Source organism: Gymnogyps californianus, chromosome 2 (assembly GCF_018139145.2).
Source record: "Gymnogyps californianus isolate 813 chromosome 2, ASM1813914v2, whole genome shotgun sequence".
Classification (NCBI taxonomy): Eukaryota; Metazoa; Chordata; class Aves; order Accipitriformes; family Cathartidae; genus Gymnogyps; species Gymnogyps californianus.
Genome location: NC_059472.1, coordinates 151006905 through 151078650, shown reverse-complemented (window position 1 = coordinate 151078650; position 71746 = coordinate 151006905). Strand labels below are relative to the sequence as shown.

The following is a 71746-nucleotide window of genomic DNA, read 5'->3' as shown; positions in this document are numbered from 1 at the left end:
GCTTTGTGTCTGATGGAGCAGATATAGATAGCAAATTCAGCCCATCTCCTTTTGATTGCGAGAGTCAAGATTAGGATTCATTTGGAAAACATCCCACTAGCCAGAATTTTCCAAGCCATGGATGGAGGAGGCAGATAACACTGTAATACATAGGCTTGTAAAGTGACACATACACTGGACTTCTCTCCTCTTTCCCCCTTGGCTGCTCAAGTAGCTGTATCCATTTCCAATACCCAGCACACTCCACATGTACCTCCTGCGTGGCTGCTTCTTGCGGCCATGAAACCGCACCTCGAGCAAGTGTGTTAGTAACACAGGGTACAGCTACGCAAACAGATTACTCTGAATGAAGTGGAGGTGTGGATTTACAGTGTCAGTGTAGCTGCTAGTGGCAACTCCTCAGAGGCAGCCTCTTGCCTTGGAGCAAATTTCCCTTTATGGTTAGGTAACTTTTCACTTACCACAGGCTGTGAATGGGACCTTGCTGTGGAAAACATGATGTGATGTAAATGCACATCCCCACAGTCACTTGTTTGTATAGCTGTACCTTTAGAAATAAGAATTGCAACCAGAGTCGAGCTTGAAAAGAGCCCTGCTGCTGGCCAAACAATGCTTTCAAAGGACTTTCAAACACTGCTTCATGTGGGATTTGTAAATTGTTTTGCTGTACGAATCACTGCAGCACCCAAGTCCGTTTCAGCCTGAGTCTGAAGCATGGTTTATAGTTAAAAACACCATGCAGCTGTAATACAATAACAAAGCAGTTCCTCTGACTACAACTGGCTGCAGTCCTAGGGGCTTTTCTCTTGCTTTCTCAGTCACACCCTTCCCTTAAATCCCCTCCTGGGTCATGCAGCTGACCTCAAGTCTGGGGCCTTTAATGGTTAGTCTAAACCAGCAAAATGATTTTCCAGACCCGAACATTTAGGGTTTGATATATAGATAAAGAGTGAGCTTTAGTACTGTCTCATTTTTGACTCATGAGCAATGCCTGACCTCACTGATGTGCCCCCAGCTGGTTTTCAGAAACAGAGCTATCAGGGGAAATATTCATCCTCAAATTCCCAAGCACCATAGGTGTCGCGTGGATGTCACCAGAAGGCCATGCCGAATGCGCACCCGCACGCCCCTCCTCTGCCGTACCCCAAACTGCTGGGGCCCTTCAGGAGCTTAACCATCTGCAGCCCTTCTACCGCTCTTGGGTACATACACGGGTGACAGCTGCTGGCTTTCTTCCAGCAGTGTGAGCACCCGGAGAAGGCAGCCAGCAAGGACCTGCGTGCACGGCCAGGCACGGCCACCCCTCCCCAGCCAAGCAAAGCTGTGCAAGACTGTGCTTTAATTCGGGATTGGAGTAGGGCTAAGCAGAAGGGACATCTTCTGCAGAATGTACCTGTTTTCATCAGAATTTTTTGGAAGATTGAATTAAAGTAAGGGAATGCATAGAAATACATCTTTGCAGTAATCCAATTTGAAATTTTGAATTTTTGAATGTGATCCTTAAAAAAAAAAAGAATACTTTTTTTTTTAAGAAAACCTCAAAATCTGCAGAGACATATTCCCCAAATTTCTCCAAATTTTCCCAAACTGAAACTCCTGTCCAAGCCAAGCACTTTCACAGAAACAAAAGCAGTAACAAAACTGGATCATTAACATTGTGTAGAAGCCCAGTTTCAGCTGATTGTGTTGGAAATGTTCATACTTTCAATATCTTTTTCTTCTTTACCAGTTCTAATAAACGACATAACTTAGGGGAAGGAGATACTACCACACACAAAAACCTTAGTAGTTCTCCTCAGTGCTCAGCGATCTCTCTTTAGCAAGCTAGGTGTCTGGTTTTGTCATCAGTCCAGGCATCACCCCACCTTGCAGTCCACCTTGCAGTCCACAGGACTGCCTATGTGCTGCACTAGCTCTACTTAGACCAGCATCCACTTTAAGTGATGAAAGTCCACAGGACCAGGTGTCTCTAGGCCAAGCATTTGAGTAAGTGAAATTTATTGGTTTAATATTCCTTTCTCCCATTTCTCCATCAAGGGATCTTCCATCACTAAATCAACATGACTCAGCCTGCTGCAGGAAGACAGAAAACAGGACAACTGCAGGCCATCTAAAAACAAAATGGAGCCAAAGAGGTCCTCTGCAATACTGAGTTTTACTACAGCACCAAGATGACTCAAAAGAAGTACTCTGTGAGGCCAACAGAAGAAGCAGGTAGCAAGAAAAGCTTGTAATTGGTGTCGATATGAGAAGAATGGATGAAAATCATCCTGGTTTCCACATTAAAGATGGAAATCTGAGGTCCTGCACAGAGCAGGAGCAGGCAATTGGGTCCCTCCAGCCCAGTGCCTCTATCATCACACTGGTCACAGAAGAGGGCAGGAAGGTTTGAGGGTGAGCATTTGCTTTGTGCTTTGCCCCTTTCTCTGTGCCCAAGGCCAGAAGGATAAGAGCATCTCCTATTTCAGTGTCCACTGGCAATTTCTCACTACCAGAGAAGGGAAAATTGGGCTCTGCAACACCCTGTCTTATGAATGGCCCAAATGTACCGCCCAAGGGAGAGGACAGAAACAGCATCTTCAGCCTTCCCACATCAGCTGTCCATGTGGGAGCCACTAGGTCTGCCCCTCCCCGTAAGTGGCCCATCCAGCTCCTACAGGATACCTGGAAATGCTCTGTTTCTAATAATGCTGAAGGAGAGTAGTCTCTGATGGTATGTAGTGCACAAAAACTGGGTAAAAATATAATCCAGAGGGTTTACAATCTAATTAAAGAGTTTAATTCTTTATACACACTGTAAAACTGAAAATCCAGGGTAGGTCCATTTGAAAACAAAGCAAACCAGATAAATGTGAGCTGTTTCACACTGGGCTATGGGTATATTTAAGTGGAAGACTGAACAAATAAATTAGTGGTTTCTTTTCTGATAATGTAAATACTCCCAAGAACACTGGATATCCCAGCGAAGTCATCTGGATGGGGATATAATGCAGTGCAGATGTGAAAGTGCTTGAAGGGAAAGAGGGAGCGTCCAAGACTTTCCCGAGAACCTCCTGACACCATTATGACAGTGATCTGCCTCAGTGTTGCTGTTGGCATGGCTCGCTCAGCAGCCGTCACAGCCCAGCTTCATAACTGAAGCTACAGGCCCAATTCATTAAAAGAAGATTTACTGGTGTTAAGAGGGTTTTGTTATAGATCTTGTTTTCATAAATGGGGCTCTATAGTGCATTATGTGTGTGATTTACAGAGGAAAGAAAAAACTCTGAATTATGGGGAGAACTGCATGTGAGCAAGGTTCTTGGAGTGGGAATAGTTTAGTATGGAAACAAAATGCATATCTCGGGGAGAAGGAATTCAATCTCCTATCTCCTGGTGTCCCAGGAGATGTCACAGCAAGACGCGACTGCACTGGGGTTGTTGCGGTGCTCTGGACACCACTCTGCTCCTGCTCCTGCTCCTGTCCTGTGTGCTCCGGCAGCTCCAGGGGAGGTGGCAAGGAGCAGGGGGGCCCCAGCTCCCACTGCTCACTGCCTCCTAAGCGTAGCCTCTCCTGTCTCTGAGAACTGCTCAGCTAAGTGCTGAGACCCTGTAGATGTCTTCTACACTTGGAGTGACTTTCCGGCCAGACTTGCAAGTACAGCCCAGCATGGTTTGCAGGGGGAGCTGCAGCTATAGTGCAAGTGACTATGGGAGCTATAGTGCAAGCGCCATGCTAGACACCTGGGTACGGCATAATAAATAAAGTTGAGCAAATAGAGACCTAGTCAATACCAGTAGTGGAGTCTTGGGCATGTCATGTCTCATCCTAAAATGGATGCCTAAAAAAACATGCTCCCAAATTGCCCCCCTCTTTCCACTGACTACAAAGGGAGCCAGGGTGACTGGCCCCAGTCAAGATGAAGTCTCTCCACAGGTCCACATCTAAGCCTAATTGCAACGTTCACATCCTGGTTGCCCATGTGGCAGAATACAAACAGCATGGCTATGTACAGTGCTGTCTACAAGGCAGGAGCAACACGATGGCTGGATCCAGATGGGGAAATGCTGAGGTACAGACCAAAACTCTTCTAGTCCCCTTCCCCCTGCCCTTAAAACAGTTTATGCCTATTAGCCTTTACGTCTAGAGTGCAAAACAATTGAGTAAAATATCCTGTTCCTTTTCTGTTATTAAAAGAGCAGCTAAATTATTTTATCAAAAAACTGTGGAAGCTTCTAATTTTTAGGGGTTTTGTCTCTCAAAATCCATAAAAGGCTATCGTGTAATTAACAAACCTAATGAGTAATGCACAGCTTAGTATCAGCCCCTTCGGGGCCGCTCAAAATCCGTGACAGCTAGGAGTTAACAGACCTATAGTAGTCAACACGGGAAATTGCTGTATGTTTTGATTTATGATGCTATAATTGTTTTGCTCTTGCAATATCTGATACGCTGTAGTGACCTACAAGTGACACACAGCTCTTCCAGAGGGTGTCCTGTACGCAGCCAAGCAATTTCCCTGGCCAGATCTTATGCATGCAAACCATTTTCTGGAAACATTCATTCACATCTTTACAAGTGATTCACTTACTATAGGGATATCATAAAGGCCAAAAAAGTTTGTAGGCATTTTAATAAAAAGGAAGTGTGAGGTGAAGCATTTACTGCCTTTAATTTAAGTTGTTCATGTTTCTCCAGCAATCAGGAGCTAGTTTCCAGAGGCCCTGCAGGTGTTCGAGTGCACGTTGGATTTGACAGGGTCTATTGTTTGTGCCAAGCAGTAGATTTTTAAGCAACATTTGGAAATGCTCGCAGAAAAGGGCAATTTTGGACTTGTACAATGGGAATGATCGTGCACAAAACCTGAAGCTAAGTTTCACTTGCCCAATGGGAGAACAAGGAGCAAAACCATCCTTATGAGTCATGAATTCAGTCAACTCAGTCAGTGTCCAAATACTGCATACTAGATATAGGCTGCTCCCAAATTGCTTTTGACCAGGGAGTTGTCCACTGAGTAATTTTGATTAAGAAAAAATGTTCAATATAGTCATAACCTGCTTGTGGCCAATTCACAACAGGAAAAAAAAGAGAAATGATCCAAATACAATCTTTATTCCAAGAAGTTTATTCTGTTCTAATCACATGGCAACACTCAGGTATATGTATCCAGTCACACCTCACTGGCAAGCCATCAGCAATAGGACACCAGGAAAATCATGCTTCAAACCCATGTTTTTCATTTGCAGACCTCTAAAGAACCATGTAGTGGAGGGGAAGATCCTGCATTCCAAATGCAAGCTGGCTGACAACAAGCAGTTAATGTGGACAATCCCCGCAGGAGTCGTTCCAGGGATCCACAGATGACGACTGAAAACCAGTTTTAGATCAATCACATTTGACAACCCATTTTCAGGGCTGGGCTTTTTCCATGTTGGAACTGTAAAGTTAGAAAGAGATTAAGAAGCCTGCCTAATAATTGGCATTCCAGCCTGTCAGAGTAATATTATCGCACATAAGACTTCTACTAGATGAACAATACAAAGGTTGCCAAGAAGAGTATTCAAAAGCTAGGCAATACCAGAAATAAGGTCATTACGCTCTGTTTTAGCACTCTGAATGACACAGCCATGTTATCCTTCTGTGGCAGTCATCACTGTAGTGTCTGTCCTCCACAGAAAACAATTATTATTTTCAAAACAGTCTGTGAGATTAGCATTTCCATCACTGAAGATCCCATCTATACTCACCCATATAAATCATGACAGCCAGAGCTTGCCAGAAAATTGATTGCTCTGTTTGAAGTGTGTCTCACCTGATTTTTCAGGACTTTTTAAGCATGGCACCTCCTCTGCCCAAAGCACGGCTCCCACTGGCTTTCAGTGGCACCACCTACCTCTTCAAAGACTATTTGAATGATGTGCTCTGCGTCACCTGAGGGCAGAGGGACAGGGACAATCCAGCTTTCTGGGGTGGTACTGTCCTTCCTATCCCTGTGCTTCCTTGCTGCAATGTGTGCTTCCCTTCTGTTTGTGCTCAGAGAGGATGGACTCTGGGAGGTACTAAAATCACAGTCTGTAAATGTACCTTGAAGACTGCTTTGGTGTTTCAAAGGCTGTTCTTTTGCTCTATGCTCTGCACTACAGCCAGTTCTTTTGCCACATTGTGAGCCCCTTCTGGACAGTGAAAGAACTGTCACCCATCCCACCCCACCCAAATAAAGGCACTCAAGAATTTCACGCCACAAGAAAAAAAGCATTTTTCATCCTTAACTTGGATCTTGGAAGTAGCTCAAGCTGGATGTCTGGCATGGAAAATCTCCTGCCCAAACATTTTTAAAAGTTTGGCAAAATCACAAACACGGAAGACTGGGGTCTTACAATAGGGAAAACTATTCAACTCAAATAATAAGTAGAGCTGCTAGATCTCTCCAAAATAGCACTTGATATAAGACCTATAAGAGTTTCTCCACATAGAGCTCAAAGCTAATAAGCTAAGAGCTGGTGTTTTATGAAGACCTAGAAGGACCGCGGAGAATTCTCTACATTTTCCTGTAGACATTCACTGAGATTAGACTGACACCAAGAGTTGTACTGAACTAAATCCACAGCCAAAAAGTGATAGTGTCTCTTGGTTAATGTGAGTAGCCAGTCTCTTCAGATTGAATATCTAGATTTCTGTTCTACACTAACAACCTGTAGGACTAATTCATGGACTATAACTGATCACTTATTAAATCAAGGTGACAACAAATATTCATACAAATCAGCTTCTTTCTTCCTACAGATGGCTTCTTCAAAAATGTTACTGTACATTTGCAGAAAGCCCTGTTCAGAAGAGAAAGGAAAAGCATTAGTTTGACACTGACTCTCTGTGTGAGTATTGCCTCTCTTTACCTGTTTTTCTGACGGCTAAAATGTGGGAACTGAAACAGTGACTCAAAAAAGGTTCTGATTTAGATACCTCATGTTAGACAGATACGCTTGAATATTTAGCATCCCAATTTCTGTTTCAGGTTCTTTGCTTTATGCTCATCTCTATTCTTTTGGATTTAGTTTTCACTGATATATGTTGTCCCTAAAGCCTCTTGCACTGCAGGAAAGAAGAGCTCCCTGAAGCGGGTTTGTGCAGATCTTTAAAATAATACTGGCTTACACATTAAAAGACAGACACAGCTGCAGTGAAGGGCACTAGGCTTTTGATCTTAAAAAAAGAAGAACCTAGGTTTAAAGAACATTCATTTTATGCAAATAAATCTGTGCAGAAAAACAGTGTAAGAGAAATGTATGCCCTTTAGAGACCGGGGAAAGCAGCTGGCCTGGCTGGCGCAGGAAGCAGCCTGCAGGTGCTGGGAACAGGCCAGAGGGCGAGATTCTCAGCTGCCGGACTCAGACCTGGCCTTTGCCGCAGCGGGAGCGGGAGGACGTGCTTGAGGAAGCAGGGTTCTTGTGGTAGCTGTCCCTGGAGAGATGTTCACCCCCTCCTGGCTCCAAGTGCTTGAAGGGAGTTGCTTGGCTCTTTGCATCTATCAAATGCAGATACCTATCAGGCTGGATGTTGTTTGTCTTTTCTTGTGAAATAAGACTTAATTTGAGAAATATTTGTTCAGAGGTGGTGGCTGGCAGGCATTTCCCTGTAGGGCAGCCTGTGCTCTGACTTTGGTCAGCTCAGAAAAAGGTCAGATAACTGCTTCTGCAGAGCTGCAGAGGGGAGTCTGATCCATTACTCATTTGAAACAGGGGGAGTTTGTATTTGCAGGACTTGAAACCTTTTCCGTTTATTTCTCATTTTTTTGTCCTGCTGTCATGATTATGGATTTTCTCCCTCTTCAGTGTCTTTTATATGAATACCCTACCTTATCATAGGCAGTATTAGAAGGTGAAGGGAAAAGGGGAGGCAATTCCCATGTATTTCTTCCCACCCAAGCAGATCTGAAGTGCTTGGTCTTCATCTCCCTCCTATAGTCGGTAACACCAAAGGGATCAGTATAGGTAAAAAATGTTATGTTGTGTTGCGTGACTTGCAAGGGGCTGGCAATTCCAAGGACCATCTAATGAGCTGTGTCTGACAGCACAGGTAATGTGACGGCACTGACTGCCTTTTGTGTCACCACAGAGGAGGAGATGGACCAAGGCACCTGCCCATCTCCCAGCTAAGAGAGGAAAGAGAAGATGTGTACAGAGCTGGAAAAACAAACATTTTAAGAAAAACAGATGAGAAGAAAGAATGGAAAACACACTCATAAAGATGTAGTGCTAGTACAACCTTTTCCTACCTTCGGATCTCAAAATGCTTCATTTTATAAGATGGAAAGCACACAAAGCCCATTGCCAAGTTCACCAAACCTGTTTACATCAGAATCAAGGGTGAAAAATTACCTTCACGCGCTTGAAACGTTCCTCTTTCTTCCTCCCAGCTCATCTTGTGACACATTTCAATATAAGTGTCCCCTTCCCTACAACAGAGGTTCACTGAGTTCAAAGGTTGGAGGAAATCTAAGGTAAACTTGGGATTGAGATGAATTTCAGGAAAAATGGGGATAATTTGGCAACATCTCTTTCAAACTTTGAGAAAAATGTATAAGTGATGGGTGAGGTTACAGAGCAGCCGGACAATTAATTGTTCAGTTCAGTGGGTGTTCCCAGTCATCCTGGGACACAGCTTCCCATGAAAGAAATGCCAAGACACAGCTTTCCTCCTCCAGCATCAAGCTAACATGCCTAATCCCCTCCCAGCTATTCTTTAGCCATCTCGACACAATCAACAATGAAAACCAAAGCAAACCTCCATAGACTTTCATTTTACTCACTGCCTTCAAGCTATTTTCCACAGAAGTGTGAAATGTCAAACTTGCCTACACTGGGTCTGAAACCACTGGACTGGGATCGGACAATTCCGTTGTGCTATCAAAGTCAAATGGGATTATGGGTTACATATTTGGGACTGGGGTATGGGATGGCTGGCATGAAAAGTGGTATGGAGCTCTAGCTGCTAGGGTTTGGCAAGTGGGAAGAAGCTGTGGTTAATCCAATTTTGAAAACAGCCTCTTATTGCTTTGCCTCCATGAGAACCATCACTGGAATAAACCCCAGGTCTTTTGAAATATTCATTAAAAATAAAAGATTCTCCCTTGCCAGAAGAGTCCAGCAACCTGGAGTATGTAAAACCAACCTCATAATCTGGGTATGTACCAGGAAGAGCAGAGACTCTGGCTGCCATGCATTGGCTTTTATTCTTTTTTGAGATTCTGGGTTACGTCTTAGTCTCTCCTTCTAAAAGTATCCTATTTTGTATAAATAATTTGATATTCGGTAAGAGTAGGAGAAATTGTGTCTGTATAGGCCATTAGTCAGAGTAAACTGATTACTAATTACTGGCATCCCAGTTCAGAAAGAGGAAGGAATTAAAACCAGAGGGTTTTGGCCAGAGTGCAAGGTGTAAATGAGAACAAGCCAGGCATGACACCAAGGGCAGGGAGGAAGGATGGCTACAGGAGGAAAGCGGGATGCTCTGAAGGGGTTTACTGAAGAGTCAAATGTTGATGATGTTGTTTTGGCCAAAGTGGAACTAGAGGTGTTGTGTTCAGAACCAAGAGCAGATGTCAGTGAAGTAGAGACAGATGTTTTAAGAAGTCAGTGGTAGCCGGTGAATGTGGTAACACTGCTGAGTACTTTCACGTATGTTTTGTTGATTGCTTCCTAGTCCTGGGAAATGCTCTCATAGTGTAGTTGTGGGTCCCCATGCCTTTGGGGAAGTTGCTAAAGCATAACCCACATGTCTCAGGGATGCTAGAAGGGCAAACTGGTTGATGGTAGTAGATGGACCAGCCACCCAGAAGAGCAACGCTGGGCCAGGTGCTGTAACGGTGTATTGGGTTTGCATGGCAAGGTTTTGCTAGTGAGGGGGGGCTACAGGGGTGGCTTCTGTGAGAAGCTGCTAGAAGCTTCCCCTATGTCCAATAAAGTTAATGCCAGCGGGTTCCAAGACGGACCCGCTGCTGGCCAAGGCCGAGCCCATCAGCAACAGTGGTAGCGCCTCTGGGATAACATATTTAAGAAAGGGAAAAGAAGTTACAGGGGAGTTGCAGTTGCAGCCAGGAGAGAGGAGTGAGAAGATGTGAGAGAAACAACTCTGCAGACACCAAGGTCAGTGAAGAAGGAGGGGGAGGAGGTGCTCCAGGTGCCGGAGCAGAGATTCCCCTGCAGCCCGTGGTGAAGACCATGGTGAGGCAGGCTGTCCCCCTGCAGCCCATGGAGGTCCATGGTGGAGCAGCTATCCACCTGCAGCCCGTGGAGGACCCCACGCCGGAGCAGGTGGATGCCTGAAGGAGGCTGTGACCCCGTGGGAAGCCCACACTGGAGCAGGCTCCTGGCAGGACCTGTGGACCTGTGGAGAGAGGAGCCCACGCTGAAGCAGGTTTGCTGGCAGGGCTTGTGACCCAATGGGGGACCCACGCTGGAGCAGTCTGTTCCTGAAGGACTGCACCCCGTGGAAGGGACCCATGCTGGAGCAGTTTGTGAAGAACTGTAGCCCATGGGAAGGACTCACGTTGGAGAAGTTCGTGAAGGACTGTCTCCCATGGGAGGGACCCCACGCTGGAGCAGGGGAAGAGTGTGAGTCCTCCTCCCCCTGAGGAGGAAGGAGCGGCAGAAACAACATGCGATGAACTGACCGCAACCCCCATTCCCCGTCCCCCTGCGCCGCTCAGGGGGAAGGAGGTAGAGAAATAAGGAGTAAAGTTAAGCCCGGGAAGAAGGGAGGGGTGGGGAGAAGGTGTTTTTAAGATTTGGTTTTATTTCTCGTTACTCTATTCTGATTTGACTAGCAATAAATTAAATTCTTTTTTTTCCCCAAGCCGAGTCTGTTTTGCCCATGATGGTAACTGGTGAGTGATCTCCCTGTCCTTATCTCGACCCACGAGCCTTTCGTAATATTTTCTCTCCCCTGTCCAGCTGAGGAGGGGAGTGATAGAGCGGCTTTGGTGGGCACCTGGCATCCAGCCAGGGTCAGCCCACCACAAACGGGTGCCTCTACAGACCTGAAGGGAGCTGCTGAGCTCAGGTACATGCTCCCAGGTAGGCCTATCCTAAGGAAAGTCACAATGAAAGTGGTTTCAGGACAGACGTATATTGATACATGCCTCACAGGTAAATCCAAGGAAGCGTGAGCTCCAGTGGAAGGTTTTCTGATTTTTTTCTCTTTCCGGGTCTGCCAAATGATGCTTCTAACAGTGTGTGACAGCACCAGCTGGAGCAGCAAGCCACCACACCTAATCTACCTGGCCTCCCCACCCTCATCTGCCACTGGCTCTTTCTGGCCCTTGTCCAGGCTCCAGTTTAACAGGACTTGGAGCCCACCAGCTCCCACCTATCCCATCTGTCTCCCACCCAACCCCAACCTATCTCTGAATGCTCCTGCTAAATCCTATTGCCCTATCATCACAGCCTGTTTGCATTTCAGCTGTCTCACAAGCCCCTTTAATCTTTGGTACAAGGCGCCCGGCCAGCACACAACCCCCTCCCCGCTGCACTCTGCCCCGTCCCCCACACTGCTCAGTGTGAAGTGGCCAGGATGAAGATCAGCGGGGTCAGCGTGGCAAATGGCCTCCCTGCCAGCTTGGCTTTTTGGGGCTGAGCCGCTTGGGCGGGCTGGTCACGACGGGCCTGGCAGCAGCTTTTCAAGGACCACCCTGCTCCGCCGCAGGGCCAAGGTCTCTCCTCTGCCTGGTCAGCTCCCCAGGGACCCTCAGGCCTACCAGTCTTCCTGCATCCTCTGCCTCAAGCTCACCGGTGCGCCTGGCTGGGAGGGGGGGAGGTTGATCCCCAGCACCCCGACCACGGCGTCCCCGAGTGCCCCAAGACCCTCGCTTCGCGCCTGCAGGCACCCGGCGGGGCCGGGGCCCTCTCCTTGGCCCTACGCATGAGCCCCAGCCCGCGGCGGCCCCACAGGCGCTGAGCCTCCCCAAGCAGCACCCTCACCGCCGCCACCGCGGCGCGGGCGAGGCCGGCCGCACCCCGCGCCCCCGCTCCCGGCCCGGCCCGGCCCGGCCGCGGCGCGCCCCGCAGGTGGCGCTGTTGCAAAGGCTGCTGCCGGCGGCCGGCCCGGCCGGTCCCCGCGGCGGGGCACGGCTCCGCAGAGCCGGCGGGAGGAGAGCAGCGAGCTCCGCCGGCCCCGCCGCCTGCCTGGGGAAGCGCGGCCGGCGGCAGCGGGGACGGCGGGGTCAGCGGCTCTGCCCGCTGGGACTGCGGCGCGGTTTTTGGCAAGGCTGCGAGGAAGGCCTGAATTTACCTGTATTTCCCCCTCTCTGATAAAGCCTCGTGATCCTGAGGGACGCTGGGGGACCCCTGAGGAGGCTGTGCAGAGCAGGGGTGCCACAGGATGGGCAGTATTCTCAAAGACTTGACAAACTGTGGCCTCTTCTCGTCACGTTTTCCCTTACATAAAGAACACCAATAAAACAAAAAAAAAAGTGGAGTAATTTTTCACTGACAGACTTTATTCTGCGGAAAACAACCAACCAACCAACCAACCAACCGTGGTGGCAAGCCCGAGAGCAGCCTTCCCCCAGATGAGAGACCTGCAGTCCCCTGGACACAGCGTTGGCACAAAATGGCACCCTCCCCAGCAGTGGTGCAGTGGCTCTGGGTGTGGGGAACCCTGGTGTTTCCTCACAGATTTTGGCTTAGGGTTGGGACGCGTCTCAGGAGGGATCGGGGCAGCGGGGCAGCCCTGTGTGGGGCAGCGATGGCTGCCAGCTCTGCGGGGTTGCAGTGGCGTTGGGGCCGTGGCCCAATGGCCGTGCCTCTGAGGGGATTTGTGAGGAAGGGGTCACAGCACCTCCTCGTCTCCGCTTGGCTGCTCTGTGTGAGGAGAAACAGCGAAGCCAGGTCTGAGTCCTGCTGAAGAGGCGCTGCAAGATGGCCCAACAGGAGGGGAAAGGGCTGACTCCCGGACGGGCCACTGAGGCCCATCAACAGTTGTCATGCCCTGCTGTGTAAAAACAGGGTGGACATTGAAAGAGGGGACAAGTGCTTGACAAAGATGACCCGAAATTAAGAGAGACGTACTTCACAGCCGTGATTTTTGTCTCCGCTAATGTCTTCACCCTTGACGGTGAAGAGTCCTTGAGGAGGATGTTGGGGAAGGAGGTCCACCGCTTCTTTCCCAGGGGTTTCCACTGAAGAGCACAGTCAAAACCAACTGTCAGAGCAAGAGTAGTGGTTACGAACTGCCTGTAAAGGGAACACGCAAGCCAACAACCACACTCCAGTGAGGTTCGTGGGCTGACAGGAGAGCAGAGGTCAGCTGCAGCCGTTTTAAACAAGTGACTCTCCTGAAAGGAGCTTGGCTTTTTTACTGCCCTGCCTGCATGTAATTGAGTTTTTTGTTTCCCTTCTCAGCTCGATCTCTTCGCTTCATTGCTCCATGGCTATTATGAACTCCTTCAGCTATTTATATGGTTCAAATGTACCTACACTGCCTAAAAAAATCCTTAAGGCAGAGTTTTAGGAAATTGGTCAGAGGTCTTAGAAACTGAGTCATTGGGGATGGGTTGAACTTTGCTTTTTTCTTCCAGCTGCCTGCTGTGTGTTTGTCAGATAGGGATTGAACTGAGAAAGGGTCTTGGAGTTCAAACACCTTCCCTGCTGCAGCGAGGTGGAGCATGGCACAGGATGCAGCTTATCACAGATAACAGCTGTGTGTATCAAGGGTCTCTGCTTCCCTCTCCCATGCTGCTTGCTCAGCTCCCTGCCTCTCCCGTGCACGCTGTGTGGAGGGAGGCTGGGGTAGGATATGGTTTTCAGACCCATTAATAGCACTTCAGCCAGCTAAAGTCTGTGTTACAGGGCATATCCTGCTGATTCAGCAGTAGAGGGCAGTTCCTATTTCAGGGGGAAGGAGAATAAAAGAGAAATAAATCTCCTTTGCCTTAGGAGGCATGAGTAACACCTTTCAACCCTGTCTGGGTGAAATGTGGACCTATATTACGAAACTCTACTGCTTCACTTACATAGCTAAAGCATTGTAATTTCTAAGCAGTCAACAAAACTGTACAGATATAAGTATAGTCACCAACATTTACCAACCACTGAATTATAACTTCAGCTGGAATAGATACTCTGCTCTGCAGAGCTGTGTGCACACTGGGCTTTGGAGGTTGTGGTATGAAAGGTTGGGGGTGGGGGGAATATGGAGGTGATCAGATCAAAAAAATGAAAAATTACTTTTGGGGTGGGGGAAAGGGGTTTTTCAAAGAGCATTTCAGAAGGTTTGAAATGTATTCACAATTGTTTCGTTATTCCCACTTCCCCCAAATCCTCTTTCTAAATCTGTCATCAAAAACATTATCCAGGGGTTATTAAAACACCAACACCATGGCCAATAATCATTTGATAATAAAAATGCGAAGTACACAGCAATAAAAGGCACAATGTTCTCCATGAACATCCTTTTATTACAAGAGTTGACAACATTCATGAATTTTGTTTTTCACTTCTCCAGGGGAATAAAGGATGATTTTTATATAAGGAATGTTTCTGTTTAAAATCTGGCCCAGGAGCTTGGTGTCCTCTCTTTGACTGTCCTGACTCACCTCCCTGCAGTGACTGTGATTCTTGGGGGCAGGGGAAAGCGGCCTGTATTTTTGGCATGGTGCTGATATCCTTCAGGGAACCTTTGGCTGAAGTGACCGAATTGTACAAGAGCTGCTTAGGGTAAGGAGGGTGTTGCAGGAACACGGAGTTGTGTCTGCACTGAGAGGGAGAAGGAGCTGAAAAGTAATACAGAAGGAAAAAGAAAGTTTTGTAAATACTTTTCAGCCTTGGGCACTCAAGAGGAGGCTGAGAAGGGAAGGAAATAAGAAAAGCAGCATATCATGAAGTGAAGAGAGCGTTGACGTTTTACAGCAGCCGAAGATCTTCTCCACAGTGTTTGTACTCCTTTCATGTGGTGTTATCAGAGTTTTTTGCAAGAGTTTATTATCGTGTTCTCCCAGACAGAAAGCAGACAGCCATCCTGTGACCCACATCCTGAGTTTTACAGCCCTCCTTGTCCTGTGCCATCTGGGGTATTTATAGTGTGACCCACCACTGGGAGAGCAGAGGACTTCCTTTATACTCTAAACATTATGCTACAATAATAATGAGAAACTGGGACAAATGACAGGCCTTCCTGCCCACAAAATGTCGTAACCCTGCCACTTCAAATGACGCGAGCTGGCTAGGTCACTATGCTGTTGCTCAGCGGGTTTCAGGTTACTGGCTGTCGTTGCTACTATAGTGAAACTGAGGCTAAAGGCTGTACCTGGGGCAATACAGGGAAAGAGAGTCTAAACACTCTGCAGGCTAAATGGAGTAGGGAAGGGGTAAGAGGAGAAGCTGAAGCTCCCTGGTGAGGGCAACATTTGTCCACCCAGCCCTTCCCAAGGACTGGCTGTTAAATCAATGGCAAAGCGAGCTACAGCTAGCCTTTGAAGTACGCTGCTACAGAGCAGCAGTATAGCACCTCAAAGAGATTTAAGGGGTTTTTTCCTATTGTTTATTTGCAAACATTTGCCGTGATCTCGATTATCGGTACAAGAAGTGTTCTTATTTTAAGGAGTAAAAGGAGGGAGTTGGCTTCCTTTCTTTCTGCATCAACCCTGTGAGGTATGACACTTCTGCAGGCTGGCGTTAGCACCTCACTGCATAAATGGTGCAAAGGGATTCCCAGGGGGCTGTTTTTCTTTCCCCCAAGAAAGGGAAGATTCAGAGCAGAACAGAGAGAGAGCTAATACAGCCTTAACTGAACCTGGGCATGCATACCATTGTTACCCAGAAAAGGTCAAACATGCTCTAGGGCTGTAAGAGGTCAGTGGGAGAGATAAAGAAGATGAGGTGTGTGTAGAGCAAGATAAGAGCTAAGGGTCTTATGCGATTAGCCAAGGGTCAGGCATGTGTGGGCTAGTGTGGCAAAGGGTGAGTGAGCTGGTGGCTCTCCAGCTAGTGCTGGAGAGGGGGTGAAGGGAAGCTCTGCAGCTGGGAGGGGTTTTGGTTGACTTAGCAAGAAACCTTCTCAGTGAGGGCTGAGCAGCATCCGCGCACCCTTAGCCGCTCCTACATTTTACCACTGACTTGCTTTGCAGGCCAGGGTGGGCCTGAGCACCTACAGGTTTGTCTGGAGGGAGCATACACTATGTTGGCCAGCCCCTGTCCCCGTCTGGTGGCAGACAGCAGAACATCTGCCCGCCTGAAGCATGTCATGGGAGTGCTGGCCAGGTAACATCCAAGAGCAAAAGCGAGAGATGGCTCCCTGCTGGTATGGCCCGGCATCAGCCTTGATAACAGCTGCCCACCTCTTTGCAGAGAGGGTGGGTGCGGGTGGGTGGGAGCAAGGGCCGAAAGGTCTCTGCTCTCATGCCTTCACCTTTCCTACTGGGCTGTGTGTGTAGGTTCCCCAACACATGGCCAGCCCCTCGCTTTGAAGCATCAGGTCTCGGAGTAACAGGACAATTTGGTCCCTAGGCACCCTGGGGACTTCCTCCTTTTGTAGCTGATAGCAAATGGGCCAATTCTGATATGTATATGGCTACTTCTGGAAAAAGTAATGAACAATATGTGTGAAATGATGCAGGGACCAAAACTAAGGCGAAGAGTAGAAACCACAAAACCACCCATCAGCAATTAGAAAGAACTGAATGCCTGCCTTCTCCTACCAGCAGAAAAAAGTAGGAAAATTGGATTCTAGACTCAAATTGGGTGGAAGGTGGGATTATGCTGGACTAGAGATTTTTATACTTCAAGCAGGTGGGGAAGGAGAGGGTATAGTGAGATCAGATTGGCTGGATGATGGAAAGAAAAGGAGAGCAAAACTGCCACAATGATTTCCATCTTCAGCCTTCCCAGATCTGTCGGGTCTTTTGTTCCACAGGTTTGTTGGTGACAGGTGAGGAGTACCAGGATGAATCCATTGCTTCTACACAGCAATATATGTGAGCACGACAGTAAGGTCTCACCTGCTTGTGAGCCAGTGACAAAAGACAGAGCTGCACATTCTAGCCATCAGGAGCCTACGCTTTTGCCTGAAAAAAAAAGATTTTTTTTTTAATTAACTTGATAACTTAGCTCTCTTTAAGTCCTATCGGAACAGATACAGAACATGCCGTTCTTTGCTGCAATGTAGCCAAAGTAAACTATCCCAGTGCTATATCAACTTGTGCAAAGGGAGTGGAAAATACTCATATGGAGTGGAAAATGCTCTGACACCGAAGGTTTACCCAGTGCAGATGGCTGGTTGCCAGGCAGTAAAGGAGGAATTGACTCTCACACAGAGGCAGAACATACCCTAAAGGTAGCAAACAAACAGAACACAACTTGGAAATGAGTAATGTACAGTCTGTGCCCATCTGAGAAAGTGTGGATGTGGAAAGTAATTTTTTTCAAGTAAACACAACTTCTGTACCTGATGGTGTAACAGGCCAGTCACAATGTCAGGTTTTGAAGCAGCAGTCCCCTGGAGAATGCTGCAGCCTTTTAACACTTCACCAATACATTCATCTTTCTCGAAGGCAATGCAAACATCAGAGCACATGCTCAATTTTGCCCCATGATAACAACATCAACAACATCACAGAGGAGCGTATCCATGCAAAATCTTTATTTGGAGAATGTCTCCTCTTGAATAACAGCACCCCTCTAGTTTACATGTAAGCCCAGAAACACAGTATTTGCATTGTGCAGCAAAAAATACAAAGAAAATTCTTAAAACACATTCAACTTCTGGTATCATATAAATAGTATTGTAATTGCTTACCCCTATTTCCTTTCTTTTTATCCCTCTAAATCTGCCCTTGGGCTAGTTAGAGCAGAAAACCATGGCAATGACGTAGTGTGAGTTTTGGAGATAGGCCACAATATCTTGAAAGTCAGTGTGGAGAATTATCTGCATTGTATAAGGATGAAGACACAAGGATACTGATATACTGTCTAGCACATATACCTCCTTGTTTTTCTTCCAGGTTAGGAATGGCTTTTGGAATGGTTCTGATTATTTTCTCTCCTGGTCCAGAGCTCGAAAGAAGGCTGAGATTGCTGCTGTTGAGGGTGGAAAGTTCCTCCTTCATTTTATAATCTGTATGTTGCGGTTTCTCTTGGCTGGGAAATTTCATTTTTATTTCTAATCTCACCCATGTGTCGGTCAATTCTGACTTAAGTTCCCTTCACCCTCTCCCTGCTGTGCAGCTCTGCAAGCCATATTGCAAACATATTTTTCAGCATGGGTGGGAGGTAGCATTGTGGTTTTGGGCTTTGCTATTGATATCAGGATTTCCCTTTTTCTTTGTTTGAAACATTTTTTCCTTTAAAAATAGAGTTGATGGTAAACAGCTTTCATTTAGTCCCCAGGGGGAGGGGCAGTGAACATTTTCATGCAAGTTTGAATAAGAATTAAATCACAATTTCCCAACTTTTCTAATGAATTCAATGATATAGTCATCATCTCATGAAATCTTCAGCTTGATCCTTTATTGGGATTATGCAGAAGAATAGAAGTTTAAACTTTGTGGACTCCACTTGTAATTAAATCTCACTCCAGTAAATTAGGACTGCAGCATTGTGGCTTCTTGCCAGCGGAGGGAAATTAGGGTATCGTTTGATTCTCAACCAAGAAAATACCAATGTCCTCCAAAAGGACAGCTTTACAGAAAACATTCAAAAGACTGACAAGCTGTCATTCCTTTCCATTCCTTTTAACACTGCTGTGTCTCTCTTCTTTGAGCTGATGGCTTCTGTCAAGTAAAGATTCACTTCTCACATATACTTGCCTCTATCAGATCTTGAACCTGGACAAAAGTGCCCACTTTGTAATTGCAAGAACTTCTGCCGTTTAAAATGCAAGAACATTTCACTTCTACTTTTCTCCCATCACTCCACTAGTTTTTCCCTTGAAAAGGGGCAGTGAAGAAAATATCAACATTTTAACCCAAAGAGAAGGTCGAGTACTATAAAACTGACATTCAGCTGGCTGTCCATGTGGCAAAGGCAACAGAATGTTGACCCTAGATATTAATATTGATTTATGATATTAAACAAGCATAAATATTTTACTAAATTCCAATATTTATATGTAAATAAGCTTGATGGGACTGGCTATTTTTGAAGGGTGACAGATTAATTCTGTTACTTGACCACTTTAAGCATCTGCTGTCCTTCATGTTTTTCAAGAGTTATTGGATGTTTCAGTGTATGGACTGCTCCCAACATCAGGAGCTGAGTCAAGGAAACTCGATGGTTTCGATATGTGACACAGTTGTTCACAGTAAAGACTAACCTGCTGTAAAACCTGTGGCATGAAATACAACAGTCCTTCTTATGCCTAGGGAAGGTTTCTTGAGTTAGTAGCTGACAAGTGATGCTTAGTCAGGCATACTGCCGGGCCTTTCAATCACCAGTGATCTTGAGTCATTCAAAGGGAGTTCCTTCCTTTGCCTCCCCCAGCCCACCCTGGTTAGCTGTGATGGCAGTGGGATTTGAAACACATACTTAAAAGCTCTTCTCAGACCACACTTCTGCCTAGTTCCAAATGCCTCTAGCAAGGACACCAGCGTAGGGTCGGAAAATAGCGATTCTTCATGGAAAAAACCTTCCAGTTCGTGCTCAGCGGAACCGCACGAGGGAGCGCTTTCACCTTCAGAACATGGCGTCCCCTCTGGGCAGACCTGAAGGCCGCCTCCCTCCGCACGCCTCCGCTGCAGCGCCGCGGGGACTCGCCTTTCTGTGTCCCCATGGGCGAGTAAAGCTGGACTCGGACGATTCAGTAGCCCCCGCAGCTCACGGGTGACTCGTCTTTCTCACAGAGAAGATAAGAGCCTGAAACTTTGGGTGCGTCGTGTATCTTCCTGGCAGCTTAGCACCGCCACCAACTGCTGTTACTGTCACTAACCCCTCAGGCTGACGATCCATTCTGGATTTCAACAGGGTCAATGGAAGGAGAGGGCAGGACCTGTTTAGCCACCCATCTCCTGAGGATTCTCCCCATCGAACACTTTTGAAATGTATAAACCAGGCATGGGGTTTTTGCATGAATTTCTGGGAATGCTCATGAAACCAGTATCTTCCCAACCAAGCACTTTGATAACCCGTCATCCAACCCCAGCTTCCCCAGCTGCAGCAGTACAGCAACGGCACAAGCTGGATACTCAACAGCTTGTAACAACGTGATTTCTGGGGTTCTAGCTCTGCTCTTCCCCCTGAGAATAAACGCACAGTTCTTCACCGCTGCTCTGCAGTCACGCAACTGCATTGCAGGAGGCACTGGAAACAGACTGCCACATCCTCCTCCTCTGCATCCGCTCAGCCCTGAGCTCCTGCCGTTGCCATTACCAGTGACAGCTGTTGCCATGACAGTTTTACGCACCCATTGAGACAGGCACTGAAAGTCACCATTTACTGTTTTTTAACTACATCTGGTGTAAAAGGAGCTTTCTGTTGACTGCTGTTTGCAACTGGCAAAAGGCTTCTGGAAAGGTGTTCAGCTATGGTACCATCTAGCCCATTTCGATAGCTGACATTTTAATTATGGCAGAGGTACTGTAGAAACACTGAGGTACAATAATTCGTAAAACTGTACTCCATGTATCTCTTAGTTGTCTGTATTATAGTATCAAATGAAACCACCAGTGTTGTTAGAGGAATACAGCATTTTTAAAGCAGTACTAACTCTAGTCTTTTTATCCACTGATCAGTCACATACTACTGCAAAACAAAGCTTACTAACTTTCTAGGTTTTAATTTCGCATTCTTGGCCAATAAAACCTTCCCTGCAATATTGCTGCTTCCTATTTCTTTCTTTTTCTTTTTTCTTTTTTTTTTTTTTTTTTATTAAGATCTTGGCTGTTTATGTGCATTGGAAAAGTAATTACTTGATATGACCGATGAAACAGACATGTTGCAAAATCAGTTAACCCCCTCCCCATCAGAAGAAAATAAAATGCACAGAAAACTCTTGTTCCACAGAGACATGAACTGAAGGTAGCAGGACTGGTTATATGGGACAATTTACAGTTCTCCAGAAATCAAGGATAAATTAAAATTTTCAAGTTATTACTAGGCATCTCAGCTTTACTAGTAAGTGGGATGATGACAGTTGAAGCCGTTCTTTTTAAGAACTGGTTTTTTATGGGCAGAAATGGGGGGGGGGGGGGGAGAAACATGTTTTGTAGCTATTTACTAGCCCCCAGATGTCCTAGATGGTGATGAAGAAAGGTGGATATAGTAAGAGTGGTGGGAACAGTTTGTCAACAACTATTGCTACGCAGCATGCACAAGAGTTAATAAAATAAATTATATACCACATTTTCTTTTCAAACAAGCTTTAAATAGTCCATATGTAACAGAATCATGTGTTACAGACAAGAAATTCTTGCTGCCAAAACACAGGATGAGTCTTTTTCCCCGTCGTTCTTTCCAAATTACAGACTTAGGAAAAAATATTTCAAGAAATTAGAAGATTTTAAAAAATAAAATTATGCTAAAAAACAGAAAAGGCCAGTAGAATAGACCAGTGAAGTACATGAACAAGTCATCAGAAGAATGTTAGTACACAGGTACTTACAAAAAAACACACAGGAGTGACATAAAGGCTTTAAAGACACATATACTATGCAGGCTAAATCAGTATCAAAGAGCAGAATACATAGGCTTTATTATAAACTCTGTAATTCATGCATTTGTGTGTGCAGATAAAATATACTTAACGCCATGTATTTAAATGCCGTCAAGAAGACACCTGAACTCCTCCCTGGCAACATCAGTTGACTTCAGGGAAGAATTAAACCCAGTTTTGTTTATTTTTATACACTGGCCTGATCCAAACCCATAATCTGTAAAAGGGAACAAAGTAAAAGAAAGAAACAGGGTATTTTATCTGAGCCGCTCAGAGACACTGGGACAAAGATCCAAACCCACTTTTTGGTAATCACCGTCACTGGAATGTAATGGCAGCAACACCAGCCCTGACAGTTCTCAGCTGTGTTTCAGAAAGTGGCTCCAAGAAGAACAATCCAAGGGTTGAGTGGGGAAAAATAGAAATTAACCCTGTAGTACATACATACATACATACATACATAGATGGCTCTTTTCAGAACAAAATAAGGTAGCACTACTGAGTATGTGGCAATATGGAGATATTATACAGGTTAAATCTGCTTGGGGCACCTTCACTCAGAGGGATAAGTCTTCTTAAAATATAATAATAATAATACTTCTTTATACTTGCCACTTGTTAGCAATTGTTTACATCGTAGAAAAATAGATAGTATTCTGTAACAAGAAATATAGTTACTTTGTTAAAATGGGCTATTTTAAACCAGCTACTATTCTTTCATATAAAGAATTTCTAAACAGCAAAACAAAAATAGGTAATACTGAGTGCAAAACAGCCAGTGGTATACTTTGCATTGGTTTGAAACACTAGTTGCCAGCTACTATAATTACACGTTCTGTACACTGTCCTACAAAAGTCTTCCATCTTTTAGAAGCTTTGGGGTTTTTGCTTTTCTTCTCTCTAGGTGGCAAGTAAGTATTTAATCCCAGTAAATTCAAACTCTGGAAGTCAGAAATAATTTCACAATCAGTCTTCGCTACCATTCTCTCACATTCCTTCCCCCACATAGTGCAGCAGCACTTTCTACTTATGGCCAAAAATCCCTTAAGTTAAACAAAGTTTAGACTGTAGATACTCAGAAGTTTAGCTTATAAATTCACATTCTTTTAAAAATCATTTCACTAATCTCCCACGTTTACATTTACACCAAAGAGAAAGCTCAAAAGCCTCACTTCATGCATTTCGTCATCCCCGCTGAAGACTGAAATAGAGTTCAGATGAAAACTCTTTGCCAACGGTAGGTATTAAGTCTTAACACTACAAAGCCAGATGGTTCCACTGGAGAAGTCAGATTTTTCTGTGGTCTCTGCAACAGTTTCAGATACGAATAGCTAATTCCTAGTGGCAGTGGTAAAGGCATTATCAGTACACCATGAACACCACAAATGGAGGCAATTTCCAAGCATCAAAGAACAAAAAACAAACAAAAAGCACCCAGAAAAAAAATCAGTGAAACATTCTTAGTAGAGCAGAAATCTCTCTATTCTCCTCTTCATTCATCTCACACCTTTTCAACTTTGGTGGGGTCATACGTATCTGAAAAAAACCAAGAAAACACTATTAATAATGTATTGTGAAATCTATTCAACATTGCTAGCTGCAGAAATGAGACATCTTTCCCCTAGTTTTTATTAAAAGAAGCAGCTAATACTGGACTTACAGCCTTAAAGATACATACTACAGTCCTGATGCAAATTCTGTATTTACACCAGTGTAATTTGGGAGCAACTTGGATCAAATGCATGGAGACAGAATTTGGGAAGCCTTGGGTAGGTAGGAACAAGCGCACTGAATGCTAAGTGATTACTTCTAGTTTTCAGATGCTTTGACAGGGAGAGAAAGACGTAAGATTTGCCTCTCCTTGTACTGAACACTAAGGACAAGTAAATGCTTTAAGCATCCCAGCAGGGTGTTCAAGGCTGGCTGAAGAAGTGGTGATGCCATCCAGTCATCAGGGTCTTTTCATTTGATTGCAAATCCTCTGTTTCAGATTAATTCAACAGAATACAGGAAAGCATAGCTGCGTTGCATCACTATGGTTAGACTGTCTCGCTTCAGTCTGCAAAACTGCAGCTCACGTTTTGAACACTGTTCACTAAAGCACTGGACTGGCTTACTAACACTGTTCTTCATTTTCAGCCTACCTCTTGTCAGTTCACAGGACAGACCACACGTTGTTTTTCTTTCCTGAATCCCCAAGGACACTCTTCTATCAGATTTTTTAATTGGATTTATCCCAATGTTGGCCATGAAGTGAGCAGATATGAGCCTTTTCCTTCACCCTTGTGACTCTGGGATAGGATTGCAACGAAAGGGCTTTGCCTCGTGAGATCTGCCTGCCCTGTGCCGTCATGCACACATCTGACTTACCCTAGGCTCCCTGGGATGCACTGTCATGGCGTGGAGGAACCAGGGCTACCTATGGAGGCATCTGTAGGCACACAGGGGCCTGGACAAACCGGCACTGCAGCCCGTGCTACCGTGTGCTACTTGCTGCTCTTATGCAACCTGGGTATCTGTGCTAACCTTAAATGTCCCTCCCCGTAGGCTGTACTCCCACAGCACTCGCATTTAAACAGTTGAGCATGAAAATAGTTGCACACATAAATATCACACTTTGGAGTAAAACGTTCACCCTCAGGACTTTTATGTTGATGTGAATGAATGTCTTCATTCAAACAAGCATAAAAATCCTCAGAGGGAAATTTTTACTCCTGTGTGCAAGTGTCCATCTGCAGCATCCAGACTCATATCAAGGGGGGACCGGCTAAGAAAGAACTTCTGGATTTGGCCCCAGTGGGTGGATTCCTGGTGCAGGATCCTTTATCGCTTCTCTTGCCCACTCTCCTCAAATTGCTAGGTCAGCCAAGAAAGGAGTCTGTGCTAGCAACACCTACGTTCTCAGAACTGCTTATCACTATTCAGCTTCTTCTGGTATTTCCAAACTTCAAGAACAGACACCACATGAATGCAAAAAAATGAAGAGGAAAAAAGTTTTTGAGGGCTAGTGCGCTCCAGGATAATGCTGCATCTTTCTAAGCTTAATGCACTGATGGTGTGGGAAGACGCCTCTCAAGCAGTAACATTTTTTTAATGGTAAATATTTTGCCATCTAAACTGCTAGAATGTACAAAAATTCTGAACTGTTCTGTGTGAGGTTTACCTAAGAATAAAAATGGATTCACATTTCAGAAGCCTGATTTTCCTAAGGCCAGACACATTCACACTAATGGAACTCCCCACAAAATTGCAGGTGCTCACTGTTTCAGGGAGTGGCGGGGGGGGAGGGGGAGGAATCAGGCCACAAGACATGGAGCCTTTGCGTGGCTCAGTTTATTCCTTGAAAGCTTACCCACCCCCTCAGCACCTAAACCAAGGACACAAAAGGGCCAGACTGCCAGGCTACATCACACTTCTGGGGGGACAAACATTGGAGTTCCAGCACTGATACAGAAATGTTTATTCAACATTTGGTTAAGCTCATTTGAAATGCTCTCTACAGAAACAAAGCCAGATAAGCAGTCTCATGGAAGCAGTCTTCAAACAGCAAAGGAGAAAAGACATCCAGTGCATTTGGGAACATTTGGAGATGTTCTTCTAATGGCAGTATTTGCATAGTAAGATCAGCTTCTTGCACTGAGTTTCGGCAGAGCTCTTACTCTGAGAGATGACTGTTCATCTGCCAAGCTTCATTATGCATGTGAAAACCTGTTTCTGTTAAGGCCTCTAGCCTCTGCGACAGGCCCAGTCTGCAATTATAAGACTAACATCACTCTCCCTCCCTCCAAATAGAATGGCCTTTAGCAGTATTTACTCTTTAAAAGCAACAAATACAATGGTTTTCCAGGATTCTCATTTTGGCTTTCAATGGTACCAGTGGGCTAGTCTGGAAGTTGGAGTGAGAGTTAACAGAGGAAGACACAACATCAGGCCTTTCTACAAACATGAATCTTCAGTCCTGCCCAGTTAAGGTAAGGTGAAGATCTTGTGGCTGTCAACAAACTGGGGTCTCTTTGGATGGGAAGAGGCCAGTGGAGGAGACGTCTGCCTGCCCCATGCGAGTGTGTGTTACCCTGCAGGACTGGACGTGCGCAGCAGAAAGGGACATCCACGCTGTGCAGACGTGGGGAGGGCTGTTACGTCTGTGAGGGAACTGCTGCAATGGGAACACACTGCAGAATACAAGCCTGGCATTGTCAACAAGAGGGATAAATTTAGACCTAATTTACTGCAGAATAACTCTCCAATAAAACACACACAATCTGTTTTGATACATCCCTGAAGTCATGTCACCACAACAGTTATTTTCTTCACTCCAGCAGAAACCCCAAGGGAGGAAAGCATATGAAATGCATGTGGGGCATACTAGACCTGATGGGTACAAGAAAGCTGAATTAGCCTGTTTGGAAAATCTGCTCTAGAGAAATACAGTTCAGAGCAGAAAGAGACACAGAGCTGTGGGATACAGAAAAAGACACAAAGGGGAAGGCTGCAAGACTGCAGGAGTCAATACTTAGAACTCATACAAATATTTCTCTTCAGATAGAAATACATAAATCCACTTTAAAGTATGCTCCATTTAATTTCAGTCCCTCTGTACTGGAAAACTGTGAACAGATTTATATTGATGAGGTTTAATGAATAAGCTGTGCAGATTTCAAGGTAGAGTGTCAGCTGTTAACAGAGAGGATGGAAAAAGGAAGGAGGACATTAATATTAATTTAACAACTTTCACACCATACATTTGCTCACTCCAATTAATTTAATGGACTAGACAGGTGGCCTGGGAGATTTATCCCTTTACACAGATCTATGGCAACAACTTATTTTCACTTGTTCAACACAGTGCTGTATGAAAACTGTTTCGGAGAGAGAACAGCTCATGTTACTTTGGGGATGCATATGGACTACACAAGTTTATACGCTTTTGAGAGATGAGGAACATGAAGGAAAAAAAAAAAAGAGTTCACTGAAAAAGTCAACTTTCCATTTGACCTGGGGATAACAGTTATTCTCAACATCTGATCTGGAAAATATTCATGAGAGGAAGAGAGAATTTTCCAGGCCCCTTAATGCAGCCATTTCCCAGAGGCTTCACAGAAGAACATCAGATTTTTATTTTTAGTTTCTTCTGAGCTCTGATATAATATGTGTCTACTTAAGTATTACAGAGGGAAAAAATGGGTATTCAACGAGAAGCTATGATTAAATCACCACGTGTTCCCAAACACTGGCTCTAGAGTGACTATCTTTGAACTCTGCTGTTTGAAGCTGGCCATTCCCTGAAACAATTAGACAGAGATAAGACCCCAGGGAGCGCTCCAGCCTCTGTGAATGAGTTTCAGTATCACAAGCGAGTTTTACAGTAACTTTTCCTAAAATGGGATCAGAGAATACTCATGTTATCTCTTCCAGAAGGAGAGCAAAGGGGGTGGCAACCAGATGGGGGTAGTACCACCTACAGCCTGTTACAATTTGAGCAGCATTATGTGGGCATAAGCAAACCGATCATGCCCATTACATAAGGAAACAGTACCCACTTGGATCTCCCATAATAGGGTCTTACCTAAAGAAAAATCTCTGTCGATCTTCTTCTTGTCCATTCCACCTAAATATCCGTTTTCACTGAGAGAGATAACACGCTTGGAAACAGCCCCTGAGCTTGCCAGTTTGCTTCCTCTCTCTTCTTGTACCCTCGACAGCTTCTCCTCATCCACCTCCTCTCCTGAGTCTGCACTCTTAATGCTCAGACGTCTCATCCGGGACACAGAGTCAACTTCTTTCATTCGCACTAAGCGATCCATGGCAGTCCGGCTAGGTGGAGAAGTGAGCTTGCCCTGGAGTGTTTCTATCACTTTCGAGGTGCTTCTAACTCTCTTTTCTGAATGCTGATACACAGCTGACTTGCAAACCAAGTTTTGGTCCTCACCTTGGCTAGGACTCACAGGTTGCTCAAGAACTTGCTCAGTTACCACTGTTTTAGCGCTGGCTTTCTGGTGAGTGGTCTGGCATTCATCAGGGCGTAAAGACTGGCCTCCCACTCTGACAAAGAGAGCACTCTCTGTCCAGCCACATTTTCGTCTGCCTTCATAAGAACCCTCTTTTTTTCCTTCTTTGTCACTTACTGTGCTCCCCACTGATGACTTGAAGTCCTGGGCATCGTTTGCAGGGCTAGTGCCTGGGTGGGGCCCAACGTGGTCATCCGGAAGGAGAGACTCCACTGCTATATCTATACCTAAAATTCTTGCAGCTCTTGCCTGCAATGACTCATTCACAGGGATTTCCACTGCATTTGCATTTGAAGAGTGATCAGAATTGTTAGCACCAGGTCCTGGGGCTACATCAAGTCCCACTGACCTCAAATCCGGCTCAGAGCGCCCTTGGTTCCTCTTCGTTAGTGACAAGCGTACTACCGAGCCTCTCTCTAATACTGTATCATTTGTGGGAGTTACACCTTTGCTCAGTTTAACAAAGTCTAGGTAATTTTGGTCTTCGCTCATCTCCTGCAAGACAGGGTTATTGAAAGGATTACTGTGACATGAACTGCTTGGGCTACTGGACAAAAATCTCTTGAGAGGGCCCACACGAACTGCCTGCTTGCTTGTTCTGCTCTTGGCTTCCCCTGTCATTTCTGTTATCAGACTTCCATCTGCTGGCCCGACTCCTTCACTGCTCCCTCCCGGCTGCGAGGAGCCTTGAGAGCCAAGGCAGCCTGGCTTGCCACCATGCTCCGTCCCCACACTCCAGCTTTCAGACTTACTTTTAACTCTTTCTGACTTAAATACAGGCACCTCTGGCACAACCATTTCTGATTTCCCACCGTGTTTTGGCTCCTGATTCGACTTCTCATTTCTGGATGCCCTCCTCTGTGTAAGGGCACCTGCCTGCGGAGAAGCTCTAGCACTTTCCAAATCTTCGTCACTGCTTGTGCTCTCCTCCTGCCCTTGCAGCTCCTTGTTAAAACTTTCTAGCTCACTTATTGCATCCCAGGGACGGCGACTTACAGGCTTCAACAGGAACTGCCCAAACAGCTCTTTACTGTTGCAGGGAGCTCCTGCTTCTCCCTTAACTACATCTCCCTTGGAAAGAAAGCTGGGTTCCCTCTCCTGGGCAGGCACGGGCTGGCTCTGGTGGGCTTTTGGGGAGGGGGCCTGAAGGACTGAGGTGGCAGTCCTGGAAAATGCACTGTTGCTAGACTGGCTGAGGTACATCTGACCCTTCATACCGTAAGCACTCAGTCTGCAGCTTCTCTCGTCAGAAGGTAACCTTGTCTGTTTTGACCCTGTCATGGATGCTGTACGTCCTAGGAGCTTTGGAGACAGCAGTTTGTTACTATTGGGCTGTCCAGGCTTTGTACCATGGAAAAATTGTGGGCTTTTAGGTTCTTCGGTGAAACTTGTCTGTGTCTGCTGGTCTTTGTACTGATCACCTGGCCAGGAGCCAGAGTATTTGAGCTCTCTGTGTTTTGTAGGCTGAATAAATCTGAGGTCATTCATTTGTTTGAACTCTTCTGGTCTCCACAGCTCTTGTTTTTGTAACTCATTTTTATTGGTCATGCTTCCTGTAAGTGCTTGTAACTCCAAGTCCGTTGAAGACATACTTAAGAGACTTTGTTCTTGCAAAGCCCCATTGTTATCAAACCCATTCTTATCAGGGCTCTGGGTTATGTTGTTGTTCCTATCTGTATCTGGCAGATTGGATTCTGATTTAACTGGGATAGAGACCAAACAAAATATAGTTTCATTCATTTTTTTCTTTGAACTCTTTTTGCTCTGCATCCCAGTTCCAGGTTCAAACTTTTTCACTTTTGTAACAGTCTCACAGGTGCTGTCCATATGTGAATTTCTTACAGAAAGTTTGCCTTTCGTGTAGTCCGCGCTGGCTTCGTTACGGGGGCTGTGATTAGTTGTGCTACAACTGTCTCTTTGGTCCAGCAAGGCACAATTTTCCTGATCTTGGATGGATGGTGCCAACCATCTGTTGCCATGGGTGGAGCTGTCGGAAGTTCTTTCTCCCTTTGCAGAACTGGACAAGTTTGATGCATCCGAAAAGGCACTGTTGTACTGTACTTCAAGATCTCTCTCTTGCAAAGCACCAGAACTAGGACTACATGCATTTTCAGTGTATTCAGCATTGTCCTGCAGACCTTCCGGTGGTGCAATTTTAATATGTCGTATCCGAGGATCATCAAAAGGAATATACTGAACAGAACGCAGGTAGTCAGCAGGGCGCCTTGCATGGCTTTGCTTCCCGTGAGGAAGATGGTTGTCTTTGCAAGGGTCAACCCCCGCTTCAAAAGTATTCATGGCTGGTCGTTGGCAGGGGACAACCCGCTCTGCAGGACCCTGCTGATCGCTGCTGGCATACGTGTCGGAGTTAGGCACTTCATTGAGGGGATGCGTGGTCACATTTTGGTGAGGTGGGGATTTGTAAGAAGGAGGAGGTACGTAGACCGGGGGCTCCAAACCAGAGTCTTGAATGCAAGCATCTTGCCTTGGCTCATTAACTTTGGCTAAGTAGGAGACGGGTTCGTCTTTCTGGTAGTGGTCCTGGAAACCCGTGGTTTCCACAGGTGCCCTGGTCTGCCGCTGCAGTTCATAGGACGGAGGCTTGAGAGGTCTCCCATACTTGGGTTTCACCAGGGGAAGGAAATGGCCTCCCGTTTCATGGTGCTTGGCTGGTTCCACACTCAGTCTGTTTGGGGGATAGGAGGGGGTTTTAGTTATGCTGAGCGAGTTGTTACTGTTGGTCAGGGAGGGCATTTCCACGCACCTCATGTTCTCGGGCGAAAGGACCCTTGGCAATGACTGCGATTTCCCCTTGTTGTGGGTGCTCAGTACATTGTCTCCCAGGGTCAGTGAATACAGCTCTTGAAGCAGCTTCTCCCTGTCACCCTCGGACATTTGCCTCCCTACCTTTTTTGGCTGGCTCCAGCTTTCCATTCCCAGACTTTGCCATTTGCAGTCGCCAGGCACTTCGCAGCTCTCCTGCAAGCCGCTTCTTCTGACGTACCCTGCACCCATCCCCACCTTCAGCTGACTCTCCTTGGGGTGCCGGGGTGCCCCCGGGGCTGCAGCCAGGCCTTTCATTTCCACACCAGCTTTCTGGGAATAGCCCAGGAGCACACTGAAGTCCTGTCCTCGTCTTCTCCAGTAGGCGAGATCTTTATCAGTCTTGGGCTGGGAAGACCATGCTAATTGAGGCCTGTCATAAACCCTGAAAAAGAAACGCAGCGTCACAGGCAGTTTGCACAGATGCCCTTTCTTTCTCTTATGGGTAAGGCCATTTAGGAGGTCAAATGTTGAGTTATGCCAATGGGGTTTGTGTAATCTATTCGCAACCAGATGACTATGATTTTAATGAGAGGATTTAAAAGTCAGTCATTAACATGAGTAAAGGAAGGGACTGATGCTCTGCTGGCATGTTGTTAGCTATGCAAAGCTGTTAGAAAGAGAAACAAATGCACACAGTTACATGCTGTGCAAACATGCACAGCCGTCCTCGATGCACACCAGAAAACCAGAAATTATTCTATTGAACATATTTCTGCATTCTGCTACATCAAAATCTATAGATGTCAAGGGGACTACTGTGGTACGCAAGTTTAATAGGAATCCAAAAAGCAGAGGTAGGGAGAAGAGGTAGAGGGCTATTTCATAAGATATATTCTGTAAGAAATGTGATTTGCATCCTAGTATGAGAGCTGAAATTAAACATGTCATTTCCAGTGTTGATTCTTGTTCATCTTTCCAAGGGAACAAATTTCTTCAAAGTACTTTGGATTAAATGACACATGCCACAACAATGGTGATGTATCAGCACAGTTCTGATTAAGACGGAACCAATATTTAAAATCTAAAATACCTCAAAAGCAGTATAAAATTCTTAAATAAAAGAGGGATTAACTCCAGCAATCTATTACTGAAATATGAAAGACATTAGACATTTTATTGAGGATTAGAAATTCAAAACACAGATTTACATGAACAGAATAGGTTCTTTGTGTGTTCTGAACAGTGTAAACTGTTTTATATATTACTGTGGAACAAAATTGGTACCCTTCTATATAAATAATTAATCTTCTACTTGAACTGTGTTCTGCTATTCTTGTACCTAAGGTGTCCAACAATATAACTGCCTTTACACTATGTGGCTGCCACCAGCGTAAGACTGGAAAGAAAAATGAAAATTGACAGAAATAGGACAAGTATGTAGATAGAACCCAAGAATTTCTTTCTCTTCCCTCCACCCCAAGGTATATAAACAGTGTCATCTGGCTCTTTTTTACTAAAAACAATGATCTATTTAAATAGTAGTTTGTGGAAACATAATACAATTCAAAATTCGGAATGAAAATTAAGCAATCCAGATCCACAGCAATTTTCTTTTATGTATATTAACTTCAACCTGTGACTATAAAAGTTTAAAAACCAAACTGGGATAAGGAGCATCTTGTTCATATTAATTCAACTGGATTAAGAGCTAGCATCTGAACAAAATGTTCTGCCTCTGAAGCACAAAGTACAGTTCGATTGCTGAACCCCAGGAAGTAACAGACGTCTTCATTAATCAGTGAGATATAACAGGACACCTCCTATATTGGAAAGTTGATTGTAGTAACAACGAACATTTCCATGCCTCTCTGCATGTGGAAACATGCAGCTGAACAAATGCTGCCTTCTTCTGAGATTATCAAATCTACCTTTTCATCTCATCCCCATGCTCCTATGGCACCATTTGTATCTGCGTTTACAAAATGAGGTGAGAAACAGTGTCTAGCAATAGTGAGGAAGGAACAGATTGCTCTTTCTGTTTGATTTTATCCATCAGTGTAAAAGGGTCTACAGAAATCGCAGGAAGTACAGAGTCATAGGTTCCAAGATCAGAAGAGACCATTACGATTATTTAGTTTGACATCTTGCTCAACGCAGGCCGTCAGACTTCCCCAAAATGATTCCTGCTTCTGTGGTAGCACGTCTTTTAGAAAAGCATCTAAAAATCTTGATCTTTAAATTTCCAGAGATGTTGTTGCAAAGCTTAATCCACCATTAAAAAAAACCCCAAAGTAAACCCAAATTCTTATCAACCCAAATGTAAAAGCATTGGGGGAAGGAGGTATGGTAGACGATAATATTGAGATTTGCAACAATTGCAACTAACAGCACGGGAATGGAATGGGCTGGCTGTTTAAAGGATTTAATAGGAAATCAGGAATAGGGAAGGAAGCATTACTCGACTCTTTCCTAGGAAACCACTAAAACAGAAGAGTTTTGGTTAGTTTGCTTTTTTAAAAACAAACAAAACCCAAGCTCAGACATTCATTAAAGTAAATTAGCCCTAAGTTAGGACAGCTTCAGTTACAGAAAGGATGTTCCTCCATTTATTAAAAGCTGTTTAAAAGATTAAATTTATTTTTAAAGATTAAAAGATTAATAACTAGGCTCCAGTAATGAACGTCGGAACATGATACAAACCACCATGTAACCTGTACTATATCGTCATTGCAACACAAGTGTAGAAAAGACATTTCAAAGGAGGTATTTAGAGCATTTTAAACCTAATCTTTTCTATGATCTATTCACAAGATGGGCAATATCAGTCTCTCCAGCTCCTGGCTCAGGTGCTAGAGGTGGTTACACAGACAGCCTGTATCGTGGGCCCCATAAACCTCTGGAGGGGATGGCACTGCACTGTGCAGCGGGAAGGGGATGCTCCACAGTCTCTCCAAGGACCCTCCAGCTTAGCTCCAGCCTGAAGACTCCTCTGCTCCCAAGGATGGAGAGCAGCTCCTGCACACCTGCATGCAGCAGGCATGGCAGGCAGGCAGGCATGGCAGGCAGGCAGCAGGCAGTGGGGCAGCACAGCCCAACCACACTGCTTGTGGCCACAACCGCAGCAGAGAGTGCCTCCTTCCAGGGTATATGACACTTTTGGGTCTTGCAGTCAATGAAGTGGTGGGAAGGGGAAGCGTCCAGGAGCCACCCCAAGTTCAAAATGCTTCACTACAGCCACAGCAATGCTACATCTCTGGATGGCGAATGCCAGTCATGCTGCAGTCTTTGTGTCCGTGACATATTATCAATGAAGAGACTGCACAGTCCCTCTTAGCAGCAGCTAGTCTCTGACTGTGCCACTACGCAATTCTGTCTCACTCCATGAGGCACCGGCACTGACGCACAAAGAAATGCACACCCAGACACAGCAGCTTGCAAGTGCTTCACAGCTGGGAGGGGTGACAAGGATGGAGTGGTCCCATGGGACCAACCAGGAAGATTTAAGTGCCAGGGACAGAGCAGTCCCATGGGACCAAGGAGGTAGATTATAACATTATGAACTCTCTTCTAAAAGGCCTGCTTCTAACGAATATCACATTTTCTGTCATAAAGTGCTTTGAATTGATTCTATATAAAATTAATCTAATGAAAACTGTTTAAAAAACTCAAACTGTTGCTAGCTTTCTATGAATTTTAGACCTTTACAAGAAATGAGGCCATCAGTCCACCCTGCACTGGCTGCATGACCGCATTTCACTGAGCTGCTGCTCTCAGAGCAATGGGTTGAAGCTGCCCAGTTCCCCTAGGGTGATGCTGGACCAGCAGGACCTCGCGTGATGCACATAATGGGGCCAGAAGTGAAAGAGTGTGGCACGGGCTTCGAAGTCAAAACCCTGCAGAATGAGGCCACTGCAGGGCTATCTAGGGAGTGTCTGTCCCTCTTTCTGGCTACCAGCATGTAAGCGGTAGGCATTAGGCACCCAGTAGCTCAGGGTGCGTGAGCTGCAGGCACCGGGACAGACTTTGCGCCCAATGAGGAGGCACTGTTAAGAAATTTCCAGGATTTGGTAGCAAGGGGGAAAAATTTTCAGAGGGCTGTTCTGGACACTGGCAGCTTCTGTTCTATTTTGGGATCCTATCCTCACATACACTCTTCCGAGCCCCAGCATTGGGAAACATCAGTACACTTTTCTGATTTTTCCAGCAGGTGATCTCATTAATGATATCTATCTCTAAATTTGCTAGCTACTAACATAGTTCCTCCCACACAAATAGCTAAGCAAAGTGCCTCTTCTGTCCACTCAGAAGAGAAGCAGGAGGGAGTTCTCCTTCTGTGAACCCTCTCATCTCTACCCATAGGGTCAACTTTCCCATTTTCTTTGCCTTGTCTCCTCTTCCAAACCTTTACTGTGCAGCCTCCTAATGCTCAGTTAAGCAAGGACAGCCAGGACAGCCCTCCCACCATCTGCTCCTCCACGCTTTGCCTGAAGAACAACGGGATGGAGCAAAACATCACTTCTCCGCTCTGCCGAGGCGTCACTCCCTCCTTGCAAGCAGCCGCAGCGGGCGGTGTGATGTGCCCACATGCAGTTGCTATGAAGCCTCTCTCCTCCTCCTCAGCAAGGTTTGATCAGCAGAACAACCCTAATGAGTGGAGACAATAGCATCATCCCCTGCCATCATGAAACACCCTGAGCCCTGCAAACCTGTCTGCAAAGGCAGCAGTGAAGTGGACAACATCACTCACTTCTGTGGTGTTTGGAAGGTGATTAGCTCTTCTGCGTCGGTGGTCTGAGCAAGAGTGTGGTGTAGATAATTCCCTGGCTGAGGAGCCTGAGTCATGCTCCAAATTGCTGTGGAGCTGGTCAACATCTGTGAAGGTAGCTGGGACACGCTGCCTCTTCTGGCCCTCTCCTGCTACTGTGCTGCTCTGGGAAGGCAGTGTCAGGAGATGGCTGCAGGAAGCCCGTGATGCCCGAAGAGCAGTATCTTCGTGCTGGACATTGCTGGCTGGTTGTCCCCTCTTCGGGCCCAAAAGGTTCCCAAGTCTCTGCAGTGTGCAGTTCCTTCCCAGCCTGAGAACCAGGAACCTATTTCCCACGACGGTCCAGACAGCGAGATCAAAATCCCCGGTGGAGTTCACTACGGCCCACCTGTAACAGGCCAAAACACTCCAAAGTGGGCCAGCACAAAAATCTTCTCTTCAGTTTTAAAACAGCTCACACTTGCATGGCAGCCCCATGCCTCGGATGCTTCCCCAGGGCAGGGGAGCGGGTCTGGAGGGGGCCTGTCACCCTGGAGCTCAGCAACTGAAACACAGGTGCTGCAGCACTGAAGCTGCAGACAGCTTTCCTGGATCTGGCCTAGAGAGCTCGCTCCTCCTTCCTGTACCAGCAGGGCGGCAGCAGTGTCGCGCTCTGCACCCGAGGTACTCTGCACACCCAGGGATGATGGCAAGAAAGGGATGGCTCCTGCAAAGGGTTTCCCTTGTTCATAGCTGCTAGTGCCTTGCAAGTGTTCCCAACAGGCTCACTGGGAATCAGAGTTTGCTGTAACAATAATAGTAAGAAAAGATTATATTTTTATGAAAGTGTGACAAAGCCATTTCCAGGGCTGTGTTCCCTATTTTATGTGGAAAAGCCACTTTTTAAAACCAGGATATAATATTTAACTGTGCTGTAGCCTGACAGGTTCCACCCCTTGCATTTTGAGATGTTAGAAAGAGACATTTGAACTGTCAGAGAGCATTATTTTGTATTTAGCCAACACCAGCAGTTACAGATACCTCTGCCACATCCGAGATGTGGGGCAGGCGTGCGAGCCCCCGCAGGCGCACCTGGAGAAGCAGGAGGCAGGGAGGCAGCAGTCCTCCTACGCCACCGTGCACCCACGCAGGCTCTGCCTTACAGGACGTGGGAGCAGCAGCGCTGCAGTAAATTCCAGCCTTGCACAGCCCTATCTTCTTCACACCAGTTTTTCTCCACGCTGTAAACTCAGCTCCAAGGCCAACCGCCACCTTCCTTGGCACCCCTGCACACTCTTCCCCTGCTTCAAAACCTTTCATTCTTTTTCAGTATCTTTCCTCACTTTATTGCCGTCCAGTTTACTTGACCCAAAACACACCATGAAGGATCCTCCTTACTACCTTTAAACCTGTGTCCTCTCCTTCCTTCTCCAGAAGGGATGGTGCCACCTGGGGACCTTCACCGCGGCTGGGACTTGCTGCCCTAGGACTGCTTTACAGGGCTCACATCTCTTCCTGCCCATTATCCTAGCCGGCAGCCAGGAGCCATTCCTGCTCCAGGCAAACAGGCTTGCAAGGGGAAGAGATATGAAGGGAAAGAGCAGACGAGCCCAGCAGTCAGGGGACACATGCCTTTGCCACGTGTTACTGAAGGTCTTCATAAGAGGACAAGCTCCCAAGGCGACAGCGTTTTGCCCTGCTTTCAGTTTCAAGCCCACTCGGCAGGAGGAAGGGGCTTTTCCTTGTAAACCGTCGTCACACTTGGGCTGGCTTCCAGTCCTGCTCTAGCCCCTTTCCTTTGTTCATCTGCAGCACTCAAATAGCCGCAGAACAATGGCCGAGCGGCGGTGTGTACGCACAGCTCTTCCTGCCCAGCCTGCCCCTGCCCCAGTGCGCACGTACTCTGTGTTCAGCAAGCCACCGTTGTACAAGCACGTTTTATGGAGTGACGACAAGAGCTTCCACTGGCTTGGAGCTGTTTTGAAAAGAAACACACAGGCACCTTCTCATGTTTACTCCACAAGAACGACCTTAAAAAACCAGGAGAGTCCTTGGTGCATGTAGGAACACCCACCGAGAGCTGCACATGGCTGAATCTACAGCAAAAACCAGGGTGCCTATGTGGCAGAAGAAGCTGGGTTCAGTTTTTTAAAACTGAAGAAAAGGAAGAGCTTTTGCCCCTTTTTTTACTGTACTTGGACTGAGCTTTTCTGAGCCCATCAGAAAGGCCTTTCTGATAGAGACCACATTAGTAAACAAAATTTTCCCACACTTGGCCACTTCCCATCACCCCAGTATTCTCAAAGGCCTCGCTCTAGCAGAAGGTGAATGGATGTGCCACTGCTTCATGTGGACTTGCAGTGCATGGCAATGGTCACTAGTATGAGAGCAGGAAAGGGTCACAGGAAGATGGTGTCAAGGGTTAGGGTCATGCTTAGTTATCTGTCAGGACCAACAGGAAGAGAAAGCAAAGCCATGGCATGATGCTGAAACTTACCCCCCTTCTGAAGTATGAAAAGTGGACAAACCCTGAAGGTCATGGTGGTAACCAGGACCCGCTTGCCTCCCTTGGCTCCCATGGCTGCTTTCAGTGCTGCTCGAGTTGGTTTTCACCAGGGGTTTCTTGCTGTAAGCCCCAGCTCTCGATTCTGCCTCAAACCCATTCAGCATTCTCTGAGCAGATCTGTTCCCTGCGATTTCATGCCGGTATCCATCATATCTGTTCTCATATGAAACAGGGGGATTTTTTGACAATTTGTATCCATGAGAAATCAGGAGGTCTTCGACACTGAACATGTTGTGCTGGTTTCACTCACAGCTGTGCCATCAGAAAGCTCTTTCCAGCAGGACTCATCACTGGAAAACAAAACCAAAAACAAACAGAAGGCCGCTTTAAACAAGGAAAGATATCTTTGATCAGCTGGTAGGCTGCTGAAGCTAAAAGTCTCATCCCCTGGCCTCAGTCTTCCACCCTTATAATAAAATAGATGAAGCAAAGTGCATGCAGATGCTGATGAATCATGTGCTGACCTTCCCCAGACAAGACACCTCCATGCACTCAGCCAAGCAGCAGATGCTGCGCTGCTGCTGACTCAGTCCATTTCACTGAAGAATTCACTGGTGATTGCAGCTTTCAGATTTCACTAAGTGATCTCAAAAAATTCTTTGCACCAGAGGTAAGCTCACAATTTGAGTCAGGCGTTTCCTTAAAGAACAATTTTTCTCCAGTCATGGAGAGGTGTGCTCTGTGTTACGTTTTAAGTTGCTGCAGGAGGAGGGGGCGGATTACAGGGCAATATGCCTCTCCCTACAGCTCTGCATATTCCAATTAAGAAAAAATGTTCACATGAACAAGGACAAAATATGCATGAGAACAAAAATGAATTATGCAACCACATGAGAAACCCAGGTAATATCATGCAATACCCCAGCTAAACAGTCCTTTTTACAAATTACTTTCTTTTCAGCCTGCATTGGCCTGCTGGAAATCAGTAATCCTCAACTAGAATAATACAAAACCTAAGATTTCAAGTACGCTCTATTTTTACAGCACACTTCCACTGCGTAAAATGACTGAAAACAACCTGAGATACCCGTGTCTATTGTGTCTCAATAATTTCCAAGACATGGGACAGTCAAGATTTTTCTTCCCAGTGACAGCCCTCAATTCTGCACTGACGAGAGCAAAGATCCAGCAAACTGAATTAGTTGGCTGGAAACAATCTCTATTGTCTATACCACTCTCACAGCTTATTATGGCAATTACAGAATACCCATTCTTCCCGAGTTTTAAAACAAGTAGAAGGTAATGATCTATTCTGTAGGTTGTGCACAACAACGGACCCGTTCTGATACATTCCTCCTTGCTTGAACTGTGTTACCAGAAGAAAGAAATAAAAAAAAGGTGGATAAAGAAGTGAAACACACAGAAATAGATTCGTTATGTAAAACATAAAATACTCAAGATGATTTTCCCTGCATGAAGAGTTCATTTGACATGCCTGGTGAGTACTGTGTGTCCTTAGTAGTATCAGGTCTACTTGAGGGACAGGAGCCCAGCATTGGCAGCTACTCAAAAGGAGATCGTCTCTGCAAAGATCATGACAAGCAAGTGCATTTTATACACTGGTCTCTAATGCTCTTCTTGGGCAAGAAGAAAGGGAGAACTCTGTTCACTGCTGTTTACAATAATTTACTTGAGATGGAGCAACTACCGAGATGGCTGTTGCGCGTTTATTAGTACTAAATCTCTCAGGCTACGCATACACAAAAGTTGATGGGTTGGCTTAGAATATAAACCAGTTTCTGTGGTGCAGCACTCCATATATTATGGCCACTTTTTGCTCATCCATTTTCTGCTCCCGCCCCGTCTCCTGGATGCTCTGCAGACTGCGGAGCCGGTCTGGCCAGCCGCTCTGGGCCAGCCTGGTGTACGGCTCCTGGGCACGCAGGGACCCTCCAGCCGCCTCTGCCCTGCACTGCCCACAGCGGCCACGGCACTCGCCCGAGGACAGCCCACAGTGTGGAAAAACATGCACAATTTTTATGCAGAGCTACAATTTAACTGGTAACCTGGAACGCTGCAGAAGTGGCTTTTCAGCCTCTCAGCCTGCTGAGCACTTAAACCGGTTTGTCTCTAGAGCTTAATGAATCTCTTCCCTTTTCACACATGTAACACTACACACCCTTTAAAAACAGAGAAATAAAGCTCTGTGCCGAAGACATTTTAGGAGTATCCCTTGCTAGAACAGGACTCCAAATTCCCAGTAAGTGCTCTGAGTAAGCGAGCCAGCAGTGAGTACAAGCAGGCAGAAAGCAGGGAGGAGTGGGACCCTTCCCTCTTGGAAGGAAGAGAAGGCTTTGTGGGTTATTTTTGAATGCTGACCTAAAAGGCTGATTTTCCGTCCACCCACTGCCCTGGACTGTGCAAGGAACCAGGTACGAGCAGAGCAAAGGGAACAGCTGGCTGCTGGAGCTGTTCAGCTTCTAACAAGAGAAAGATCCAATGTGACGACCATAAACAGCAGAAGGCCTATCGGAGCGCTCGCAGGTGCAAGGAAGAAATGTGCTTTTCCTGCTATTATTGTCAGGCTGGCTTGGAGCGCAGCTTAACCCCCTCTCTGCCACCCGCTGCAGCCATAGTGCCATCAGAGAGGCAAAGGCGAGTGGGCAAGAAACCTCCAGCCCGTGGGGTTTACTCTGATCCTCCTTTTGGCACCGGCAGTGAGGAGCAACGGGGTGGAAATGCACCATGAAGAACTGGTGCAACCGTCTCCTCCTGCTCTGCAAACTTATCACGTGTGGAAGGGAAAACCCTGCGGTGCTACGGGCGGTGGGAAGGCCCGGCTGGGAGCGGGATGCTATCACTGTGCCCATCACAGCTCTGCAATGGGAATAAACAAGGCGGAGAAGCCTGCACCTGCCTGCCTGCCGCGGTGCCCTCAGCAGCAATCCCCCCGCCGAGCTCTCCCCAGACCCACCACATGGAGAAATGCTCCGTGCCCATGGCACAAGCTCCCAGGAGCCCGTAGCAGTGGTGGTGGGTGGCCACTAGCCAGGACACTGTCAGGACACATGCCTCGAAGAGCTGCGCAGAAGTCGTGGGGAGGTACCGTCCCCCCGCATCGGACCTGGCCAGGGGCAGGGGAGCCGGAGGCCCTGCCCGAGCAAAGCCTGCAGGACATCAACCATGTCAGCACCCAACGTCCGCAAAGACGCTGGCCAGCTTTCCAAACCTGGCTGCAGCGCTGGGATGCTCTTCCCACCCTCCCTTAGATAAATAAATCTAAAAAATAAAATCAAAGGAATTGGATTGGCAGGAGTAACAAAACCATTGCTGCAGCGGTCTTGTAAATAATCTGTCAGACTAGGCCAAAGAGTAAAGGCTGTGCAGAGCTTCTAATTTGAGGGAAGATCAACAACACTGGAAAACAGTTTGTTTTTCCAGCGCTCATTTGTTTTGTTTGCCAATGACATCAGTGCTTTCTGATAGGGTTTGCTTCCTGAGGATGCCTGCTATCTTGCCAGCGTTTCCGACTTGTCCCCGTCAGCCGGTACAGCTCTGCATTACACTGGAAACAGGGGCCAAGCTTTTCTCTGGAAACTTCTCAGCAGCACTCTCAGATGCAAAGAAACAAGCGCAGGCTGAACGGCGGAAATCGGCATCAGCCCCCGTGTACGCGGACACAATGGGGACCCGCAGCCTCGGCGAGCGGGACACAATGGGACCACCAGACGGAAACGTCATCAGAGCACCTCGTCTCGGGGTGCTCTATCCAAGAGCAGGGACCTCATCGCTGGCCCTGAGAAACGCCCAAAGCACTCCTGAAAGACATCCTGAAGAAATCTGGTGCTGGAGTTTCCTCTGAGCTGCTTCTGGAGCCCATTCTTGGCGGGAGAAATGCACTGGTTTCTGTTGATGGTCTGCCTTTATCGGCAGGTTTTTTCAGTGGCAGGGGTTCCCAAGCCTGATTATTTTGCGGGGGTACCACCACCACCTGTACGATGACCAGTACCAGCAATGATGAATGCCAACACTTGCAGCAGTGGCAGAAGCAGCTCTTACCTCCATGCTCTGAAATGGCTTGCATGCCGTTGAATCCTCCCTGCGTGGTGTTTCGAGCAGCCCGTCGGTGTGCTCCTTACTTTAGCCCTGGTTCCAGACAGCGTCCTGGCACAGCACCCACGTATTGGGGGGGAGACCAGAAGTGACAGAATTTGGCCCTGGCTGCCCTCTGTTACATCTCTCCTGCCCTGTGCTACTTGAAATAAAGTGGAAGGTGGCAACCCTTTAACTGTTTGAATATGACCCCTGAAGTCCTTCTTGCACATGATTCGCCCTGCCCACCTCTGCAGAACTATTTATAACATTTTTGTAAGCAATTCTGTACAACTTTACAGAAAAGAAAACATCGAAGGAACATGATTCATATTGCAAAACGAAGCATACAAACAACATGAATTGCCAAAATCAAGGCACCCTGCATGGACACACAAGTTGCTGCAGTCTGTAATTACATGACTTCAGGCTACTGAATTCTGCAGGACTCCTGCCTCGGTTGATGTGCAGGCTGGGTGATGCTAGTCTTCCTGGGCTTTATCTACAGCAGCTATCCAAACACTGTTCTGAAGACAGAGTTACTAACAGGCATCTGAATTACAAAGCGTATTATCTAGATGGGTCACACATTAAACTAGATTATCTTCACTCATGTCTGGGTGACATTATTCCCATTTCATATCAGACATGTGCCAGACAGAAGTATTTATGCAGACAGACTAAAGTGAAAACAACCCTCTCCATTCTAGGCACCCAGTCTGAAGTGCCTACAAGCTGATTTTTTAAAGCACTTAGCCCTAAGAGTGAACTGAGTATGTTCAAAGCAACTGCTGCAAGAACCTAGTGCCTCTGCACATCAACCCAAGTGTGGCATGTCCACACAATGAAGACAGGGGATGAGCCAAAAAATTGGTTGCAGTAATTTGTCTACCGCGCTCTCCTCCATCCCTCCGCCCATCTAATCCAGCACCAACACTTTTGTCCAGGCAGCCCCATATCCCTACCACCTCTGTTAAGTCCTCACCACCATGCACCCCGGTGCCTTCATTTCCCACTTCCCACACCCACCTGTCCTTCTTGCCACCCCCCAGCATCCCCTCCCTGCCTTCCCGTCTCCTGGTCCCAGCAGTCCGGCTGCTCTTCCCACACAGCCCACCACCGTGCTTGCCAGCCCATCCTGCCCTCCTGCACCCCTTACAGCTTCTCCTGACCAGTCCTCGGTTCACGTCCATCACCCCAATTTCCTCCTTCCCCTTGTGATGACCAGCTTCTGTCCCATCTACATTTCCAGCAGAAGCACCTCTGTGCCTGCTCTCTGCTCCCAGGTCCGAGACCCCATCTCACCTGTACCTGGAAAAAGCAGGAGCCGTCATTATGGGGACAATCCAGCTCCACCACTGCAGCCCTGGGCAGGGGCACCGTGCCGGGGCTACGCAGGCACGCTCTGCTCGCACATCCGTCGGAGCGGTTAGGGCACGAGTGCCATCCCTGCGCAGGGCTGGGTCACGAGTGGGCTGCTCAGCACCAGAGGCTGGGGGGTGCTGATGGATGGGAGGGAAAAATCTTTGGAAAATGGAGCAGCTAGAAACAGAGACGAGTCTGCAGAGAACATGCGCAGACGTCTCCGAGCCTTGTCACCGTAGATCCTGTTCCTGAACATGATGGCACCACAGGTCTCAATCGAACAGCTGGAGGATTTCTTTTCTTTCCCCTATTTAATGTGGGCAAAACAACATTCTTTCTCTCCTCCCTCCTCCCCCCTAGTTTTTCTTGGAAATGGTTGAATTGGTTTAGCTGATGATATTAAAATAAATTTAGCCTGAGAGTGAGACACAACCTGAAAGTCTCAGATCAAGTGATAAAAGCCTGACAGACTACAGCAATGGAAAACAGGTTCTTGTAGTAGAAGTTTTAATACTAGATGGTACTACTCGCTCAGTCTAAATATAACCCTGAGCTACATCCCAGGAGAATATCTAAGTCTTTGGCCACTGTAATTGCTCCTGTTTTCTCACTCTGGTTTTGCATGTGTGCATATGAGACAGCTGATCAAGACCAAACACATTAAATGAGGCTTTTACCTTTTTTGGGACAATAAAGTCAGATGGAACTGTAAATGGCAGGCTGCTGTGCTGCTGTGCGTGCAGCCACCCCGGAGTGCCGTGCCCCTGCCCTCCGCTGCAGAAAGAACCACCACCACATTCACTGGCTTGCAGACACACGCTCCATTGGGAAAGATAATATTCATGTGCTTGAAAAGCCTTCAACAATAATGTTCACTATGAGCAAATATTAGATATTTAACACAAAGATAGTCTAGAACACAGGAAAAAGAGATTAGAGAATATTAATGTAAGTTGGATGTATTCAACTCGGCAGGGCTTAATTAAGCATACACTAGGAGTAAGGAAGGAGTAGGGAACTAGCCAGGGCAGCCTCCAAGCCATGAGTAAATACCTCCTAGAAATTCTCAAAGGATGGGCGAAGGGCAAACATTATCTAACTTCAAACAAAAGGGGGAAGGAGACAGATCTGAGGTATCATAGACCAAACAGCCTGGCTTTGATACCGACTCGGACAAATTATTATTCAACCCACTTGTAAATACTTATAATAGGTGTTGATTTGTCGCAGAGCGGGAGGGAGCGAGTGTGCGATCCAGGAGGAGCAGCGGCATTTCCAGCTCCCTGCTTCCCGCCATGCACTGCAGCTGCATCCACTCCCACATGATAAAGTCATGAGAAAACAGAAAACACAGACTTGTCAAGAACAAATTAAGTCTAATCAATTTAATTTTCCTCTTTGACGGAGTTGGGAGCATAGTGACTAGGGAGGAAAAAACAGTAGAAGTCGCACACTGGAACGAGGAAAGCTTTTGATGGATGGATGTGATAGTCTTATATGCAAACCAGGTGAATACAATTTAGGTATAATTTACTCTAGGTGGGTATACAAATGTTTCAAATCTGTACTCAAGGAATAGTTAGTAAATTCAATGTCAACCTGAAAAGACACATAAGGGCTGTGCCTGGGGTCTTGCTCTATTCGGTATTTCCATTAATGACTTGTAAATTAGAATAAAGATTACAATTACAAATCTGTAGGGAGTGCTGCGAGCATTTTCAGGGATTACAATTAGAATAAAATCTTAATAAATTAGAGACCCAGTCTGAAATGAATGACTGAGATTCAATACAGGCAGGCGTAAAACACCATGTTGAAGAAGAAGGATGCAATGCAGAAGTGCAAAATGGAGCAGTATGGCAAAAGAGTCTCTGGGGCTAGAGCCGCAAAGAGAGAAGACATCAAGACTAGTGCAGGGCTTGGTACACACAGGCATATATACTTGGAGATATACTAAGAGGAGCATCACATGTCAGGCTTTTTACTCCTCTCAGCCCTATATCCAGTTTTGGGCCCTACCTCAAGCAAGATGCTGCTCCCTGCCACTTGCTCACAAGAATGATAAAAAGTTTAGGAAGTGTGACCCCTGGAGAAGAGGGTACAAGAAGTGGGCTTGTTTAGTTGAAAGAAAAGGGAGGAGGAATGAGGGTGAGAGAATGAGAGATGATAACAAGTTTTAAATATGTCAGGCTGCTAAAAGGCAGTGATAATCTTGTCCTGTTCCCTGCGGATGTGGAAAACTGAAGGGACTGGCTTAGCATGCAGCAGGGGATATTTAGGTTAGATATTAGGAGGAACTGTCTAGCCATGATGATAGTTAACCACTGGTTACGCTGGGAGGCTGTGAATCTCCATCAATACAGGTTTTCAAGAACAGGGTAAATGAAGATCTATCAGGAATGGTGCAGATGAAGCAGATGCTGCCTCAGAACCAAGGGATTTGGGATGGAAACTAAACATTTTGACATTCCTCCTCTCCCTCCCCCCAAAAAAGGTATTGGTTTGTTGGCATGCCCCACACATTTCCAAGAAAATCGAAACTCTTCCATACAAGATTCCCAGTCTTACAAACAGCCACCTCACCTTAATTACAATGTGGCTTTCCCCCCCGCTACAACCGTCCAAAGTAGAATGACCACTTTACCACAAAATGCCACCAATGACTTACCTTCCACCCCCCTTTCCTGACATCCTCTGCATTGCAGGGAAGAGTGAGGGGGTGCCAAGGGCAGGCAGGCCTGGCAAGGTGGCAAGCACCACTTAGTAGGAACAGAAACTTTGCCTCTCCTCCAGGGATGGGAGAGATAGGGAGACTCAGACACAAGAGACACACTACACATTGAAGGATCCCAAGCAGAGAAGAGGCAGTAGATGAGCTAGGCGGAGGCACAAGGTCCTGACCAAGGGACTCATATCAGATCACAGACACGCATCAGGCAAAGCTTCAAGAAAGTTCCCGTTACGGCCAACACCATACTGAGGGCTTCAAAGCCGCTAGTGCTAAATGCATAATCATCTCTGCTGACTACATGGGAAGAAGATATGCCAAAGTCATTGCTGGAAGATAAGTCAACTTTATGTTGGCTCCGCATGTCTTCCCAGGCCAGTCTCTCCCATTCATCTCACAGAAATTAAAAAGAAATCTGTGAATTTCTGTGTTTAACCCTCATTACCTGTGGGCAAGAGAGTTCACATTTTTTCTCTAACACAGAGATTCACAGTGAAAATTACAGCTCACATCCTTTTTGCATTCTTTGAGCAAAAAGTCCTCACTGAAATCACCGAGGAACTCTGCCAGAGAATAAATTAGTGATACGACGTGTCTCCAATAAAATTAGGAAGTGGGGAGGAGAAGAGGAGTGAGTCTCAGAGTTTATTTAACTCTCAGAAGGTAGTTATTCCTGTTTTGTATCTCACCGGTGCAGATGCATCAGCAAACCCACTGTGGCATGAGAGAGAGTGCAGAGCATCTCCTGGGGGAGACCTTAACTAGTGACGGCTGCTCTCCAGGGGTTGCCAGCTCCGTTTGCTAGGAGGTTTCAGGTCATATTTCAAAGTTTGCCTTCTCAGATTTGCCAAGAAAAAACGGTAGAGAGCTAGATTATTTTTTTTAAGTAATGTGGGTGAGTACTGGGTTCACACAATGCTGAAATACGTGTCTGACATTAACTCTATCCCAGCCGAAACCAGGACACAGTGCATGGATGGGAGTTTGTATCTGAAATAAGGTTGATTTTTAAATTTGCCATGGACCAATCCAGCCCCGACTGAGCACTGACTCGCTGAGACTCATAAGCATCCAAATAGAAGTAAACGCATAAAAGGGAGAGAGGAAACGTCCAAGCATGCACAGATACCGCTGTTCGTATTAGCTGGTTTTCAAAATGTCAACAGCTTGCTTCCACCGATGACAGAGCAGCACGTTACTCCACTGAAATCAGTCCAGATTTTTTTCAGAGAAGGAGCAATTGTTAAAGAGCACTCACTGCTACTCTGTGCTCCAGATATAACCAGTCCTTAGACCAATTGGCAGCATATGGTGTATTTCCTCAAATGACAGCTTTTGTTTGTCACAACAGGAGAACAAAAAAGTACATTTATTAAACAAAGCATAATTAGCCAACTCTTTCCCTCCCGAAAAGGAACTGCAGAAGGATATTTTTTAGGACTCGGACGAATGTTTCCATGCTGTTTATGACACTTTTGTATGGAGCAATCCACTCTGGTGGAACAAAGCACATGGAATCACATTTGTTGCTCACATCTTAAAATCAAGATGTTAAGGGCTAATCATCCCACCTAAAATACCTATGGGCAAAGTGCTAATAAGCTACTCCCACGCTAGGACTACATGGATCATTATTATTGTTTGCATTTTTTTAGCAGAAAAGCTCTCCATCTGTACAAACCAAAAAAAAAAAAAAAGGGATCTCAATAATAACTGCATTAAAACTTTCAAAGTACAAATTTTTAATAAGGGGTCTACCACATAGCTGAACTTCTTTGAGGTGATGGTGACATGACTTATAGAGTCTGGGCTCTGTGATCAAAAGGATTACACACATTAGCATCCTACTAATCACAGCAGGACAGGCCGGCTCATCAGGCCAGGACTCACGGAGGAGAGATCCGTAAACAAACACTTTCTCCCGCTCACAAACGTGGCTGGGAGCAGAGGCGTTCCAAGGTTGGTGTGGTCTTCTCCGCTTTCAAAGAGTTAAGGATTGTGTCTGCTGGAGTAAATAAATTCTCAGCATAGTCTTACACATCTGTTTGTTTACTCATTTTCAGACATTACCATCCTCTCCTGTGTTGTTATCCCTTTTATATTACCCTTGTACGTATAATCAAATGCCCTCTCTTCTGGATTGACCCTCTGCTTCTTCCTGTATTATAGACGCCTTTGATCTTTCTTTCTTGCATCTGTGTGTCCTGCCTTGTAGTCTCAGCAGGATTTCCCCCCGACCCCTTGCTCTACCAGAAAATAAATGCCAAAGTAGCATTTGTATGCATTAGCGTAGAAAAAAATTAGACAGACGCTCAAGAAGCCTACACGCCAGTGCCGCTGTGCTGCTGAGGCACTGCGTGTGCTGGGGAGGGCTGCCTACCGGTAAGGTAAAGCCAGGCTGGTGCAAGGGGGCCCAGCTCCTGAGCACGGATGAGCCCCCTGGACCAACAAGGCGAGCAGCCATCATCACGACGGGGGAAGAGGGACCATCCTAAAATTTCAGAAACAGCTGTTAATTTTTCCCCTTCGTCACGCACTTGGTGACTTGCAGGGTGCCCTCAGCACTTTCAAAAAGCCGAACCCCGCCTTTAACTTTTTTTTCTTTTTCCGACTAGCTCAGATTTCAAAACCCCTTCCCTTGCCCCACCATTTGAGATGGTCCAAGTTATGGCTGACAAATTCTATTAATATCCTAACTGTAATACACTTGGGCGATGAAGAGGCTGCTGCTGATTTTTGTTCTCTGCAGGCACTGCCAATACCAGAAGAACTGAGGGTTATCTCTAGGTAGATGTGAAAAGATGCCATCAGTTCACATGGAGACCTTAACGATCGCATCAAGACCAGTGAAAGGCTGACCAACCCCTTCCTTCATAGCTGGAACTGGTGAGTAAGCTTCCCCAGCAAGCCCGAGTCCACTGGCTCTTGAAACAAAGCACAATAACAAGGTTGCAGAAAGTGAGATAACCCTTTCCACTCAAGAAGTGGAAAACAACATCTGTTAAAAAACAAATAAACCGGTGTAATGGCTTCAGCAAGAGACCCAGAGGATTTTAGAGATGCAGCTCGTGGCTTGGTCAACACATTGTGAACAGCAAATTACAAGAGAACAATTGTTTCATACCAAGCTCTCCCACCCCTGAACTCCCTCAAGGTTAATTAGGATGGCCTCCGGCCAAATTAATTAGAAGAGAAGATTTGGGCAGGACTTTGCTATGCACTCGTAACTAGTTCCAAGGTGACTGAGAAGTTCAGAAATGCCTCACCTTCCAAATAAAGCCTGCTTGGCAAAAAACAAGCTCACATGTGCCATGTCATTGCTCTGACAATCAGGAGAAACACTTAAAAGTAATCTTTCCCTAACTAACGGCTAAGGCAGAAGAATTTTCTGCATCCTTCACACCGAACAATATGCCCTTGTTTATTTTCTGTGTGCTTTTTAGGTCATAAGAGGCCAGTGAAATTATGCATCTAAAGAACAATATACTACTGTAATATGCTACTTGATACACACAGCCCGGCAGACTCTGAAAGAGCCGTCTTTTCCAAGAGCTGGCAAATACATGTTGCAGCATGGAGAAATCCCGAACATCACCATAGGAAGGGAGGATGCAGAAGTGGGCCCAGCCTTCGAAACAACAGACTAAATTTTAGTTGCTCTTATAACATGCCCCGGCGGCAGAGCTTAGGAGCCCATCCTGCTTTGAGGGGGACAGCCCTGCCCAGCTTCGCTACCCCGCGGCAGCAACCTGCCTTGACCTCCTCTGGACTCCTGCTGCCCTCAGCATCCTTGGCAAAGGGAATAGCTGGCAGGACCACACTCTTCTCCTCCAAGTGGTACCATGGTGAGTGGTAGAACTGCAAGAGCGTAGCAGGGTAGGGCAGATCTAGCCTCTGTGATTACAAACTAAGCGCTGGCACAAATTGAGGCTCTCGCAGTGGCTGCATCTCTGAACTGCAGAGCCCTTCTCTGTCATTAATCTGATATTGTTTAGTTTGAAGCTGGAAGGTTGCTATTTTCCATGTGTCTGTTACCCACAAACAGCAGCAGCATTTCTGGGCAGAATCAGAACTTCTAAAGTAACAAACAGAAAATGCTTCAGCTCATGCAAAGAAGTGTAGCTGAATACTTTTCGGCAGGACACAATTGTCATTGTCACAAGCCAAGATTTAATGTCTTGACTGTGTGGATCAAACTGACTACTCAGAACAGCTACATCGTATTTTCACTTAAAGACATGGGCTGGAGTAACTTAACATGTAGGGTCCATGCCACAAAAAAGCCATTATTCTCAACTCTTGACAAAAAAAGAAAGGGGAAAAAAAAAACCCTTAATAGATGCAAGAGTCCTTTGGCACAGGTCCAGCGGCAGACTAAGGCAATAATTTGTAATTCTGAGGCAATTATGAAATGACATAACAGCACAGATCTCCTTCTGACATAACAGCTGTCTCCTTTGCAACAGTACATGGTTTAAAACAACCACCAAAAAGGAAATAACCCAAAAGATCTATTTGACTGCTGTGTAAATATCGGAATAAGAATAAACACCACGAGGGGCGGCGGTTGATGTTTCAGACCCTGATGCCACATCCTAGTCGGTGTCAATGGGAGCCGGCACCGAGTCGCAGCCGGTGCCCAGGTCCCGGGCGTAGGGGACCGCAGCGACAGGCGCTAAATGAAGGTGAGCGGCTCCAGCGAGCGGCACCGACTAACTTCCCCGGGACTCCTGCTCAAGGCGAGCTCTCCAGGGGAGCTGGGCCCTATGCAGGGCTCGGGGTGTCGGCAGAGAGCCCCTCGACAGACGGGGGGCGATGGGGGGGGGGGGGGGGGGAAGAGAGGAACGAGCAGGTGCAAAGCGGCCGGAGCAGGGATGGGAACCCGAGGGATGTGCCCCCCCCCGCCCGCCCCCCGGTGCCGCGCATCGCCGCCCGCGCTGGGACATCTCCGAGCCCCCCCGTCCCCTGTCCCCCCTGCTCCTCCAGCTGCCCACTGCTACCCCCTCCACGACCCGCCGGGACTCACCTCTCCGGGCGGCCACCGCAAGACCCTCGGGTGGCGGCTGAGGCCGCCGCGCTCAGCGGCCGCGGCAGCCGGGAGGCGCCGAGCCCGCGGCGAGGCGGGACGGGGCGGGGGGGGGGGGGCGGGCGGGGCGGTCCCGCCCCGCCCGCCCCCCCCCCCCCGCCCCGTCCCGCCCCCCCCCCCCCCGCGGGTGGCTCCTTACGCACCCCCGGCCGCCGGCGCGGAGCATCCCAGCCGAGAAAGCGCTGGTTTCTTCACCGAAGAGACGTTGCGGGATTTTTTTCTCCCCCCCGCGCCTTTTTTAGTTTTTGCCCCCTTTTTTTTTTTCCCCCGGTTGTTTTCCCGCTGCACCCACCCCGTCCCCGCACAGAGCAGCCCTGGCATAGCCCCGGTGGCCAGGGCATGATGTCTGCATCACCCCACAGGGTCCCCAGCACACACCGTGGGGCTGGGGCAGCTCCCGGGGTAGCAGCGCATCAGACCCCCACCTGTGAAGCCACGCTGACGGCCTGGGGAAACATTTCTTTGCCCTTAGCAAGCCGCATCCACCAGCCCTTGCAGGCGTTACACGCTGGCTTCCCAGCCTAGGATCCACTGATCCTCCTTTAATCAATCCCTGTAAACATGTTGCCTTGTGCATTGGGGAGCTGATGTCCTGCACTGGCGGTGAAACGTGTGTGAGGCACTTGCAAGCTAAAAAAGCTGAGCCCTGGAAGGTCTGGTTAGCTTCAAGCACCAAAGCCCACCCGTCACAGGCCTGCTCCCTGGGCGCTTAGCTGCGAAGCTGGATCGGGGACATGACCAACGGCAGTGCATCCTTCCAGAGAGATAACCCAGGAGGGCCTGACCCAGGAGTCCGGCCCGGCAGCGGCAGCCCTGCAGGGAACACGCTTTTACACGGGGCAGGTTGTTTTCTCTGAAAAGTTGAACAGGCACCTCCTGCCCCCTCTCTCCACAGCTGAGCTGCTCAGCCCACGGCTCAGCTGAGAAGAAAGACACCAGCTTTCTCAGCACAAGGAAAATCTGCACAAGGGAAGACTGGGGTCCATCAAGGATGGAGAGGGACCAGAGGAGACCCTTTCAAAGCTCGCTGTGCCTGCTGGCAGCCGACTGCGCACCCAAAGGGCTTGTCCTCGTCATGGGTTGCACTGTGACATCCGCAAGCATTTTTGAAGCGTTGCTGGTTGCCTGCTTCCTCTCCCCGTCATTTATTCAGCCTCTAGAAACAGGTGAATAATTTGCAAATCTGTTTTGGTTTAATGACAGTCTTGAAAGGGTATGTTTGTGAATCATTTACTTCAGCAATTGCTTGGGCCCATCAACTGCTCGCCATGTCTTAATTGACTTTTACCCTAGGCTATCAAAGTGCTTTACACATGTTCATAAATTGAGTGCTATTCAATATGTGCTCTAGTTAATAGCGGGAAAACAAGGGCAGTGAAGTTATGCGATGAGTCCAAGGTCAGGGGAGAAGTCTGCAGGAAAGCCCAGAACTGAATACAGGTTTCCCGGTGCCCTGGTTTCGTAGGGTGCTGGGAGTAATCGTCATTGACCTGCTTTTCTATGGACATCTCCTTTTGTCTTCCAGCAGTGAGGCTCTGAGCCTGCAGCCGCTGACACGTGAAGCACCAAGGGCAATGCCACCGGTGGCAGGGGGACCTCCAGCAGGACCCCGTGCAGGCACCTTACACCCTGTCTCTGCAGGGTACCTGCGGAGTTCTCCATGGCTTTGCTGGTTGGAAACCCCCCGTATTTTCCCATGGTAAAGCCTTGTAGCTGACACAGTCCATCAGCAGAAAGTTTAGGTTTTGTCACAGAGCAGCTTCTTGTGGGTGTGATGATAAGACGAGTTTCCTTCAAGGAAGCCGTGCTGGCACAAGTTATGGTTTATTATTTAAATATCTTGACTCTGACAGGCAAATTGGGAGTTGTGGGGTTTTTAAATACCTGTCTCTACTGTCTTGTATAAAAAAAATTCCAGGATGATTTTCTCATCTGTATGGCTGCAGCTCTGAGCTGTTTGCTCTCCTTGGTTGTAGGAGACGGTCCTGTTTACATCCCTCCTTCCCGAGCCAAAAAGCTTTTGCTCCCTGTTGGGTAGTTACAATGCACTGCACAGAGCAGGTCCTCGCTGCTGGAGCTCTCAGCTCTCCGTTGGGAAAGCTGCTGCGGCACTGGCTCTAGGGCATGGGAAGGGCGGGGGGGGCCACAGGCTGGAGCTGCCACTCCAGTGAAGGAAATCTGGATCATTTACTGAACAATGTCAAGGTGAAGGGAAGGGACACGTTTTTTGTCTTCAGGAGGTCACAGCTTGCAGAGAGTACGATAAAAGCGCAGAGGACAGCACACCTCAGAGCTGCCTCTCTGCACCTGGGGGTATTTTTTGTTACACCTCTTCTGCGAACACTTCGTGGGCTGCAAAGGGAGGTGCAGCCCTTGGAAGGAGGCACTTCTGCAGATTTGTTTGGAGTCCTGCAGTCACTGAAGATTTCCCTCGAGTGAAGTCAAAGGCCCTCGAGTTGAGAAACAGAGCTTTCCTCCTAAAAAAAGAAAACAGCCGCCGTGCTTCTAGGTCTCCCGTTACAGACAAAAGCCTGAAAACCTGAGCTGAACATAGCTCCACAGTCAGACACCAGAAAGCAAACTGCATGATTTTTGAGACCATCTGAGGAATCTCTCAGGCTGGATTCACAATTAACGACCGATGATGGCCGGCAGCCCCAAGTCGCGTCCAAGTGGGATTGCCCAGAGGGCTGGTGTAACGCAAGAAGCCATTAGTCTGTGGTTTGGGAAGTCTGAGTGCTGTGCTCCTCAGCGGCAGTGCAGCTTTCCCTTTGTTCCTGCTGCATCTTGCCCTCTGCCTGTTAGAGAGCAAACTCTTTGGGCAGATGTTGCTTCTGGTTTTGCCTTAACTCAGTGCCCAGATCAACGGGGTTGCGGTCTCAGGTGGCTACTGCAATGCAGACCGTGACTGCCAGGAGAAGGGCAAAGATGAAGAAAAGCAGAGGAGGCAGGAAAGCAATTCTGCTTTTTGATGGTCAGAGTAAATGTGCACAACTGATGGAGCATTGCTCCCCTGCAAAGCCCACAGTCCTGCGGCCACCTGGGGAGATCTCACTCTCCTGGCTCTTTCTGGAGAAGGGGACCATAGTCAGACATTCTTCATTTTAGAGCTTCAGCCTTGAAAAGGCAAGAAGAACTAAATGTCGCTGTGAGAGAAGCGTACAAATGGAGTTTGTGGAAGAGAAGAGAGTGCTAAAACCTCTGCCCTGCCACGGAGGACTCCTGAGATGGGTGGAAATCAGTGTGATGAGGCAGGGTGACACGATGGGCCAACAGAGGAGAGCGCCATTATTGCCCCTCTGCTTTGCATGGCTTGCAGGGGGCAAGGAGAAGGGCAAAGCAACCATGAATCCAAAGCTGATGGTGGCTGTGTGCAGCAAAGGCGGGTATCTGGACAGGAGCATGGAGGGGCTGCACGAACCCAGTAAGCAGTAAAGTCGTCCCCGGTGTCACAGCGGTCAGGTTCAGATCAGCATCCTGCGGGACATGGTAGAGCAGGTCCGCGTGCCTGGGCAAGCAGGGAACGCCAGGGCTTGGCTCCTCGGGAGACGAAGAGCAGCGCCTGCAAGTCTGAGTGAGTGGCCGTTATGGGCAGAAATCGTGGAAAACAGAAACACACAAACACGAGAGAGACAGGCCAGATGGGGGAAATACAGATGAATTAATGCACAGGGAAGGGAAAAGGAGAAACACACAGGCATGCTGCACGCCAGCCAGCTCTTCAGCAACAGCACTGCTGCGTGCCATTGCTGTGATGAATGAATGGGAAGTCCTGCTCTGCTTGGTGCAAGTTATTGCTGCTTTATGCCTTTATAATTCTCTCTGGCCTCAAAACCTCCCTGATCAGGAGTCCTCTGTTTATGTTTTATGTCCCATCATCAGCGTTGCTGCTCGGGGCCAGAGCTTTCCTGCCATTCCTACCAAGCTTGTTGCAGGCTTGGAGCCGCATTTCTGGAGGTGATCCTGCATTAGTGGTTTTACGTTGAAATCAAGCAGATTTCTTCATAATTTGGTGGGGTTTGAAGTGACTAGGTGCATTAATTATTCCCTGAAAGACTGTAACCTTTTTTGTCTTAGATCCAGTTGCCGGGAATGTATTTAGGAACATACGCTGAAATCACCACATACCTGAAGTTTACCATAACTAACTAGCCACAGATGTGCTATTAAACCCGTGCTTATTTTTTCCTCTTGTTCGTCCTATATGGCATGTTACAGCCATGATATATTAAACTTTCTTAGAACAGATGCTAGTCATAAACAAAACAGCTATTACCCTTTTGCAAGAAAACATGTCACATTACCCATCCCGCCAGTAATCACCTGTTTATAGAATTGGCACCTCTTTTTAGTTTGGAACAGAGGAACTTCAGATATTTTATTGCTACATCAAGGGAAACACTAAGCATTGCTGTGGAGAGGGGATGTTTTCATTTGCCAGTTCTTTGGTGCTTCTTTAGCTGTATTTTGACCTGGTATTCGGGGCTTCAATTCTTGAACTTCTTTATCGCTTCCTAAGCATCCCAAAGAAACAGATGGGATGGGTGTGTATTGAATAGAGGGAAATAGTTCATGATGCCGGGTGGTGACCATTCTGCAAGGACGATCTAATACACAGCAGTCGGTGTGTGTGCAAGGTGTTGGGCCACAGGCTGCTGGGGAGGAGTAATAGTGCACTGATGGAGAATATTTTCCTGTAGATGTAAGGAAGATGTACATTAGATATACCTCAGAGTCCTAAAGTATGACACACAAATGTGTGCTGGAGGGAGGAAAAAATGGGAAAAAAAAGCTAAAAAGTAGAAGACTAGTTAACACAGAGGAAGTGTACACCCATACCATGTGTGTTCCTGAACATTGTGAAGACTGCTGAAAAGGCTAAGAGGTGTGGCACACAAATTACCCTTCAGAATTTAGCTGGTTTACATTTGGGAAAATTAGGTAGTGCTTCCAAAACTTTTGAAGTGCTAAATATTGTTAAAATAATCCTTACAGCTCTTTCATTCAAGGACTTGGCTCAGGGTACTCAGCAAATATTAATGAGTTTCTCATCGTAACACCCAGGAGAGATGGGAAGTTATCACAGTAATTACCCCTGTTGCCCAGCTGAGGAACAGAACAGTTAGGCCTCATTTTTCAGGAGAGTTTTCTGATCAAAATATTTGTACAGTTGTTCAGCTGAAAAGCTCTCGAGAAGGGTTGGGACCTCCAGCTGGCCTCCCAGCAAGGTGTCGAGACTGGGGAGGGAGACGGTCGTTCCCAAAGGTAGGGGAAGATGAAAGGCGAATAGTTACACAGTAGCAAAGTGTATTGGTGTTGGATCTATTCTGTTTTTCCTACTTTAAAATTTGGATGCTTACGAATCTAGAGAAGGCTAATCCCTGCATTCGCTTGATAAAGTAATATAGATTTGATGCATTACATACAAGGTACACGAACGGTACAATACAGATGTTATCGCAGCTCCATCGATCTCCATGAGAGTACATATGGAGGCTGAGCTGTGACTGCCACATCGTCATTCCTGCTAGTGGTGTGAGCTTCACTCGTTAAGGAGTGAAGTCCCACAGACACTGGGAAGTGAGGTCATGGCTGAGAGGTGTGCAGCCGGAAAGTGGTCTTTTTCCAAGCACAGGCAAGGTTTTAGCTTGATTTCTCTAATCAACAAGAAGGGTTCAGCAAGAGCTGCGGATCCCATTAACATCACTATGTGGACTAGTGCTGGTGGAAAACACACTTCAAATAACGTAAAAGAAGAGCAGGCCCTCGTCGGATCTCATGTATTACCACAAGATGTTGATGATCTCCAGGGAAATGCCCATTTCACCATTACTTGTGAGTGCTCAGCAGCTCCCAGCCAACTCTCAGCAGCCCGTCGGGTCGTGCCTGATATCCAGTGTAGGTCTAGTCAAGCAGTAGGATCTACCCTGTCCTCTGACCAAATTTCTAGCTACACCTCAACACCGACCAACTGTCACTCCAGATTTACTGTGGCTAGTTCAGATACTGACCTGTTGGAGTTACAGTGAAGGATGAGAGCAAACTCAGGTTGCCCACAGGCATTAGCTAAAAATTCTTTGCCTTTTTCATGAAACTAATTGCAAATCTACTTTGAAAAAAAAAGCAACTTCATCTTCAAAACAGCTGCAAACATATTCTTAGCAATATAGATAATTTAACTTGCAAACACAGAGTGTGTGCTGAGCAGCTCTTTATCTGGGAGAATAGAGTCTGAAATAGAGGGGCACCTGGGGGAGGAGATGCACAAGGGGCAGGGTGATAAAGGTATGTGAAGTAATGTAGAAACAGCAGAGGTGGTTTGGGAATGTTTCCTCCCTTTCCTGAACATATATGTATAAACAATTAACTGGAAGATAACAAATACAGTACTGATAAAAGATTTCTTATTTATTTCCACTGATATAGCTAGGCTGTGAAAATCACTGCTGTAAGATACAACTGAAGCCCTGAGGTTTATAAGGAACAAACAAAAATATATACCGATGGCAAAAGAACCTATAGTTACAGCAGTGAATATCAAGAAATAGAGTCTGGAGGTGTTACACTCTTCAAAGCTTTGGCCAGAGTGTAATTATTGGGAAATAAAGGAAACCTGCCCTGGAGCAGGTTACCCCCTTCCCCTATGGTCACTGCCATTTAGAGAGGCATGGAGGTGCTGGGGGACCTGGGCACAGCCAGGCCGGGGCATGCAGCAGGATGGCGAGTCGGACCAGCGGCTCTAGGCTGTGGGCCAGCTATTGGCCTGATAGTCCTCCTGCTTGCCTTTAGAAGGCAGGAGGTGATAAACACAGCTTCAAAATTGAGAGACCATCCTTCCCACAGCACTTGCTGTGCTTTGAGCAGCGTGGCTTTGGGTACTGCTCGCGCTGAGCCTCTGCAGCAAGCCCCGGGCAGCGCAGGTTCACACTGGGAGCATCGCTGAAATGCTGCATTTTAATATAAAACCACAGCACACAATAAAAAGGCTCTTTTTATAAATGCTCTGTGGAGTTCCTATTAGTTCCATAAGGACTTAAGTAATAGCTATTTAAGTTTAACTCACCAATTTCAGCTTTTAGCTGTGGTAACATTAATTTTTCAATCTTATGTTTCAAAAGGCAGCACTGTCCTTTCTGAAATACTGCCTCCCTCCTGTAGATCCACATGAGCTGGTTTTATGAGATCGAGGGGACAAAACTATCTATAGTAGGTTGTTTGGTTTTTTTGTAAAAGAAGTTGAGCACAGTAGCAAGGGCAGAGCATGAAGAAAGGCTTGTCTGTAACAGGAGTACTCAAAAAGTTCAACAAGAGTTTGCAAGACCCCTTCATGCCAGTGCGTTCCCACAAAAAGCCTCACCCAACAAGCTGAAATTACAGTCCTTCTGCGTTAAAGAGAAAAAATGTGAGAATGGCTTGTAATTTTTGAACCAGAAAAGCTATGTTTATCTTCCAAAGAACAGCCCCTTGAAGATGTGACTGTCATCCAGGGTTAAAGAGCAGGCAGAAAGCCCGCAGAGGGACAGGCCCTCGGCAGCTCAACACCCAGCACCAGGCATCTGTCTCCTTGGGCGAGGGGATGCTCCTGTTATCTAGCTGATATATACCAGAGTGTCACGGCTTTCCGTATCTAAACACATCTTGACACTGGAGATTACACAGATCCCAGAGCTCTGGAGTGAGGCCAGGGATGTGCACCCGCCCCGGAGTAGCTCACCGCCACGGGGGCAGGCAGAGGCAGCGTGGAGAATCGTTATCAGAGAGCAATGACATATCATGGCCGTCTCAAACAGGCCAGGGGGTCAAAGGATTATGACTCAAATCTATTCTTCATAGAAAAATCTTTTCCAAATGCCTGACTTAAAGCTACGAAATCACACAGGGAGTGTGCTGTTATCTGTGGGGGTGGTACAGACCCACCTCTGCTTCACGCGGGAATCCAAAAAAAGAAAAATATAGCTGTGCGGAGCATCCCCGTTGCAGAGAGTCATGCTCGCCAAGCTGCTTTCCTTCCCCCTCACACCCGCTGGTGGACAGGTTTAGAGGAGCGAGTGGGGATGTGTCTTTAGCCCCACAGTAATAAACTTGCCTTGTGCATGTATATTTTAGTCTTGAATTTAACTCTTATTTGCTTTCATATTATTTTACAGCAGGGTATGCACTTCTGCAGATACTGCTGTCATCCCCATTTCTTATCTGCTCTCCACCAGAATTGCTTTTGGAGGGACTGGAGAGGAAACACTTTTTTGGAAAAGTACTTTTGCCAAGAACTTATCTGAGCAGCATTATGGAAACATGATTTTGCTCAATAACCTTTTAAGTTACAGCAACTGCACAAGGGATTGCAGCACCAACACCAGAATGTCAGCCTGCACCATAAAGGTTTGCAGGTCTATAGGGACTGTATTTGTGTTTGAAAGTCATTGAAATATATTCATTATCTTGTAGAAGTTGATACTGATATTACAAAGAAATCTTGCTTGGAAGGTAGAGAAATCCAAGCTCTCATACCAAAATGCTTTTCTTGTCAAGCTGAATTCTTCCATTTCCCTCCTTCTATCCAGGACCAGAGGGAAAATGGAACCAAGCACCAAAATAATAGAAGATTTTTATTAGGCAAAGCCTCATTCAGATTAATCAGAAGGTGTCCATGTGCATTTTACCAGGTATTTTGCTCTGAGGCCACCTTCTGTACAGTTTATGCAGCCTCCGATTCACTAGAGGGCTTCCAGACTCATCAGTGGAAATTACACCTCTACCTCACTGTATTTTCTGTGCTTAGGATCAGAAACAGCCACCATGGAAGCCTTAATTTATCCCATCCTTTCTTTCACTGGCTCAAGCTTCACCCCTGATGTTTAGGCATATTGCAGCACTGTGATACAGAAGTTTCATGCAGGCTTTCCTCAGAAGGCAGACTGTTTAAAGGCCAGGGTGCTGTGGGACATTTATACCACGCACAGTCTTTAATCACATTGCCACCCTGCCCAAACCCAGTCATCCCCACAGGGAAGTCCCTACTCTGGGGGTCCCACATCCCCCTGCCCAGACGGGGTGGGACCTCACAAGACCTCCCTTCACCTCACAAAGACCTGAACCTAGAAGGAGATCCTTTGTTCAAGCTGTTTTGGAGTGCCTTGTCTGTCCTCAGGAAGGCTCTGGGAGAAAAGCAGCCGGCCAGCCTCCGAATGAACTGCTGTTTGAAAGGAGATTAAACCCTCCCCTGCATGTGCAACTTATAGTCAGGCAGACAACATGCGAGAAGCCAAGCTGCATCCACTCCAAGGAGAAAGTTAAAATAGAAATGAGTCTTCTTACTTCAGCTCTGCCTTTTGTTGTGCCCTGCAGGCAGCGTGCACCTGCGACCGTGTATCCTCCAAAGTCAGAGTACGCTTGCCTAAAGTGAAAAATGGCACACGCAGCCTTACCTTTTAAATCCCATCACTTCTAGAAGAGCCTCTGTTCTCCTTCTATTCAACATGAACTTAGTGGTCATGAGCAGCACCACAAACCATGTAGGTACTTGACACATCTCAGAAGGGAAGCTGAAAAGTGAGTTGCGAAGCTCAGTTCATAGCTCAGGTCCTTAGAAGTGGCCACTTCATATTTAAGGAAAGAGGCAAACAATCACTACAGAAATAACAACACTACTTTAAGATGCTGTCTTCCTCTACCCGCCAGGAGCCACCTTCCTCTCTAACAGTGTCAGATGCATGGATAGTGGGAGCTGCAAATCCATTTCAACACCAAGTCAGTGGTACTAGCCCGGCTAGGTTTCTGGAGTGCACTAGGCTGATGGTTTTGCAGTGACGCCAGCGAGGAAAGCTCTGCTGAGGGGTGTTTCCTTGTAGAAGTGATGAAGGAAACAGCTTGGGGCAATGACACCATAACCCAGTACAGCTGTTTCTGCAGTGATCATTTGTTCACACCCTAGGACGCATTAAAAGAGCAGCTTGGAGCATTTCTGTTGCTGCTTATCCTCTGACTGGGCTGTTGTTAATGCAACACTCACTCAATGAAGTGTTTGCGATGAGGTCCAAAAAAGCACTTAGGTGCCTAAATCCAAGACAGAGATTCACAGCTGCCCCTTTTGTATGCCCCTTCCCAGAACCTCTTTAAAAACCTGGACTTCTGCAATGGGGTGACTCTAGGTGCTGCCATCTTAGCTGGGCTTGGTCACCGGAGCCTGCCCCCTGCCTCTCTGCCATCCAGCCCTGCAGACGAGGTGGCCGTGTTCGGGGTCGCTCAGATGCTCTGTGGCCGTGCCCTGAGCTCTGAATTCAGCAACTGCAGCTGCTCTTGCTCAAACTGTGGCCAGTGCTGCTCTTCCCCATTGGTATAGCCGCTGTGGGGGTGGTGGTGGTGGTGGTGCTGGCTGGCTCTTTGCAGCCAGAGAGTCATGATGAACATGGCACAAGGGTGACTTTATGCTGATGAGGGAAGAGGCTGCCACTAGCCTGGCTTGAGTACGTTTTCCCCCAGGTAGCACTCCCCTTCTCCCACTCCCCAAGAGGGGTCCAGGATAGAAGTGATGAACATACCCATCACAGAAAACAGATGCTCCCTCTTCCGCTGCCCTTGCTACTGATGGCCTGACAGGGAATGGTGGAGCCAGGTGGACTCTGCAGTCTGGCGGCTGCTGCATGTGTGGAAGACGGATGGGTCATGGGATGGCAGGCTCAAAGCCACTCATTATGCCACCTGTCAATAAAGCTGTACAAGAACAGCTTAAAGTCATTCCTAACACGGTATAGAATTCCTCCATTAACCAACTCTTCTACTACATTGCAGAGTATATCTGTCCATGTGCCTCTTTCCTCAAGATAGAGCTCAAAATGGTTACAGAAATCTGGTTATCAAACTCTAGTGACTTACAGGGAGCGAGAGAGAGCATAGTTGCTCTTCTACTACAGCTTATTCACCCTGCTCCTGAAAAAGCCAATTACCTCCCGGGAAGCTCTTGGGGTAAATGATGAGCTGAGATGCACGGGCTGGGAACTCATTAGTTGGGATGGCAGCACCCCTTCCCACAGCCTGAGCATCTGTTTGGGTGATTTGACAGACATCTTTCAACCGCATTCACTTGTCTCGCTGTGAGATCATTAAGCTTTGCCAGGTTTCTCCTCTTGTCTGATAAAGCAGTTAGGGGTCCGTGTAACAGACACTTGCACTTTTCAAATATATGTCTCAGGTAGGGCTATACATGTGCAAGCTGTTTTTCTCATTAAGCCCTTCAGTTACTGCAGTTTACCTAAATCCATGCTGGACTGTAAAAGGCTTAATCGATGTAACACATTCACTCCTGGTGATGTCAGGGAGCCACTATACCAATCTAACAGATGAGCTGATCTGATAGCCAGTAAATTTGGGATGACAAGCAAGGTTTATCATGTTAAACCAGATGCCGTCAGCACCCTTCAGTCCTGCAAAAATGCTCTAATTCTTCATAAAGCTATTACTGAGACATGTAAGGAAAACATGAGATCTGAGCTCCTTCCTGCTCCAGCCTTCTGCCGCTGGCTGCTCTTCCTACAATCAGGAGGAGAGCTCGATGTGGAGGCATGTTTCTGAAATGATTTCAAAGATGAGATTTGGTGTCTTCTCTGCCTACATGTGTCCTCAGCAGGAAAACTGCAGAGCAGCAGAAGAGGGAAGATGAGGGCTAATGTGGAAAGGAAAACAAATCTTCTGTAGGTCTGTCCATGCATGTGTATCTGGCTGGGCCTCATCCTCCAGTTATGCTGCAATCTGTATTTCAAAGGGACCATGATTCCTTCTCAAATTACTGGTGCTGGCAGAGCAGTAGAGCTGGCAAGTGAGCTTTCAGGAATGTCTTTATCCTTCACAATCCATATGAAATAGGTCCAAGTAGTAATAGTCTTGGAGAGCCAGATACACAGATTTTGCAAAGTTGGGAGCAGCAAAGCACACTATTAATAAAACAGTCACAGTGCTCTTGGTTTTGTTCTGATTGCGACAATTATAAGCAGAAGTTTTCTTTTGTCTAGGTCAAAGTCTCTGTTGCTTCAAGTTTAGAGCTGTCACAGGCAGCTGAGCAAGAGGGCTTCATTCAATGGACAGCAGTATCTGATCCAGTAAGTGCCATCAGTCTGCTTTGGTAAGTTCAGTGGCAGAGTGAAGAGGAGAGCTTGCGTGAGGACCCACTCTCCCATCCACTGTTAACACTATTGCAGCTCAGAGTAGCTTACCGAAGGTGTCTTGGCTTTGAGAAAAAAAAGGATTTTTTTGGATGTGTACAAGCATATCCATGACCATATACAATGGTAAAAGCTAGTATTACATCAATTGTCCTATTTATTATTCTATTAATGCTGGCTTATTTTAATGGGGTACCTTCAACAGGGAGAAATAAAGGACTTATTCTCAAAATACTGGGAACCAGATACAAAAAAGAAGCTGCTCATGAGTGTCTTTTTTATGCTTAGCCAAATGTTGTGAAACAAAGTTGGTGCCTTTTGGCAGTACGAGCCTGCTTAGGAGGGGAGATTTTGTTCTGATAGTCAATAAATTTTCCCTACATGTTTTCAACAGGTAAGTCTTAACAGCTACCATTAAGAATCAAAGTCTTCATGCTCCAGAGGCCAAAGCACCCACCATTTCACCTCATTTGCAATTTAACAAGTTTATCGTTTACACTATGGTGTATCTTTTAAAGGAAATCCCGGTGGAATTAACCAATATTAGATTTCAGGTGCAGCAGGAAAGTGTGCAGTGGACCATATTTATGCTAGAGACAGACTTTTGTGCCTAGGTACGCTGCAGTGGATATTGCTGAAAAGGGCAGCTTTTCTGCAAAGTTCTGTTAGATCCCCTCAGCAGGAAACAATTATCTGTAATACCAATTTCCCACAGAATTTCGCAAATTCTTCCCTACAGGGATTTCACCTTTCATTGTTTCCTCTGCACAGGACAGAAAATCTAACTGCAGAGGTACAAAATCAGATCTGAGTCATATTTTTTTCAGCCTCTGGCAGCTGAAGGGAATAATCTCATCTTTGGCTAGAAGGAGATGGGCAAACTGGGTAAGGGCTGGTGACCTGAGTCCCAAGATGACCTCTGGAGGTCCCTTCCCACTGCACCCATTTCTGGGTGTGATGCCCAAAAGGAGAGGAGAGGAGGGTGCAGTGGTGGGGTCCCTCCTTTGGGGACACTCATGCCTTGGCAGCAGACGGGGTCCAAATCCAGGCGTGCTGGGGCCTCAAAACATCTGTGGGAAGGAGCGCTGCCATAACTGATGCCTGCCAGGAGGAGCCCCTCACAACACCTGCCGTCCCCCCACATGTCCTCTGAAGGCCACAGCATCCCCATGGCAAAGACCACAGCTGCCTTGAACCACCTTCTCTTTTTCTTTCAGCTGTGGCAGTGCGGGGTTACGAGGGGGATTACAGCCACAGCAACCAGGAGTCACATTTTCAGCGCGTTTTCTGCATTTTTCGCCTTTGTCCCTGTCCTCTCTTCCAAAGCGAGGTGTCTCACTGCACGGCTTCCTGATGGCATGGGCACAGCCCTGCCTGCACAGGCAGTCCCAGAACCAACCCATGGCATGTGTAGGGGTCTGTCTTCTTCTCTTGTTGGAAAGAAACTCCAAGCTCAGCGTGGGGGTGCTCAGACCCCATACTGGGCAGCATGTGCCCAGGGAAAGAGGACATGTGGGATTCTCTGGAGAGGTGGGTGTACAGTCAGAGTGGGGACTTCTCTCTTTCTTTGAGCAGTTTGGCATATTCAGAGCTACCATATACCAAGGTTTCCTGGCAGAATCCACCTTTTTCCACCTCTACAGGTATTTCTGGGGTGGGGGGGAAACAAGGACTTTGGCTATGTGGTTGGGGATGCAGGTAGGATGACCCCGGGAACACAAGACAGTCCATTTTGGTGTCCCCAGTACCTGGCAGCCCAGCAGCAGCAGGACCTGGCCTGCTGGGTGACAGGTACAGATGACTGGGTAGATGTTTTAGCTGCATTTCCCACCGAAAGGAGGCCTGTGAGATTGCACTGCCTGTCCATCTGCCCCTGGCAGCGTGTGGCTCTGCCAGCCACTTTCACCCAGTCCTGATGGGGGAGGCGTTTCAAGGCCATGAAGTCCCCAAGGGTTTGGGACGTGCAATGAGCTGGGTCCATCCCCAGCACCAGCTGCCCTTTGCCCAGGCAAGTGCTGGCCGCCGGGCAGGGCAGCGGGAGCCGTAAGGCAGTGGCCAAGGCAGCGTGAAGGGCCGGGCCCTGCAGGAAACCAACCTCACAGGCTCCTATGAGCAACTCCATCACTGTTTGTCCCCGTCTGTCCCGAGCTGTTTATTAACTCCAGCCCAGATGACCTGACATTCAGGTAAGCTGAATCTGATTTTCCAGCTGAGGGAGCCCTCAGATCTTTACCGTTTCCAACCAGATTTCATTGTGGAAAACACGTTGCCCTCCAAGGCCGGACCTTCAATGCCAGCAGCAGGAAGCACCGAGCGCACCCAGCTGCCGGCTAAAGGAAACACAGACCTTTGCTAAGCTCTGACTACGAAATAGGGAGGAGAAGGAGTGTAGGAGCAGCCCCTGGACACAGCACCCGACCGGGGGTCTGACTTGGGGTGTCCCATCAGTGCCTGTGGGTGACCCTGAGTGCAGCTCCTCTGCTGCACGGCTGGCACGGGGGTATGCTCACCCCTCTCCAAAATGCAGGCTGTGCCAGAGGGACATTGGTGGTGAGGTCCTGGTGCCACTCAGGTGAACTGATTCGGCAAGGCATGCAGGAAAGGCAGGAGGCACCTGGGCAGCCGTGGAAGCTTTGGGGGTAAAAGAGAGAGGGACAAACAAGGGGAAAAAACCAAGCAGAAAGAACTCTCTTTGATATTTTTCAAGTTGTTAGGTACCTGGTACCAGAGATGGACAAATGAAATTCAAATTTCTCAAGATATTTTGTTTTTCAAATATTGGAAACTTAAACTACAGGTGTTATTTTTTAAATCCTCTGGAAAAAACTTGTTCAAAAGCAACATTTTCTTGCAACAAGTGACTTAAAAAAGCAATGACAGAACCTCTTATTTTGGGAAGAACATTTTTAAGTTGCAAAAGTCCGAGTAGCTCTGCTCCCCACTGCGGATGCTTTCAGACATGCCCAAAGCATGTGCATATGTATAGGGAGCTGTGATTTGCTCTTCTTTGGGATGTCTTTGTTGTTGGCCTTGAAGCTGCAGGAGAGCTGCCTTGTTTCCCCCTCAGCAGAAGGGGATACAAAGTACGATGCTACTGTCCAAGAAGTGCGAGTACAACTGTGGAGGCACACAGACATGCAACATTGAAATTTAAAGCTATGGAGCAATCTGCAGGGCTATTAATATCATTTGATGTTCATCCCTGGTCATCCATTTGTATTCGTGGTCTTTTTACTTGCTAGAATTCTCTAGCAACCTTTAATCTAAAAAAAATTCATTTCCCACTTGAGATCTCAGAGGAATGGGGTAAAAATGTAATTTGCATGATAATCAAGGTCTCCTTCAAGGAAAGTGTAGGATCTGGATAAATGAGCCACAACCCTGCAAGAGTGGGAATATCCATCAAAAGTTTGTCCGCTTAATTCCAGAGTCCAGGTGATCACAAAATGTTTGTTTTGTAGAAGCCAGAAGAGCAACAGCCAAAGGGAAAAGATTTGTTACGGTGAGCTCTGTACCCCGGAAAGCCCTGCTGAAGTGGTCACAGGGGAAAAATGAGAATAATCGCAGGCTGCCCTCCCTGCCCGTGGCAGGCAGGAGGTGAAGCGCGGCAATGAGGCAGTCGAGGAGGGCGGCGGGGCAGGCTGTAGGGGATTGCGAATGGGTTTGACAAGCACCGGGGGCGGGGGGGGGGCGGCCACATGGAGCTGAGCCTGCCTGGGAGAGGGGAAGAAGCTGGTGAGCCTCCCTGGGAGCTGGTGAGCCTCCCCAGACTGCAGCTCTCCAAGCGGAGATGCTCCACCTTGCCCTTGCCCTCACCCCACCGAAGTCTGGGAAGGGGGTTTGCAGCACCAGGTCTCACCACCTGAGGTGAGGATTTCTATTTTTCAGCCTCAGTGTTTAGTTCTTATTTTAAGTTGGACATTTTTCATTCAGTTGCAGCATAGCCATGATGTCCCATGACATGCCACATTTACAAAAATCAACAACAGTCCAAGTCCATCATTGACTAGGAGCACTCCTGGTTGTTTCCGAATGCAATGGGAGAAGCAGGGATCCTGGCCTTCCTCCGCAATACGCCTTGAGAAGGATGTAATTACTGAATTGGATTTTGTAGTCTTTCTGCTGGGCGTGCTCAGACTGACAGCCCGGGCCAACCCGCACTTCTCTCCTTCATAATAGTGGAAGCTTATTTGCCTTCAGTGCCAATAAAAATAAATCATCTGGTTGCCTTATGCTCTGTGCGGATGAAAACAGAGTCATCAGTGGTCTGTGTACTTCTATGCTAACTTTACGCCCACAGCATTCTTTTTTTTAAATCAAATTGCAGGATTTTGAAGAGGCTACTATGTACTGGAGAAGAACGGAGGGCTGAGGCTCAGTGTGTGCGAATGATGAGGTTACAATACATTCATTGTTCAGTATAAATAATGTTTTTTCAAATTAGGTTTGCGTGTATGAGTGTAATGTTCTCATTGACTAGAGCAATGCACAATAGACCACCCACAATTTGGGAGAGCGCTATGAGTTTGTCCCTCTGTGGGCAGGCATCACTTAGTTTTCCATCCCCATTCTATCAATATATCTTCAGCCTGGCCTTAATCGTTCCTTCTAGATGAGCTGGAAGCATATCTGGATCGCATAATTTTCCATGATGGCCTCATATGTAGTTAAAAGATGGTTTCGAGTTGAGAGTCCTCAAAGCCTGGAGAGCTGAGACCTGTACCACTGATCCAAAATCCAACTTCAGCATTTTCCACTCATTCAGTGTGGGAGTAAATCAGGATTTATTCTTCTGAAGTCAGAGATTTACATCACTTTAAAGCAGGAATAAGTGAACATGCCTTATCTGTCAAGGGGGAGCCACATAGCAGGTTAATTTTTTTTATGATATACTGGGGGTCTCAACTGCTTTGCAGTAGTTTTGTCATCGTCCCTACTAACAGTCCCCCTACTTTCATAAAAAAGTAAGTGTGCAAGCAGCCAAATACAGTGCAGTTTGTGGAGGAATGACTCCCACTCAGGTCCCATTGAGGTAAAATTATATAACTTGAAGCCACCGAGGGCACAACCCCCGGTTGTATTTCCATCTGGAACATGCACAACCCCCGGTTGTATTTCCATCTGGAACATATGTCCTTCCCCCTTCCCCCAGCACTTGTAGGGGAGATGCTTGGACAGGTTGTTATTTATGTCGGTGCAAACTGGTGGTACCAGGCATGTCTCCGCGGTAGTGAAGGAAAGTATTAGCGCCGGCATCATTGTGCAGCATATGTATGTGATGAGATAATAGACATCTGGCACTGAGTGGCTACTGGGGCTCTGTAAATCCCTTGTTTTGTAGTTTTGTGCAGAAAAGCTACCTCCAGCACAGTATATGACTGTATAGTCTGGAGTAATAAATTAAAGATTGTGTTGGTCCTTACAAAGCACTGAGCTGTGTAACGCTGCTTTTGGGTCCCCAGCTTAGCACTTGTGCCCCGATGCCCCCAAGGACATTGGTGCCTGAAGAGGGATGCAGGGAGCTCTCAGGTGTCTGTGGGCTTGCTTGTAAATCCCTAAGGTTTGCTTTGCTTCCTCACATCTCAGCATTTTGGCCAGGCCAAGCAGCTCGGCCTCTGTCCTCAGGCTGGATGTCTCCCACCGGAGACCCTGCATGCAACGCATGCTGCCTGGCCGAGTCTTCCCTCACAAGCGCCCACAATCACAACCCAGGCACCCCACGTCACCTCCCCATCCCACATCGCTGCTGGCAACTCGCTGTCCAGGATGTGGGATGTGCTTGCCATTTTCTGGGCCCAATCAGACGTGAATGCCACATCTCCCACTTCTGGGACAGGAGAGATGAGTGTTCAGGTCCCTGCTCCAGGTGCAGGTTGTGCATTGCATCCAACTGCTGTTTAGGATACACACCCTAAAAACCTGCATTATTAACTCAAGGTTAACATATAGTTAATCTTGTTCCAAATTGAGGGATTACAAATGCCATTAATATTCACCACTTTTGAGAAGCACGAGAGTAAACAAGTCATTAGAGAGTGCTGTGACTATGGCAAAGCTGCTGCAAAACATACAGCACATTCAACTCTGTGATGGGGCATTGCCAGCTCAAAACCCCTTGGGATGGGTACGGGACAAAAGTCAACTCTCTCTTGCACTGCCCTACAGCTAAACTGACTTCAGTTTGCATCCCTGTGGCTTTATGTGGTAAACTGGTGGGATATTTGATCTCCAGTACCAAGAATAGGAACGAAGTGTCTGATTCCAGTGCATGATATTCTGCAAATATCTATTTGAGTAGCCAGGTCTGAGTAAAAAAAGAAATCAAATAGAGGGATGTGGAAAAATCTCTTTATGCCTATAAAAGGATCACTTCAAAACCACAGGATTTTGTATAGGAACCTTTTTCCTTAAATAGTAGAAACAGTCGCCGGGTGCATTCCATCAGTGTAAAAAATGGGGGTTAGAGGAGAGCCGCCGTGTCCGGCGGCAGTTTCCTCTCCTTCCGTCTCTCCCTTTCTTCCCCCCGCCACACATGTACCTTGTCTTAGCCACAGAAACTGTGCTTGTAGGAAGCATGAAAACAGTATAATTGCAATATATATATTTATACACCTAGATATAATCAAACCCATACATATATATATGCTGCGCGGTTAAAGAGGAATTGCATGGTGGATTTTTTCTGCATTCTTCAGGAAACACCTTTCTGTCCATTTTCCCACCAAGACAAACAAAACTTGGCAGTGAATTTTGCTGGGTGGCTAAAACCCCAGCGCAGGCTCCTACTGCAGGCTCACACCTGCAGCCTCCTCCTGCCCGCCACCGGCTAGAAGGCAGGGGAATAAAACCCAAAGCTCTTCGGCATTGCCCCTACAAAGGGCAGTGGGCTGAATCCTGCCATGCAAAACCCTACTGACATCACGGGGATTAGACAGGCTGCTAATCAGGACAGCGGGATTTGTGTCAATCTTTTACTTCGGATGCGATGCCCAGTACCCCAGTGGTCAGCGTGGGATGGCTGGGGCTGCGAAGGCACCGGGTCTCCCCGGAGGCGAGCAGCCGCGGTGGGTGGTGCTGGGCTTTGGGGTGCCCTCTGTGTGCTCCAGGGTGCCCTGTGTGTGCTGCCGTGGGGAGGAGCAGGAATGTGGGACTGGCTCTCCCAGGGCACGGGACCCCAGTGCCTCTTGGGGCAAGGGTCTTGCCCGCTGCCCTTTCCAGCTCGGGGCTCCCAGGCCAGCAGAGGACAGGAGCAGGGAGATTTCTGTGACTTTGGGGTTCAGTGGCCCCTCTGCAGTAGGTTTGTCTGAGGGTGGGATGGGGAAAGGAGTCAAAAGGTTTCCATCTTCAAACTGGAGACAGGCTCAGTCGAGACTGAAACCTTTTCTGGGGGCTGTTTAGAAACCAGAGTGATGTTTTTAGTACTTTATAAGAGCAGTTTCATGTGTTCACATTAATATGATGAAAATGTCATGCAGAAGGGTCCCCGGGGACTCAGGCCGGCTCCAGTCCATCCCTCCACCCCATGCCTAGATCAGTCCTTACAGATGTCTGGATAACCTGTTCTTAAAAACCTCTAATAACAGAACCTCCACAGTCTCCTGAGACAAAGTATTTCTGCATTTTCCTACTCCTACTATTAGGAACTTTTCTTAAATCTATCTTAAATCTTTCTTAACTCCCTCCCAGCCAGACCCAGTACACACCCTCATTGAAATTTTAGCACGTGGCTGCTGTCTACAGCAGGGACAGAGAGCAGTTTATTTACTTTCTTTTTGCTCAGCCCCTTATGTGCCTGAAAGCCATTATTTCTCCCTTCAGACATCTGTTCTTTAATCAAACCCAGTTTCTTTAGCTTACCTTCCTGCACATACCTGTATACACCTTTCTTGAGGAACAGCATCCCCATCCGTAAAAAAATCTCTAGATGAAGTCTCACACTAACAGGGGGAGCTGAACAGAGGGAAGGGAGATGTCTTGCATGCTGTATTTCTATTTATGATGTACTTCACAGTGGAGTTTGGGGGTTTTTTTGCAACAGTATGACATTATATGTACTCGGTCAGCCCATGACTCATCACAACCTGCAGGTCCTCAGAGCCGACCAGCAGCCCAGGCAGTCAGCCCCAGCCTGGCTCAGGGACACTGGGGAGAGGTGTGCATTCATCCCTCCTAAACTGCATCTTAGGGCTTTTCAATCCCTATCTCCAGTTTGTCATTCCCGCAACCTACAGCCAGCGCAACACCCACCATAGCTGCAACAAGCACAGTGCTCTATTTTTCCATTGCCCAAGCTGTCAATGAAAATGTTGGTTAGTTCTGGGACGAAGGGAGACCCCCAGGGTCGCATTCAAGGCACTGCTCTAGTCAACAGGGAAGTATTGACACCTTCCACGTACAACTTCGTAACAGCTTCACCCTTCCCATAACAGTTTCGCTCCAACCCCATTTCTGCTGCTTGCTCATGAAAGGGATGACACTGTCAGGGTTGGTAGAAACCAGGAGGAAAGGGTGCTGGGGTGAGAGTGCACCCACTGACATCGCAGGCAAAGCCTGGGGTGGCATAGCAGGTAGCACCCGCAGGGTGAGGGCCATGGGAGCTGCAGGCTGCACCACACCGCACGGCACCAAGCAGAGAGAAGGGGGAGAAGCCACTCGGAACATGGGCCCTGCTGTGGGAAAG

At 47.1% G+C, this 71746-nt stretch overlaps 1 protein-coding gene across 1 annotated transcript; it reads right to left on the bottom strand.

Annotated features, from left to right (window-relative positions):
• Window positions 1-21286: 21286 nt before the first annotated feature.
• On the bottom strand, window positions 21287-50904 carry JCAD (junctional cadherin 5 associated). Its single transcript, XM_050891917.1, has 4 exons — window positions 50852-50904; window positions 37632-37990; window positions 27183-30832; window positions 21287-23152 (listed from the first exon to the last, which is right to left on the bottom strand). Exons 2-4 carry the CDS (start codon window positions 37928-37930, stop codon window positions 23118-23120), a joined length of 3984 nt encoding a protein of 1327 aa, XP_050747874.1. The 5' UTR covers window positions 37931-37990; window positions 50852-50904; the 3' UTR covers window positions 21287-23117.
• Window positions 50905-71746: the final 20842 nt, after the last annotated feature.

Coding starts and splice junctions, on each gene's coding strand:
- JCAD (XM_050891917.1), bottom strand. CDS start 37,930: ATGTTCAGTGTCGAAGACCTCCTGATTTCTCATGGATACAAATTGTCA. Junction 30,833..37,631: donor TTTCATACTTCAGAAGGGGG/GTAAGTTTCAGC, acceptor TTTCTTTTTCAG/GGTTTATGACAGGCCTCAAT. Junction 23,153..27,182: donor CGACAGAGATTTTTCTTTAG/GTAAGACCCTAT, acceptor GGTTTTTTTCAG/ATACGTATGACCCCACCAAA.